The sequence below is a fragment of the Panicum virgatum genome, chromosome 2K (assembly GCF_016808335.1).
Source record: "Panicum virgatum strain AP13 chromosome 2K, P.virgatum_v5, whole genome shotgun sequence".
NCBI classification, from domain to species: Eukaryota; Viridiplantae; Streptophyta; class Magnoliopsida; order Poales; family Poaceae; genus Panicum; species Panicum virgatum.
Window position 1 is genome coordinate 56210436 of NC_053137.1, and position 67804 is coordinate 56278239.

Sequence of the window (67804 nt, forward strand, 5' to 3'; positions counted from 1 at the left end):
TTAATGTACCAGGATTTTGGAGCACAACAATTTGTGAGGGCCCTGCCTCAATGCCAACACCTATTCCATGTGTGGTGCATTGACAATTGGCTCCTTAGGCACGCGTCTTGCCCACTATGTCGGGCTGGTGTTCATATAGACCATATACATATGTAAATAAACTTGCAGGGTGGCACCTGGTGTATTTTCATAGTGAATACCCGTGCACCTGTTTGATATCATAAATATAGCTGTATACATAGGTTTTCACTTTTTGTTACTTCTCCGGTCTTATGTGAGGCTATGCTTTCAGCTGCACGTTTTTGTCAAAGTAATAACATGATATGGACCGACTAACAAGCTCCCTAAATATCCTTGTGCCTCAAGAACTCCGAGTGTTTGTGCTCTTGTTAACTTCTGATGACGACCTGCTAATGTAATTGTTTGCTACTTGGCAACTAATGTCAGGACCATTGGAGTCTAACCTTGCAACTGAAGGTTGGTATAGTTGAAATGGAAATGCCCAACAGTTTGCTATTTGTTCGGAGAGCAGAGACTTTCAACTCCTGCACCATTGATTTTCAGATGGCGAAGTTCTTGTGAAAAATCAAAGGGGCAGAAGCTTCTCTCTGAAGTATCGTTTGGGAAAGACGTGAGCCAACACTGCAGGCCCTGTCACGTTGGATGGCGAGTTGCAACGCATGGAAGAAACGGTGAACCAGGGAGGGGGCGAGCCATGGACCAACTGAAAGTAGGTTTTCTCCATCATGCTGTTCGTAGAGAAAGGGACCTGTCTTCTTACAGAAGGATGGAAAATGCAACCTGAGCCTGACACTGATGGATACGAGATAGCTACACTGCTACCACCATTAACTTTAATCAGGTACTTTAATGGATGTCCTCGGGGGTGTGTAAACAGACCACACCAAGCTGTAACACTCGTGCAGGTTTTGCGACCGCGACACGGCAACTCACCTTTTGTGTAAAAGGGTTAACGGCCAAACCTTGTGTCAAAAAGAAAAGCGAAGGTCAACTAAATGTGGAAATAACTCTCTTGACAAATAACTCTGTTTGGATCCAAGTGCTAAATTTTAGCACTAATGTATCCAAACAAGAGTGGTAATAGGGTGGGCTAAAGTTTAATCAAAGACTCAAAAACTTTAACAAAAATATGAGTGCTGATAGGTGCTAAAGTTTAACACTCAACTTTAGCCCCTCCGAACGTAACCTTGCGTTAAGGATTGAGCAATTGACAAGCTCGCTGTGTTGGCCAGAGTTTATAACTTTTGTCCCATACGTAGGGTTGAATTGGAGGTGATTGTGGAATATGTTCCCTGCGAAAATAATGTGCAGCACCAGGCTTTCTCCATCGGGTTGTTTCCGTAGAAAGGGACATCCCTGCGTACCCAGAAGAGTCGAAGAAGCAACGCCACCCCAAAACTGATGGATACAATACAAACCCTTCAAAGAAAAAAACTGATAGATACAAGATAGCTAAAATCATTTAAGTGTACAATAAGTACGTTTATGGATGCTGTTGGAGGGGTCCTAGGCCCCACCAAACTGCAAATTAGCACATTCTTTGAGACTATCACAGCCTAACTACTCTTGCTGCATTGAGACTTCGGCGGGTTTCAAGCAGCATCAGTGGAACTGACAACTTCAAGTGCATACAAATCTCTAGATTTGGTACTGCACGGTCAAAGGACATATTCTGGATTGAGAATAGGTGAGCCAAACATTGTACTGCTGTACATACCTAACAGTCAAAATATTCATGTACATTTCTCAATAAATCAAGCTAAACAAGGACCATTGTTGGTAGACCGTACATGCAGCCGACAAAACATTGGTAGTCCAATTTTAATAGAAAGAGAGCCCAAGAGATTGAAAGTTTGGCACATACTATATAAGTAAGAAGCATTCTTCATGCTCATGACCAATCTATCATTTACTCTCATTCAAAATATATGTCGCTCCAGGATTTCTTACATTAAACTTTTTAGCTTTTAACTTCCAACGTCATTGTGTCAAAGGAATTATGCAAATACTATATTGACCATGAAAGTTATTTTTATAACCCATAACTCATTTGGGGGGGGGGGAGGGGGGGTTGGGGGTCCCTTTGATTTAGCTTCAAGAAAAGGTCCAACCAGAGTGCTTCTTTGGCCGCAAATGTTAGGAGTCACACGTGTGATTGACAGTCAAATCATCACACAAAACCCAATAACTATTTTTTTGTTTCGAAATAAATTTTTTTGTTGCTGAAACAATTGTTATTGTTCATGCAACAAATAAAAGTTGTTCTGGAACAAAAAAATATTTTTTTCCGAAACAAATTTAATTGAATTACACATATGGGCCAGTTTGTTTGGCTGATTTAGGCTCAAAACATAAAATCTGGAGTGGAGAGGGGTTTCTACAACTGATCGGCACGGGCTAGGGTGCGTTGCCCGGTTGCCCCCCACTCCCCCCTCTTTGGCAGCCCGTAGGACCCATTTGCGGCACACAGGATTTGAACCCTAGATACGCGGCATGTTAGATAGTTCGCCTGCTCTCTAATTTCATCTCAGATTTTCAGTTACCAATCTTCTATAGCACTAATCTCAGACACTGAAAAATATCTGGTTTTTTTATAAGAATGGACAGATAAATATCCCACCGAGTTCCTGCCCAACTTGCATCCCAAAACCGAAACCGCTTTAGAATCCTCTAGGCCCACAGTATGAATATCGACGGATTCCTTGCGTCGGCCCATCAACAACGCGGCCCAGCTCGCTAAAAAATCCGCGCCGGTTCGCGTGGCGTGTGGGCTTCTTCGCCGTTCGTCGTCGTCGTCTCCACCGTCGACGCCGCGGCAAACCTCTGCGCCACCACGGGAGGAGACCGCGGCCATGGTGGCGATGGAGCTGGAGATCCTGGGCATGAACTTCGGGTGCGTCCTCGCGGCGCTGAGCGACGCCAAGATCCCCGACAAGGGCTGCCTCCTCCCGCTCATCTCCAAGCTGCTCGGCTACGCCATCGTCGCCGCATCCACCACCGTCAAGCTCCCCCAGGTCCCCCCACCTTCCTATTGCCGCCGGTTAAAGGTTCCTCTGTGCGTCAAGATATGCGTGCCTGCTTGTTTCTCGATCTGTCGGGGAGCTCGCCTGGATAGTGTTGAGAGGGGATCTCAAATCTCATGTTCTTGGCGTTGGCATCGCGTGCGGAGCTTTGCGTAAAGGTTCCGCTGTTGGTAGCTTTGTTGTGAGCTTGGCGCGGCGCGGTAAAAGAGCAGGGAAATCAAGGGGGCTAGCCGCCGGAATTCTTTGTTCTTTTTTGGGATGGTGGTGGATTGGCGTGATACTTTCTGGTGCTTGAGTGTAGAGCATAGACTCATTCAGTTACTTCCTCTATCTAGAGCTTCTCCTTCTCAGAAACATCAGTAATTCGAACTTCTCAGTTCTGGCCTCAAGTCGAGACATTGATCGGCGAATATGATCTCAGCAGTCCCTGTCCTCTGCTCTGGGATCACCGTTGCCACATTGCAGGCCCAATCAGTCCACCTAATAATATCCTCTAAAAGCCCCACATCGACCTCCTTCAAACTATCTAGGGAACCTTCGTCCTTGAATGTTCGTACCCCACAAATGCCTGCAATTAGGATCCAGTCACTGCCGAGTCGCCAAAATTTGAAGGCCTCGGTGATGAGCAAAGGGAAGAGGCTGGCCTCCGGGATGCAGCTGGATATGATGGGCATGAACATGTGCTGCTTCCTTTCGTTTCCTTCGGATGCAAACATCCTGTTGTCTTTCTTGTCCAAGTTCCTCGGGTATTCCATCATTGCTGCATCCACCGTAGCCAAGCTCCCTCAGGTGCTTTCATCTAGTGTTATATTAATTAACAATTAAGAACTTTGATGAACCTAAGAATTAAGAATTAGTTTGACAGTTGCAGAGGAGTTTGCTCCTTTACCTTCGACCTGATATGTGTGCAAATTTTGGATGATGTGGTATTGGGTAGCATTATTTGCCTTTAGTACTATTGTTCCAACATCCGGAAAGGAATTAGAAAACAACGGGAAAAAACGGTGCATTTGGTTTCCTTCTTTGTTATAGGGCTCAGTTTTCATGACTTTTTCTGCACTTTTCTGTGTCACATCTACCCTTGCAATGTCCGGAATCTTGGGGCAACCATGCCATGAGTGTGTAATGTGGTAATTGACAATAAGAAGGTTACGAGGGGGGGTGTAGTTTGCAACTATCTCAAATTGTTGAGTGGAGGAGCTTCTGGTATTTTCCTATTGGCTTTTTGTAGTGGCACGTAATTAATGGGTTCCAAAAGTTGTGAAAGGAATGCTGAAGCAGGTAATTTCTTACCTGCATTGACTGGCACTTGGATTAGGGATAGTAAACCTGCAGACTCTTGCCTCTCTTAGCGACAGAGTTCGTTTACTATTAAGAATTAGGAAGAAGTTAATCCAAGATCACACATAGCTTTTGATTAAGTTAGAATACTTGTTTAGATGCATAATAGTAAAAGGACATAATTTAGTCCCAAGATTTACCTATTGATCATGTTCCCAGAATCTTGCTTGTACTTTGGGATTTATTCCCTTCTCATTTTGAGTTCCACCATAATTGCAAATATTTCCTGCTGCAGATACTGAAAATTTTGAAGCATGGAAGTGTTAGAGGACTTAGTGTAGCATCCTTTGAGCTTGAGGTCGTTGGCTACACAATTGCTTTGGCATATTGTATTCATAAAGGACTTCCCTTTTCAGCTTATGGAGAGCTTGCTTTTCTGTTAATCCAAGGTTTGTTTTTGGCTTTGAGAGGAGAGCATATGTTATCTGACCTTTCCTTTTCTATTGTTAAAGCAGCTGCAGTTCTCTTTGTTGATCTTCTTAACTGATGTTTATATATGATATGCAGCGATTATCTTGGTTGGAATCATTTACTATTACTCCCCGCCAATGGGAACCAAAACATGGATGAAAGCTTTATTGTATCCTTAATTTTGTTGGTGTTTACTTAACTTCTCTGCTGGCAATAAAGATGTGCCAAGTCCCTTGGAGAAGTTTAATGAAGATCACCAAAGTTCATTAGTATTTTGTCTGATTACAATGTTTGACCTACTTTCCCTAAACAGCGATCACTTAGATATTGTGGACTGGCTCCAACCGTTTTGACTGGAAAAATTGATCCTGCTCTTTTTGAAGTCCTCTATGTAAGTTGTGAGTAATGTTTGATGTGTTACACATGATCTAGGTGTATATGTCGACCTGTTGACTTAATTATTGTCTAATATTATGTGTAGGCTTCACAGCATGCTATCTTCTTTTTTGCTAGAGTTCCACAGATATGGAAGAATTTTACGGTGCGTTGTTACATTTTTGTTACACCTTATTACACAATGTTATACATCTTATAGAGCAATAGATATTAGCTCGGATATTTTACTGCAGTATGGAACATACATGTTTGAGAACCCAGCTGCATTAATGAACTCTACTAGCAATCAGCATATCGTGAAAAATTTATGAGTGGTAGCTTGTAAAGAGTGATTCAACCAACACTTGCCATTTGTGCTCTCTATCTTGGACAGCAATCTGCTTGAGTTGTGTAGGCTTTTATTGCCAAGTTGCAGTATTCTGGACCTGAACTACTTGAATTGGATGTTTTCTGGCACTTTATTGGAGCACTATTTGAGAACCTTGTCCATACTTTGCAGAATAAGGGCACTGGCGAGCTCAGCTTTCTTACCTGTTTCATGAACTTTGCTGGTTCTATTGGTAAGTTTAAGTACATGCCAAATATAAACCATTATATTTTTAACTTCTGGATTGGCTTTTTCGTTAATATTACTGTTTCACAACACCATTTTAATTTAAACAGTCTAGCATTCAACACATGTGAAGTTCATATACTGAATTGTAAAATATTTGACATGACTCAAGTTAATCACATTCTTAATTGATCGCTTCTTTCCCCGTTGATAGTGCTGAAAGCTCACTAATCTCTGATATCGCTTGTCTTGCAGTAAGAGTTTTTACCAGCATCCAGGAGAAGACTCCCTTAAGTGGTATCCTTGATTATAATTACGGTTCATTACAACATACTGATGGATTTTGTTCACTGTTATCATGTGGCATTCTAGTTCTAGATGCACCCAACTGCCATTATGTAGGTAGTTAATAGAATCATGAACTTGATAGAATAACTCTAGTTGCCCAAACCATATTAGGTCAATATCCTCATGGTTAAAAGTTGACTTGGTAGCCGCATGTCCCAATGTAGCTCCTAAAAGATTATGGTACCAATGGGCTCAGCAAAAATTCCGATAAACGATTTACCGCTCTGCTAGGGTCGATTTTTCCTACAAGCTTGCTTTTCTATATCACTGTCGTCACTATACTCAGTGACCCTTAACTCTTGGAAAGTGATCATGGGCTCTGCAATTGGCATCATCATGAACGGTACACTCTTGGGTCAGATACTACTGTACCAGAAGCCCACCCCAAAGAAACAGAAGAAAGAAGATTAAGCAACAAGCAAGAGTGACAACAGAAAGTTCTTGTTCATGGTCATTTAGGATTCTGTTTTAGCACTCTTCATCTGAGCAAAATGCACCGGTATACGAACTTGTTAGTTGACTTGTTTTATGAGGAAAACAATAGGCAGAATACAGTCTTGCTATGTATGGATATTTCTGTGCTGTTGCTTTTAGCACTTTGCAGTGTACCATGACCTGATATAGTTCATACAACTGCCGTTAGCTTGTGTCTGCGTAAGCTGCTGTTGATGGATAGTACTTGTTTGCCATGCATGGGTTTTGCTTGAGACTATAAAGATGCTAGCTGCGAGGAAAATACAAAAAGCCTACGAACCGTTTTGACGTTCGATTCTCCTTATTTGGGGATTGGGAACTTTTAAAATATTCATCTCTCCAAGTCCTCATCAGGACGTCGAAAGCTTGTATTCAGTTTTATATTTACGTTCCTGGGGATATTTGTTCAAAAAATTCCACCAAAATTTTACAGGAAGTCATGAAATTTCTTCAAAATCCTCTATTATAAATTGGCAAAAACAAAGATTTTTTATTGAACCTTGGGCCTTTTTCCAACCAGTAGTTGGACGCAAGTTATAAAATTTTATCGTTGGCGCTTTCCAGCAAGCCATCACAAAAGAGAATTCTCAAGACAAAGCTCATCAGAAAAGATGCTTCTCAAGGCAAGTCTCCAAACATGCATGCCTTGACATAACAATTCTCTGAAAATTTTATTACATGCTAATAGAGTTGTAAGACCCCGTCTCATCAGCATGCGGGGCGCCCGTACAAGGCAAATAACATCTGTACGGTCGCAAGATAAGCTTGTCAGAGCCCAATATCATCCTGAAGTACACAGTAAATTACATACGGTAGTCTTCGGAGACTAGTGCAGGGCAGCGTTGCAAACCCCGAAGGATCATAGGAGAAACAGTTTGTTGGTCACATATCGAAATCAAGCTTCTGGGAGACTGAAGACGGGCTCGAAAGGTTTCCGGAAGTCCACCTCTTCAGCATCTCCAGAGCAGCCTTCGGTTGATCCATCGGTACCATGTGACCAGCATCATGCACCTGTTGCAGAAACCACCTTTACTAAGTTTTCAAAGAGAGCGCACATCACCTATGGTAATGACTCGACATCAAACAAGCCAGCAGCTTTAGCTCTCACAGCAGATACAAAGTTTCTTGCATTTTGCTTAATGATTTCCATGAAAAACTGTGAATATAGGCATGTATCTCTTATCTCTACCATCAATTACTGTGTGACTACTTATGTTTAAAAATAAAGATTGTTGGTCATATAAAGAAAGCTGCACTTTGTGCATAGCATATATCTAACCTTCAAGAAACTCAAAGGACCATGGCTCTTTAGAACACCGGCTTCTTTTCCATCGACAGTGAAGGGCTTATCAGACGATGAGACAAAAGCTTCCTTTCCAGACCATTCCATAGAGTTTACCCATCTCGAGTTCCCTGCCCAGACCAGGATAAAATTACACATCCCGCGAAGCAAGGATACAATAGTAAAAAACACAATAATGGCAAAGGAAATACCAGATCTTCAGCAGTGTTGTCTTCCTATATTATTATCCATACGCAACTTGCATCATTATGTACCCCCCAAAAATAATAATTGAAAGTAGTGTGCATTGTTACCCTTCTCTGAGATTAGGAAAGTTCATACTAAATTATGTCTTAGTTAAATGAGCTGCAGCAAGTTCCAAATCTATGCTTCCACCACAAATGTTCATACTACCAACCAAACAAAGATTTGATATATATTATATATAACACATACTCCTGCCACTAATTTTCTTGTAAAGAACTTGAATACAATCAAATAATTAAGGAGCAACTCAAGTGTCAGATGGCAAAAGATTATAGTGAATTCGTGTCGAGTGAGATTCAGTATTGTACAATATGGCAAACATAGTGTCACGAATGTTTATTACTAATAAGTTGCAATGTACTCACCGAGCCAGTTGCATATGAGATCATACTCTCCCGCATAAATCAACACTTTGATGTCATTCTCAAGGAGTTCAGGGATTCCAACTTCAAGGTTCCTCATCCAATCTAATAACATGGCCTCATAGACACTCGGGCTGCATGAAACGAACTCTATGTCTCCAACTCCAAGGCTCTCTCTAACAGTTTTTTTATTCAGAAATTTCTCCAAATTTGAGAAATCATAGCACAGGCTTCCAACACATGGTTTCCTGATGTCATAGTACTGCGAAGACAAGGTGAACACTGATTAGAAGGTTCCAAAACATGGGATTGAAAAATACAGCTTGTGTTTTGCACCCTACATTTTTACTCCCTATGATTGTCCTGATGGCACTGAATATTGTATTACAAACAAAGTAAGCGGCAAGGCAAGATACAGTGCCAGAGGTACCTGCAAAAGAAGAAGGGATTAAGTTTCATCAACTCACAGTCATACTGTATGGCATCAGGGACACTGTGGAAGTCTTCCTTTGAAAAGAACCAATTGGCTCCAACAAGTTAATAATTTAATATGCAATGATGCTATGAACTAATTGCTGAAGAAACATTGAAGATTGCTTATATTGCTGCAAGGCCAAGACCCAAAAGGCAATATTTACCAATACTAGCAGAGATTTACACACTCAAAGCAGGACGTACCACAAAGCTTGACAGCAAATTCACAAGTTGGAACTATTTTATTGATCCTGTTAAACTGTGATTTTGTGATCAATCCCATATCCAATGCATAATCAGGGTATGCCTTGTACTGTATTGCTGGATCTGTTAGCCCATTGCCAATCGCGAAACCCTGAAAATCATATAAAGTGAGGATTAAACCATGACAATAATGTATTTAACAAAAAAAATAGCATAGACACTTTGAGAGAAGAATAAAACCTTCAGATTAATGTGAATGCCCTCATTGTTATTGTTTCCTCGGTACACACGACTTGCAAAGGCAGGAATGTAATGGCCAGCATATGATTCCCCGGTTATGAAGAAATCATTTTTAGCATACTCTGGGTGCTCAGCGAAAAAGGCCTGCCAGTATCACATGGTTAGAAGCACAAAACCAAATTCATGATAAATGACAAAAGACACATTTCCTTCTAGATTGCTGCTAAAGTTAAGGATTGACATTCTAGCTCATATAAACTCTATGCCTTATTACTAATAAAAAATCTAATCTATTTTTGGTTTAGGCACATAGCACAACTGAAGGTACTGTTGTAATTCATGTCACTAACATCCTACTAGAAATTGGCTACTTTATAATCGGCCTGCTCGGCTGCAGGCTGCAGCTGCAGCTGCAGCTGTGGCTGCTGCTGCTGAAGCCGCTGCAGCAGCTGCTCGGCTGCAGGGCCAAACACCTGCAGCCGCAGCCCAGCAGCTCTCGGATGTCTGCAGCTGGGGGAGTGGCTGCAGCCGAGCAGGCGTCATATAACTTAGTAAGCATGGCAACTCATCTTTGTGCGAGTGATATATCATGAATTATATGCAACATGAATGTTGCCCTTGACTCAGGCAACACCACACCACAAAATTCGATTTCCACATATAACTGAATGCATCATGTCCAAAAAAAATGTAGTCACTACCTGCAGGAAGTCATACAAATCATTGCTGATGGCAGCTTCGTTGTGGCGAGTGTCCCATGAGTCCGAGCTGTAGCTGAAACCAGTTCCAGTGGGCTGGTCAACATAGATAAGGTTGGATGCCTGTGAAAAACAGAACAGAAGCAAGATTACACAGAGCTTCCAATCAATAAATAATTCAGGAACTCATCTGGAAGTCACAGACCCTGAAAAAGCATAATAGAAAGTTCTCCCACTACTAGATCACTAAGAGCAGGAGCAGCAGAATATGTACCTTGTCCCAGCCAAAGTCATTCCAGACGAGCGACAAGTTGTCCGCTATGTGGAAGGGTCCATTCTCGTAGAAGAGCGCGAGCTCGCTGCTGCACCCGGGCCCGCCCGTGAGCCAGATCACCACGGGGTCGTCCTTGTGCCCCCTCGACTCGAAGAAGAAGTAGAACATCCTGCACAGCGCGATCCGGCGCGCGCGAGCGACATGGTCGGTGTGCGAATAGCAAAAGCGCGCCATGAGCGAGGGAGTAGAGAGACGGGGACGGGGGGAGCTCACCTGGCGTCGTGGGTGTTGGGGAGGCGGTAGTACCCTGCGTGGTGGCCGAGGTCCTTCACCGACGTGCCCTCGGCCGCGAGGGACGCGAGGCGGATGGGCCTTTCGACGAGTGTCCCCGCGGGGGCGGGGGCGCCGTCGGCGGCGGCGGGACGCGGGGAGGCGTCGGCGGGGTGGAGGTTGAGGGGGCGGATCAGGTCGACGGCCGCGGAGCGGGGGAAGCGCGGGGCCAGGTGCCGCGGCGCGGAGGAGGGGAGCCGGAGGACGCTCCCGCCATCCGGCGAGCCGCGGGCGGCGGAGACGGCGAGCAGGAGGAGGCCGAGGAGCACGAGCGCGGGGCTCCTACTGGCGGGCCCCATGGGTGGTCCGGCGGTGGCGTCAATCGGCGACGGCGTAACCTTCGGAAGTGGGGGCGTGAGGAGTGGGGGGAAAGAAGAAGACTTCGGAAGTTAGAGCAACTCAACAGATTCGTCCTTCTCTTTCCTCTTTCTCACTGTATTTGAAATCCTCTTTTTTTATTTCAACGTATATTGAAGAAGTGCTCCAACAGATTAATTTTCTTCCTTTTTATATGAAAAGGGAGATGTGATGTCTCCCCTTTCTATTGGGGATTGGAGAGAAATTTGATTGATAAAAAATAAAGGGGAAAAGAAGACTGAAAATCAATCTGCTGGAGTAAGTTTTTTCAACATCAATCTCCTATATTGAGAAAAAAGTGGAAATGAAAAAAGAGAAGACCAATCTGTTGGAGTTGCTCTCGGAGTGAGAAGAAGAGTCAACAACCTGTCAGTGACGGTAGGCGGTGAGACACGGCCCGGCTCACGTGTGCCTCGTATGAAGTGGCACAAAGCAGGAGAAGCGAAGCGTGCTCGGTGCTCCTAGATGCGACCGGAACCTCGAGATTTTTTTTCTCGCAATGGGACAAAAACTTTTCTCTAAACTTTTTTTTTCGTGCGGAACTATGCAACCCGTCGAAACGTGCTCTTTGATCTCCCTCATCACTCATCAGAGCTTCACAAGAAGGCTGATTGTACACTGTACAGACGAGTTAGGTTTTTGCGTACAAATTCACTGATAACCTTTTCCAATTGCTATTTTTTAGGAGGTTTGATGCATGATGCCATTGGTGTGTAGCAATACAAATTCACAACCTGACAGATTGCTTAACTATTTTAAGAGATTGTGGACTGGCGAATCTTAATCCAAGCTGAATCTTAATCCTCGGAATGTTATGACTTTGGCAGGCTGCATGCTCAGGCTGTGACGCTGTCTGCCTTGGCTGGGTCTGCACTGGTGGAGCACTATGATTATCAGCAAGGATCAGGATCAAAGGTTCACCAATATGCAAAGCAGTTCCTATCATCTGGCGCAGCTCACAGAAAGAGTAGGCAGTGTGGGTGGGTTAGGCGTCGGTGACGAACTAGCAGCAGGTATAGACATGAAACGGATCAGATGTTATTTTCCGGTCAAATAATTTGCCTGTGGCATTCTGTGGGAACTTCTGAATACATTTTTCCTGCTGTTGGGCTGCCCACTAGTCTCTCTAAGCTACTGAACCAGCATTTCAGATGTTCCGAAATGCTGATAGCAGATGTTCCCTGAATGTCTTGAATGGATTTTTTTTAAAAAAATTAAATGTCTTGAATGGAATGGCCCTCATCTGCTGCTCGCATGCATACAAGTCATCTGCACTGCAGTCATCTGATGCCTTTGTTGAACCGTCCTAAGCACCGAAAGAGTGCCATTTTGTAATAGGCATGTTTAATCTGATTTCCTTTTGCCCCTTACACCCCATTTTGTGGAATTAACGTGGAGGGCTCTCGCTCCTGTGACGAATCAAAATTTCTCCCTCCCTCCATCGGCAAGTTCAAAACATCAGGTTAAAGCTGGACTTGATGGCATATCAAACGAGATCCCTCATGGAGATGGCATATCAAACGCACACAAGAATCCAACGAGATCCCTCATCCTCCAGAACCAAAGACAAGTCACCAGCCGAAAGTCAAATACACCAACTTCGCAGAGGTCACCATGTCAAGAAGCATATATATATTCTTCGGTGGGAGTAGGACACTACACTCGAATACTATGACAGTTAACAGCATATCACAACTTTCCCTGAACAAAATGCCGGGTACCGAAGCTTGACAGCTCGTTGCTGTGTTCAGATGGTCTCTGTACACGTGAGAACGTGACATACTGAAGAGTCGACAAACCATTATTCATTTTTTTCTGTGCTAAATCTTCAATAGCAGACCAAATCAGCGACAACAAGTCGCTGTCCACATCACATTTGCTTACTGTACAACAATACCCGGGTCAAGTGAGAGGGAAACAACCATCATCACTCATCAACCCAACTTAACATACAACGGTTTGGCTGTCTAGATCATGGACTCTGGAAGTTAGATGCCTCGGGGATGCATGGTTTATGACCTCACTTTGGCAAGCCGGGCCCTGATCTCTTCTAGGTCTTCGTCGTCGTCATCAACACCCTCAGCAACAGCTTGTCGCTGCAAAACGTGCATAACCAAGGTCATCAAATTCATAATTAAGATCATGCCCTTAGCACAAAGAACACTTTAGTAGCATAAGGTGAACACTACCAGAGTAACAGTAATTAATTCGATTTTGGCCTCAAAACTAACTCTACAATGCTGCAATGGACAATTTAACTCCCAGAAAGCAATTCTCCATACAATTCCTTTATCCTCTTCACATTTCAATGTTCATATACAAGATACTCACATGCAAAGAAACTGCAAGGCAAAGCATTTACCTCCTCTGGAACCTTGCTTGTTGAAGCCTGCTGTATCTTCTGTGTCCTGACAGCATCTGGTAGCTGGGATGCAGTCTCCCCTGCTACCGAAGCAAGAACCTTGTCGACCTCCTCCTCAATTTCCTCTTCCATGTCCTCAGAGTCCAAAGCTGAATCAACAGCTTCATTCACCATCTCTTCCATGACACCAGCCTAGAGTCAGAATGCTAACATGTCAGCAGATGTTTAAAGATATTTTGATTTGACGGAAAGGTTTGAAGTCTTTGAACAGGGCACACAAAATGGAAGCAATTGCTTTATATTTGGGACAACATACACAATTACTGATAATTTACAAGTAGTACCTTCGTCATTTCTTTGCTAAATTCTTGCATAGTGGCAGCCAACTCTGGAGCTTTCATTAGATTATTAACAATTTTCATCACTTCAGCACTCTTGGACAGATGGCCCACTGTTCTTGCAGTTGCTGAAAATTTGAATGCCCAGAAAAATTACTTGTATGTATTGTAAATAAGGAAATAGTAGACATAAATGGAGAACACTATTCCCTTTAGAAAAATAAAGGTGAATGAAACATGATACAACATGGACTACCATGTTAACTGTGATTTGCTAAACTACAGGTTCTGAATTCAATTTGTATGTTCACTGGCTATTGTACCAACTAAACTTACAGAGGAACATGCCCAAATTCAAATAGCATACTAGTATGTAATTAGATTTTGTGAAGTGCTCCTGCAATCACAGAAAGAGCTGTTAAAGATAATCTGGAATGAGATACCTAGAGGCAAAAATGGGGTGACACTTCTAGTGGCATATACAAATTTTGGTGTGCAAAACATTTCAATGCTTTCCAGTATTAGTGCCAAAAGACAAATTGTGTACAAAGATGTTTTTGTCTGTAGATATTGATACTCGATACTACATCAATTGTCCATAAGAAGGTTGTGCCATTGAAAATAATTAACAAACAGAATCACTCTTCAATAAGTTCAAGGGCATAGTTTTTTGACAATTTAAGACCCTAAAGAAACAAAAACAAATAAAAAAGGCTATACCAACAATTTCTCCAAGGTGCATTGATACTGAGTTCAGCTGGGCCTTGTTTTCATAAAGACGATTAACAGCACGTCTTGATCTAACAAGTTCCTTAGCAAGTTCCTGACATAAAAAACAAATCATAACATCAACAGCACATCAAGCGGTTGGTCTTGTTCTGACAGATAAGATCAGCCATGAAAATTTGACACTGTATTATGTCTGTTGAAACTGGAAACATTTATATGTGAGGGGCAGAAACACAGAGAAGAGCTGGTACATGCATATGAGATGTGCCATGTGCTCAGGATAATGAGTTCTCTCTAAAGTAACAAATAAAACAGAGTGCAACATAACTGAATGTACTAGTGACCTTCATTGGATAATTCAGTTTTTGCCATTGTCCCCCAGAATGATGTTGCTACTGATGACAACAATATTCCTGAAAACTGGTATAACGGCATTGCTGGTGGGAATAATTTTCTAATTCCTTCGGAGAATATAAAGTAGTTTGTTCTTCTAATTCTACTATCCTGGAAACAGCCAACACCAACATGACAATTTGGTAGACAAGTCTATTTTCTTCTTGTTTGGCACCCATTTTTTCATCAACCTCTAACTACTTTGAATTTCTGAGTACTCAGGGACTACATTCCAGTGGCATGAGTGTGCTTGTTTGTTATCTGCTGCTGTAATCCCCAACTCCCAGATTGTCAATGATAATGACAACATTCTTTAGACCAAGGAAGAAAAAGACCAGATACCAGAACCACTAATAACGAGCGACAACTATTTAGGGCCGGAAAATAGCCAAAACTTGTGATCTAACATAAGCAACAATTAGTAAAGTAGTTTCCATTTCCTTCTGATAATTAACCAATCAAAGATCAAGAACAAATAAATGACTTTCAGATGATAATTCTGATATAATAATGCAGAGTAAAAGATGTGATCAATCATAAAAATGCAAAGGTTATGGTTTTTTTTCAGTGCAGGCATTCCAGCTACCATGTTTGTTGTTCCTATGCTAAGGCCTAAAGCAAAGCTATTTGAGAACAAAGAAGATCATATAGCTCAACTGAAATGAAAGAATCTGTATGTTTGCTGTTATTGACAAATAACACTCAACAGTCAACACACATTAATAGAAGAAACTGAATATCAATTCATAAAATCTTGCAGGTTTAGTGGCAGGAGATTAATTTGGTTTGTGTTTTCAATTGCTCCTACATCCACACTATGAATATGTGCTACTCTCAGCAGCCCAGCGATCATCCTACAAGCAACTAACCACAGAGGAAGCTGACACAAAACAGCAAGATTAAACTGGGCGCACCTTTGCGGATCCCATGTCGTTGCGCTTGGCAGCCTCCCTGATGGCTTTCTCCACATTCTTCTCCTCCCTCTGCACATCTGCGCAAACAAGGCAACGAGAAGTGAGAGAACACATGATGCCCAGAATCATATTTACACAGAACGATCGCGAAAACCACAACAGCGCTACGGGTAAGGGTTCAAGGGCGTGGCGCCCAACCACAACGATCGCAGGAACTGCGTGGCTAATCGCGTCACCATGCTGCCGATTTCTGAGGCGAACCTAGGACGGGCACCAAGCAACACCCAACCACGAATCTGAGGAAAATCCCTTACCATTCCAAATTTGATCGGGCGTCCCCACGGGGCCCCGGGGGAAGGCAAAGTGGGGGGAATAGAAGGGAAGGAAGGAGAGGCGGGGGGAGTAGGACCTCGGATCTGGCGGTCGAGGACGCGGCACTCGTTGCGGAGGCGGCGCTGCCACTCGCGCAGCTGCTGCTGCGGCGTCGGCCGCGGCTTCAGCAGGTTCTTCACCTTCTCCATGGGCGCCGCGGGCACGGGGGGACGGAACGGATCGGAGGCCCCTCCCCGGATCGGCGCGTGTGCTTCACGCGGGCTGTTGATTCCCTCGCCGGAGAAGTGGGCGCAGGGCGGGGCAGAGAGAGGAGGGGAGAAAGCGAGGAGCGAGAGGCGCGTCGCGGTGGTCGGTCGGCGGGCGAGTAAAGCGTAAATCGGCGCCGGCTTCTGACCGTGTTTCGAGTTTCGACCTTCGAGGGCTTCCACACGTGCTCCTATCGGCAAAGGCCAAAGGCAGCTTCGCTGTTCATTTATTTCGTTTTTTTTTTTGGTATCGGCAAAGGCGAGAAACCAAAGCAACCAATTTCTAAGAAAGCAATGGACCATTAGAAGTCCAATGTGAATATCATCATGGAAATTCTACTTAAATTGGTTCCCTGATTAACGAAAGTGAGGTTTTAGTGGTAAGAGGAATGTATTGAAGTATCACTTGAAAGCTACAGTTTTTTGACAATAAAAAAGCCGTGAATAATACCGCATCAATTCAACCATAAGCATCACCATCTTTTGCTTCCACCGTAGATGGGGTTGAGAGGCACATCCAGATCAGATAGCGTTCAAATAAAAAACTCACTATATACGATATTGGACATCTTGCACCAAGATTTATGTTTCATAAACAAATTATTTCGGAATCAGTTTCCTTGGTTCCATGTTTACTCTCTTGTGGCATTGAAAATGATTTATCTGTTTCTTTTTCGTTTTTTTAGTTGAATACAATCGCCTAGTCAACACCGTATAAAAGAAGATACAAACTAACAATCAATTACCAAGAAAAAGAAGAAGAAAGAACTCTAATTTGTCTCTATATTTTGTTAAACTACTCGATACGAGCGTCACAAGTATTTTACTCCATAGAACTTATCCAATTCAACTGATGCTGCCATGAAGCCTACTTGCATGCCCACAACATAGCGAATTAGCTTTTTTTATTTCAATTAGTTCGTTTATGCTCCCATCTTTTAGCAAATTTTTGTTAGTAATATTGCTATACGTTAAAGCAAATGACAAATGTTGACAAAACATCAACTCTTCAATAACATCACAATGATCGTCTTACAGAAAATTACAATGCCCCTTCCCTTTTCTATCCATATAAACAACCATTCATTCGGTTTGACTGGCCATCGAGTGTGTCCTTCAGCAAGAAGCGACAAAGCTGACAGCTAATGTCCAAATATCAGAAACTATACCACCCCACTGTAGTTCCTTTTCTATTCAGTCTTGCAATTCCAAATGTTGGAACTAATTATGCAACAAGTCCGTAGTTGCTAGCTTCTTATGGAGATTACATCTTGTGGGGAGAAAGGTGATGGATTTTCTAACAGCAAGGTTAAAAGAAAGCTAAGGGTCAGCTAATCATAGAGCCCTTCTTCATGCCATATGTCGACCAAAAAATCAACCATCTCCTACAAGGATTCTGCGAGTCAGAAGCTGAAAACACGACCCACAGATGAAAAGGAGCTTCCGCTCAGGTATCTTACAGATAGTGGGATTGGCTGTGGAAAATGTTCGCTTGTCGACAAGAGATCATCATATGTTGTGCACCAACTGCAATGAGAAAGACACAGTGGATGTGAGACTTGGGAATTCTGAACCCAGCAAGATAAGTTAGGAAATCTAATTGATTTCTTACAAGTATAGCTTGCAGCCTATCATGAATCAAGAAACTATATAACTAGCATTAGCTTTCCTCAGTATGAACTAACATCATTAATTTGCTACATGTTCCTGACAGCAGGTTCAAGTATTTTTTGCCAGACCAAGTACATCAAGCGCTAATCATATCAACTACATAGGATATTAGCAAGAATACCTCTACTTTTGGTTAAAACAATTATAGAAAATCAATAAGTTAATTTGCAGATGCGGTTATGAAATTTCACAAAATCAATAGAAATTTCACAGAATCTTTAAAGTCGCCAATTTACCAAATACCTGCCCGAGCCAATGAGACTAATCTATATCTATGGATTTCTTGGAATCAATATAACACCGTCCGACAGACAAATTATGATTTAGGCAAATGGAAGAGGATTAGACAGAAACCTTATTACTGGCTCTCGAGGTGCCTTTTTGGGAACTTCTGCCTGATGTCCAACCCATTGCCTTCTCATCACAGCCCATGTTATAGCAGCTGTGGAAACAAAATTTATAATCAGTCTCCAAATGATTTTCCAGTATCAAGTCATATTTATTCATCCATACCCCAAAAAACAGGTATCGTTGACTAGGCTATTAGGCACGAAAATATATTGTCTGAATAACTGATCACAGAAGACTGTAAAAAAAAAATCACAGAAGATCATAGCTAAGCAAGCCTTCCCCCGGAAAAAGTGAAGTAAATGAGAAGTGATGTTCTGTAAAATGACTCCACACTACAACACCCCTTTATATCATGCGGTTTTCATTACATTAAAGAAAATCAAGCCTCTATGTAAAGTTTTTGTTCAAAGTGCCAACCAATTTAGTTACAGCTTTGGTGTTCGTACAACCACAATTAACTATTTTATTTCACCAGACTGCAAATCAAAGATGTTTTACAGTCTAATGGATGAAACAACTAGAGGCATATTTAGCTCATAATCAAGCTACCTTTCTTTATCTACTTACGTAGTGAGAATCCAACATAGATATAGTTTATTAAACAGATCTCAGAATACTAAGATTTCAAAATAAAATAATACCATGGTTGATAAATGATGTATCTACCCCGTTTTCCATAGAGATTTTAGAATCGTTGACTATTGAGTTCGGAATTGATGAGATATTCCCCTCAAGAGAAACTGATATGCTAACATTGTTCTCCATTGGATCTTGACCCGATTGCCATTGCCTTCTGTTTCCAGTAGATGAATACCGAGACCTCTTTCTTAAAGATCCTTTCAGCTTAGAATCTTGAAGTGACTGAGATTTGCTTAAATTACCAATACAGCCACTGCTCTGCATAAATTAAACATCAGATATCCTTTGAGGCAGGAATTGCTCAAAAGATGGCATTGAAGTGTTCTGTATAATTATATTTGCATTGTAAAAATAAGAGTTATGGTGTAATTGCCTCATAGGATCATAATAAATTTCTTAGGTATAAATGAAGAGCACCTACCCCATATAAGCTCAAAGAGGATGTCATGCAAACACCTCAGCCATCAGGAAACTGTATAACAGAATGAGATGGTATATCTTTTCTTGCTTCAGATATCTATTGCACAGCGCATTTATTTCTGAAAAGAAAAGGGAGAACGTTATTGAACTATAGCCTATATTAATCCTGAAAAAAGAGAAGTGATGACACAAATCTGATGAAAGTTCTGTTGTCAAATGCCATTATCAACATTTAGGTATGAAAAAGCATTTCAAGCAGACCTTGCACGATAGTAATTTTATCAACAATTAGTTCAACAATTCGAAAAATGGTTAAATCTAGTTGAGCAGTGACCTTGCATGATAATAATTTTGTCAACAGTTAGTTCAACAATTCGAAAAATGGATAAATCTAGTTGAGCAGCTTAAGATTCACATGGCACCATTTACAAGACATTCCCTTGTTGGGATGCTTTTTCAGCATCTAAGTGTTTCAGTAGATCAGCATGCCATGTTGCGCTGTCTTTCCCGCTTCAAAATATGTAATAGTTAATTAAGGGTAAGCTGTAGAGTATATAGCTGAAGTCAATGACCCAGATAAAATGGGGGCATCAATCATCAGAATACTATCCTCTTTTTTTCACTTCAACTTTGGTTATTACCAATGCCCACCTAGCTAAATAGACATAATAAAGGATGCAATCCATTGTAAGAAGAAAGGAAGATAAATAGATTTCTCATTAGGTATAAGTATTGGTGAAAAGGATAAAAAAAATTAATGAATGCTGTTTCCATTAGACTCCTCTCTTATTCAAAACCAAACCAAAAATTGCAAAGGATATGAACCTCAAGCAGTGGTTCGTTGTAAGAATGAAATATTCCATTATTTCAGCAAACCAAAAGGAGGAAATCTCACACACACAATCAGCATAGCCTTCTATATTTCTTTATCCAATTTTCCTAGATTCACTCAGAAAACAAATTGTATCATCTAGAGGCCAAGCTTCATGTTCAGTTTAGTCTCTTAATCACCAGTCAATGTTTACATTGGAATCCGCATCAGCCTAAGTATAGAGACAACATACAAAGGCATAGTTGTAGCATACAAAGGCCGGAAAGAATATAAATACAAATCAAATCATTACTTTGAATGTATATGACATGCAAACATGCAAAGCTTATAGCCCACGAATTCAGGTATATGACAAGTAGAATGTTCATCAGGAGGCTTATCAGTGAATACTATGGTGGAGAATTAGATGAATGTGACAGGCTAACCCAATTGCTCAGAAGGTAAGCGAACTCCCCCTATAGTGCCACAGCATTCCAAGTCGTGAATACGTAGCACTAGGTGATACCAAAGGTGAAGCATTTGAAACAGTGCAGTTGTTATGGTACTACAGGATTAAATGAAGTAGCAGAAACATATCTGCAGTTTTGGAAAATGGCCAGTGAACTCTAAGCAAGACTCATTCCCGATTCACGATCATATTATTGGCCATTGAGTCATTGCCCCCATCGTCACGCATTACTCAAACCCCACCATCCGTTTCCTCCCATTTGATAAAGCGATTTCACGGCCCCGTACATCCTCCTCTACCCCTTCTCCACCAATCCGCCAGCTATTCGCATGGTCCGTCCAGCCGCCTACAAGAATCTAACACCACAAGGTACCACCAGGATTAGAACTACACAGACATGCGGCGCTGCCGGCGCGCCAGAGATAACCACGAGCAACCGCGCGAGCCCTCCCTCTTCCCCTCCAGGATTCCAAGCAATCCGCCCACGGATCCCACCCAATTCAGCAACCACCGCAGAGGAAGAAAACTAAACGCATTCATCAGGAACAGAGAAGAATCGGTGCGTCGGAACCGAACCTCGCGATCAATCCGGAACGGGGAAAGGAGCCAAGCCGCTTTCCCTCGCCCGCGCCCCTTCCTCCCCTTGGTTGCTCCGCTTTTGGCAAGCGAGAGAGGAAAAGGAATCGCGCGAGCGAGGACGGGACGAGGCGGGGAGGACAGAGAATGGGAGGAATTTGGTCGCATCTGGGCCGCCGCCGGAAAGGGAAAAGGAAAGGTGGAAGGAATGTGGTTAGGTCGGGCCGCCCGCCCGCCCGTGGACCTCGTCCACGGACCTAACCCCACCCGCCGGCGCGGCGCCCGCGGAGGTCGCCGCAGCGCAGCGCAGGGATGCGGACGCCGCCGGGCGGGCGCGTGGACCGGGCGTACGCGCGCGCGGCCGCGCAAGCGTGCGGTGGGGCGCGCCGGGATGGGCGGCGGATGGCAGCTGGCAGCTGGCAGCTGGCAGGGACAGGGAGGCTGGTGGTTGGCGCGGGGGCAAATATGGAAAGGACAGGGAGAGGTTTGACCGAGTTGTGCGGCGCGTGCCTTCCAGGCCCTGTTTGTTTTTTTTTACGAGTTGTGCGGCGCGTGCCTTCCAGCCCCTAGTTTTTTTAAGCACAAGTAGCATAAAAAATTTGACAAATAATTAGGGTTATTAAATAAAGTTAATTTACAAAACTAACTCCACAACTCTGCGCTACTTCGCGAGACGAATCTAATGAGGCCTTTGGCGCACGATTAGAGGATGGTTACTGTAGCATCACTGTAGACAATCATCGATTAATTACTGTCATTAGATTCGTCGTGAAAAGTTACACCCATCCGTGAAAATGTTTTGTAAATAAACTTCGTTCAGTACTCCATACATATGAGATTTTTTTTCTCGAGAATCTTGTGCTATGCTATGATAGAGAAACCAAAAACAGGCCCCCACGACGACCACGAGTCCACGGCACGACTGGTGCTGTGGTGCGAGAGGTCCGTCAACGCAGCGCGTCTACACGCCAACGGCATCCAACACGCCCGCCTAGCCTTCAATTTTCTACGTTCAAGCTGGAATTAAGTGGTTTCATTTCCTATGTTTGAGAAATGAGAGATGATTTTTAAAAAAAATTACTAGGAGTACTAGTCAGTCATGTAAGAATTTAGTTGGGCACGCACTCAACGTAGATAGACTGCCAGGAAATTCGATGACACGCCTACCAGTGCTCACACACAAACACACACATATACAGTACACACACCATAGCCTCAGTCCTCAGTGGAGAAAATCTCACCAGGTGCATCAAGCTGGCGTTCAAACGCTGGCGGGTGGCCTCATGAAAATGATTAGTTGGATAGATTTAGTGTCACAAATCTCTTAATAAAGATCAGAGGAAGCATTACTAATGGTCTAGAAATATTGTTTTTGCGAGATATAAGAATAGCCTCATAACGGTATTCAAGTTACAAGGTGATTATTCCCTCGGAGTTTTATATTCATAAAAATTTGAATACAATACACTATCATGCTAAATCAGTTAGCTAGCGCTTGAAAGTAGGTGGCCTCCTGACTCTGGTAGCTTGCTCGAACGCGTAGGCCATCTCGATCAACCTCGGCTCGTAGCCCCTGAGCCCGCCGAAGCAGATGGCGAACGGGACACCCTCCCTGTCGTACCCCGCCGGCACGGCGATGCCGGGATAGCCGCCGACGGCGAGGACAGAGGAGGCGTCGCTGTTGGGCGCCACGATCGCGTCCAACCGGTGCTCCCTCATCAGCTTCTCCAGCCCGTCGGTGGAAATCTCGTCCAGCCGTCGGATCGCAGCTCTCTCCTTGGGGCCGATGCCGTTGGTTGCCTCGGCAGCGATGAGGTCGGGCTGCCCAAAATCTTTGAGCCTCTCCTGCAGCGAGCCACCAAGATCGTCAGCATCTGATCATCTCATGCTTGATTCAGCAAGGGTCAGTAATTCTTATTAGACACAAGTAGCTTGAGAAACTAACTGCAACCGCTCTGGATGATTACTGTGCATGCAGTTCAAAGACGGGAGGACTATTCAGTTTGTAACCTCTAAAGGGTGTGCGTTGTTGAACGCTATGACATCTGCAAGGGAGCGGACCGGGGAGCGCAACAGGTCTGACAAATAAGCATTCAGGCTCAACTTGAACTCTGCATTCATCAGAAGCGTCTCTTGGTCATACAGATCACTGAAATTTGTCGCGATGTCGATGTCCTTGATCACAATAGCGCCGTGTTTCCTACCATGAAGAGCACAAATTAGACAGTTGCCTCGTCGGCTTGTCCACTTTGTCTAGATGATTTTATCACACAAGAGGAGTTGTGAGTGCTTCCGAAGTGACAAAATACAGAGTTACTGTTTTTATCGAAAGTTTTCACGGTTTAGTGAAAAGAAATCTGTAGCAGTCAATGCTTTAAGTGATGGATCTGGACATCAGATTTTGAATGAACTTCAAATGCAACTCTGTATGTCTCGAGCGAACCATCTATCGACGACCGATTTTCTTCTAAGATAATATTGTACAGATATTTGGTCTAAGCAAGCTAAAGCTTGATTGTGATTTAGTGGACCAAGCTATTACCTCATTGTATTGAGGTGCTTCTGATATGCCGCCGTATGCAGGTCATCATACCCTTGGAAAAACACAGCAGGGACACCAATCCTCTTGCCCCTTAGTCCATCGATCCTCAGGAACTGCGTGTAACCCCCACGCGGGATGTACTTGGAAGCTGCTCCAGTCGCTTCAGCGTCAAGCTCGTCGTACCCAACAATGGCGTCCAGGACATGGACCGCATCGGATACTGTACGGCACATTGGCCTGACAGGCCGGACAGACAAGAACTCGGTAGCCCATCTGAACTTTCAGAGTGAATCACAACAGGACCTGGGAGAGGCTTACCCTATGGTGTCTTGCCTGGGCGTGATCGGGATGACGCCTGACCGGCTGGTCAGCCCAACTGTTGGCTTGATGCCAACCACGGAGTTGGACGACGATGGGCAGAGTATTGATCCGTCGGTCTCTGATCCCAGCGTCACGGCGGCCATGTTCGCCGCCGCGGCCACGCCCGGCCCGGCGCTCGACCCGCACGGCGTGGCCGAGAGAACATATGGATTCTTCACGAATTCACGAAAACATGCCATTTTAGATTCAAACAAGGTCACTGAAAGTAACATTTGTATATTTATAACAGAATAACAATCCAATTATCCAAAAAGTGTGCATTTGTTAATGGAAGTAGTAAAATATGTATTTTTTTAAAAAAATGAAGAAGGTGAGTGAGACTGATTACCAGCGTCTGGCCGCCGCGAGCGCTCCAGCCGGACGCGACGGGGCGGAAGTTGGACCACTCGGAGGGGTTGGCCTTGCCGAGGATGACGGCGCCGGCGCGGCGGAGGCGGGCGGCCACGCCGGCGTCGCGGCGGACGACGGAGCCGAGCAGCGCGAGGGAGCCGGCGGTGGTGTTGAGGCGGTCGAGCGTGGCGATGTTGTCCTTGAGCAGGACGGGGACGCCGTGCAGCCCCGCGGCGCAGCGCCCTCCCGACGCCGCGCGCTCGGCGTCGGCGCGCGCCGCCTGCGCGAGCGCGTCCGGGTTCACCTCGATGACGGCGCGGAGCAGCGGGTTGAGGCGGGCGATCTGGTCCAGGTAGAACCGGACGAGCGCCGTCGACGTGAGGCTGCCGCTCCTGAACCCCAGCTGGATGGCGTCCACGGTGGCCTCCTGGAACTCGAACTGGCCGCTGCCGGCGGCGGCGGTGGCGAGGGCCGCGCCCATGACGGCGGCGACGACCTGGAGACGCAGGTCAACCATAGCTGGGTACTGGTGCGCGTACTCACTGAAGTGCGTGGAGTACGTTCTTGCTCAGAAATCCTGATTAGTTTTTCTTTCTCAGAGATGCTTGGTGAGTGGCAGGCCACCACGAGCGCAGGACCATCGCCATCGTCTTTGAGGACTGAGGAGGAAAAAAAACACGGCGATAATTGCCTTTTTGTTTGGTCGAACACGGCGATAAGGAAGATACAGAGGCCATGATGGCAGGAATTGCCAGCGGCGTCATGCGTTGTTGCAGGAGGGATCGCTTACCGCTCAAGTCAGCCGTAAACGACTCGCTAAAGGCGCGGTATCGCTTACCCCGCCATCGGATCCTGTCCGAGGTGAAACAGACAAAAAAATCAACGGTATCAGCTCACGGTGTGATCCGATCACGCTGAAAAATAACCTAACCAAACACCACCTATGTAGAAGCTCAAACACACGTGGGAAAGTGATGAAGCAGAGACCATATAAAAGTAGATAAGTTCTTCAGGTCAGACCTTGAAAGCAGGCGCCAATCAGGCAATCACTGTCCAATGGTGATCTTTCCACCCATTCATGGAGAAACAGCGTAACGCAATGAAGCTAGAAGGAACCAAGTGCTACGGTAATATGCACGAAGCTCAGTAGTAATTTTTTTCATTCCGGAACCGTCTTTCCCCTTCCTACAATGATACAAGGAGATTTTAAGGGCGGCTCACTCTTCCCTTCGTCGATCCGCCGGCTCCGGCTCCCTCTCCTCCGGCGTCCTTGACAGTGGCTAAGAGGAGGGAGAGTGCCCGGTTTTCTAGCGGGAGGGTCCTGTATAGCTCTAGACTTAGGTATAGTAGCTCATTTGCCCTGCAGGCGTCGTCTATAAGGTTGTTTGGTTTTAGAGGCTAAACTTTAGTCTATATCACATCAAAGAGAATTTTAATATTTAGAAGTATTAAATGAACATTAATTATAAAACTAACTGCAGAACTCTGGGGCTAAACCGCAAGACGAATCTAACGAGGTATATTAATCCATGATTAGTGGATGATTACTGTAGTATCATTGTAGCAAATTATGGATTAATTAGGCTCGTTAGATTCGTCTCGCAAATTAGCACTCAGCTGTCAAAAAAATTTATAAACAAATTTTATTTGATAATTCTTTTTGGTGTGACAGGGACTTAAAAGTCCGTGAAAACAAACAAGGTCTATATTGCGGGCTAGAGTTAGATTACCTCTGCATTTCTCCGGTGACAGATGGCATTGGCGGCGGCGGCTTCGACGAGATTTATTTGGAGAGGCTAAAGTCGAGTGCTAAACTTTAGCACCTATTAGTATTTATATATTTACTAAATTTTTAAATTTTGGTCAAATTTTAGCCCGATCCTATTAACACTTCTGTTTGGATCAAAGTTCTAAATAACTGGCTATAGCTGCTATGAAGGGCAGCCGCTATGGCATTTAGCCCGCTAAATATTGGCTATAGCACGCTAAACATCGTAACTGCAGTTCTGCCGCTAAACGCCTTAGCCGACTAAAACTATGGTTTGGATACACTATTACTAAAATTTAACATTTTCACCTATTAGCATTTGGATCCAAACGGGACCTACATCAGCATTTTAGCACATCCTAACAGTCTATTTGGAGGGGGGCTAAAGTTGGATGCTAAACTTTAGCACATACTCTCTCTGTTTTATTTACCTATCATATTAGGTAACTAACTTTGACTAAGTCTATAAAAAAATATAACAACAACTATATTATCTAATATATGCTCTACAAATATATATTTCTTGGTGTATTTAATAGAAGCAAATTTGGCATTACAAATATATTATTTTTTATATAAATTTGATCAAATTTTGTTAAAATTTGACTTAGAACAAATCTAATATTATATGTAAATAAAAAGGGAGTATTAACACTTAATCTTTGCTAAAATTTTAATTATTAGCTAAATTTTAGCACACTCTGCTCCTGTTTGAATACACTAGGGGTCTGATTGGTTTTCTTCGCTGGTGAGCCAGGCTCGCATCAGAGAGCCAGGCCGGCGGGAGCCAAGCCCAGCACATGCAACAGGTCCGTGTTTGGTTGGTTGGGTCAGTGCAGCCAAGCCACAGGGAGATCTTGTTTGGTTGCAAGTTTGCACACGCACGCATCCACTTTTGTTGTCTACGCATGCACCCCGAGCATGGGTGCTCGCATCACCAGAGCCTGGCTCCGAAGAAGGGCCATTTTGGGAGGGCTTCACGCGGACGGCTCCGGCTCCGTGCTACAGTGCCGCGGCACTGTGCGGCACTGTAGCACGGAGCTGAAATGAAGCAGTTTTGCCTGCGGGAGGAGTGAAGTCGCTGAAGCTGCGGGAGGGTGGCTTCACCGGCTCCGTGCTACAGTACCACTACAGTGCGATACAGTAGATGAAGCCGGAGTCGGTGAAGCCGTGCCAAACAGGCCCGAAATGAGGGATTTTTGCGTATCACGGGAGCCTGGCTCCGGATGCCCCTTTGCATCCCGCGGGCCGCGGGACAGGCCCCGTCGCTGGAGCAGGCAACCAATCAATTGAACCTTGCATCTGGAGAGCCTGGTTCCACGCACATGCAGCTAACCAAACGGCCCCTAGCACTCTGTTTGAATATACTACTGCTAAAGTTTAACACATTTAGCACTTGGATCAACTCTGGCCAAATTCTATTTTTTTCGTGATCGTGACTAAGCACGTTTTTTATTAAAAGAGGAAACCCTGACCAAATTCTATTGCCCTACTTAATACCATGCGAACCGCGCCGCCGCCGCCGGCCAGCCCTATTCCATCTGCTTCCGGCCACCGTCTCTCATCTAGGGGTTAGGTTTCATGGAGTTGCGCTCCGGTCTCACCCTCCGTTCGGAGCCACCCCTCGGATCTCGCCGCCCCTGCGGGCCGCGGGCCGGCCAATGCGGCGACACTGACGGCGTGGACCACATCAGCGGCCTTCCCGACGACCTCCTCCTCCAGGTCCTCGTCCGCCTCCGTTGCGCCCGCGCCGCCGCCCACACCAGCCTGCTCTCGCGCCGCTGGCGCGGCCTCTGGAGGCACCTCCCCGAGCTCTCCTTCCGCGGCATCGCGCCGGGCGCTCTCGAAACCGCCCTCGCCCAGGTCTCCCGCACAGAGCTGCGCCTCCTCGATATCGATGTCCCCGAGCACCACAGCTACTCCGTCGCAGGCGTCGGTTCTCTGCTGCGCACCGCCGCGCGTCTGGCGCCCGTGGTGCTAAGCCTAGTATTTCGCGGTGACATGGTGGGTCGCGACATCCCCGTCGATCTGTCCATCTTCCACCGTGCGACATCGATCAGTCTGAATGTGACCAATAGTGTGAGCTACCTCCGCCACACACTGCTGGCACCGGGCGGTGAGCTCCCTGTGCTCGAGAGGCTCTCTATCTCAGGCTGCCACATGGGCATCATAGACACCGGTGTCCTGTTCCGGCGGTGTCCGCGCCTGCGTGTGCTGGAGCTGCACCGTTTCTGGCATTTAGGCAAGGGCATGGTCCGTCTCCATTCGACGACGATTGAGGAGCTTGTTGTGGCTTCTGACTGGTGGATTGGGGGTATTGACATTGTAGCCCCTGCGCTAAAGAAGTGCACCATGGATACCTGCATGGGCAAGGATTTCAATGTGTCATTTTTAGCACCTGTGGTGAAGGATATCCATTGGCGCTGCAGGTGTGCCTTCAGGAATGTAGCAATCAGTGAGATGTGGCGCCTGCATGAGCTGGATTTATGGATGGAGGAGAGCGTCTGCGGCCTAGATTTGACAATTGAAATTCGGGTGCGTCTCATCTCCTGCTTTTTTTTTCATGAAATAATCAGTGATTAAAATTATTAAGTGCAGCTAGTCCTGCAACAAATGCTTGCTATTTTAGAAAGTATAATTCTCCTTATAGAGGGGGTGAAGGTATCAAAATCGTTGGCATTTCCAAAATGCTCTAAAAAAAAGGGAAAGGATTAGTGTAGTTTCCATCCTCCAAGGTCTCTGCATATCATGTAAGATTTGGCCAGGATAAATCAATTCGACCTGAGAAAAACAGCTAGTGTTGATGTGCATACATATTACATGCTTATCTTTAATTCAGTCTGCAACTCCAAATGACAATCCATTTTACTCAGAAGGTCCATGCAATTCCTAACCTTATCCAGCGACCCAAATACATAGAAACTGTTTCATAATTTACTCCTTGTATACGACCATTACAAATACTGTTATGTATGACTATATATAACAGGGAACTTCCCAACACAATCTAGCACTTCTCACCTGCCCTTTTTCCTTTTGCCCTACATTTCCAAAGCAAGTTCGCTTCTTTTCAAGCTAGCAATTTGCAACACATCCTTATTTGCCCTTGTATTAGTCTATTCTAGTGTTTGCACTACATCTGTCTGTTGTTACATTCGTCCTCTATGAAAAGATTCACTAAGAGAGCCTTCCACCTCATGTATGAATGCCATCATCATTGCTTGCTTAGATGAGGTAACATGGTTATTCAAAACTTCTGCGTTCTTTGGCCACTTATATAGCAAATGATCCAAGTGGCAACCCATCCAGGAACAGCAGGCTATAGTGTCGAGACAATCAGAGAAGCATTATGCTTTAGCTTTGCATTGCTTATGATAGTATCTTTGTTACTCAAGTTCGCGAAATGAATGATTTGTTATGCTGTGGCGTGTGGTCACTTGTCAAATTACTTTTTCTGTCACACTATACTTGTCTTCTATTTCCTTTCACGTAAGAGTTTTATAAATTTCCAGGACATCCCATTATATGATGTGGTCCGGGACTTGAAGCAACAAATAGCCCAGCTTCCTAAATTTTCTGTTTTGAGGCTACATTTGTTAACATGGGGACATGTTTTTGGTGCTATGGTGTTGAACCTACTTGGGTTTTGTGCTGGCATACAAAGTCTTAAGTTGGTCGTACCACGAAACGAGGTAATTCTTCACTTGAACTGGCTGCGTTTTCAAGAAATATGTACTAACTGCATTTCTGCATTTGATGTTGGAATGGTTGTTGTACTTAACGTACGTATTTTTGGATATTGTGGAGTCTTCACTTCTGTCTCAGCATGAAGCATGCCCCCCAAATTGCCCTTGTGATGGACCAGAAAACTGGAGAAATCAGAATATTTCCTTGATGGCTCTCGAAGAAATAGCGATAGAAAATCTGGAAGGAAGTGGGCATGAAGTTGACTTTGTGAAACTTGTGTTCAGATGCGCCCCCCTGATGAAACGAATGACCGTGAAACTGTCGCCTAAGGTCTTACCAGGTGACAGTGGGTACAAGGAAATCTGTAACATATTCAAGGCGAAGCGGCCGTCTGTAGAATGCTATGTCTATAGCAGTTGCGGTGAGCAGGTTGTGTATGCATGATTTGCTCCGGTGCTTATGCTTGTGGGCGTAATACAAGAATGATCCTGAAGCTCTTGTCCTTTTGGAGCTCGAGCTTGTACTTTGTAGATGGAGAACCATGTTTCGTCTTGCTACCGTATTGTTGCAAATAATCGGTTAGATGCTTGTATCCCAATTGTGTGCATCGTGTATCCGTATATGCAGGATGGACTGCTGCCAAAGCTGTTTGTCTCGTCGGTTGAATATAATGCTGAAATTATATATATGGGCTATGTTTAGATGAGGGGAAAAGGTGGGGAAAAAGTCACGTCAGTCACTGTAGCACTTTTCGTTCACTTTTCATTTGTTTGTGGTAAATATTGTCCTATCATGACCTAACTAGACTCAAAAGATTCGTCTCGCAACGTACATCAAAATTATGCAAATAGTTTTTTTATTTAACTATATTTAGTACTCCATACATAGATCATTTGCTATATTTAATGTTTCGATGTGATAGGGGATGTGATGGAAAATTTGGAAATTTTGTGGGAACTAAACACACCCATGATTTAGCAACTGCGGTTGCAGATTTTGCAGGCTCGGCGAGCTGTTGCAACCACGTGCAGCGTGCTGGTGACTTCTTTCTTCATCATCCTTCAAAAAAAAAAAGACTTTTTTCCTCGGCACCTTGAGACAGGCAGGGGTGGCATTGGCATCAGCTCCTGTGAAGATGGGTGGACTGGGAAGAGCTGGTCAGCCTTCAGAAGGAACACTCGTAGGTCAAGCCGCGCTCTGCTGCCGCCGGTGCGGCGCTGGACAAGGCTCATCCACGTTTCCACTTAATGCGAATCTGCGTAGGAGTAGGATGCTTCAGTGGACGAAGCACGACGGGGTATGGTGGAGTTGAGTTGAAGTTGACATCAAAGGTGGAGCAGTGGTGAACTGGTGAATGGTGATGGATCTGGTGGGTGCTAAGGCTACCTCCAAGGGCACCCGGTATCCCTCCCCCCACCCTACGTAGGGGGGCTTTGGGGGGAGCGAGCCCTCCAACGGCTCCCCCCACAGCTCCCCCTATATACAGGGGGAGTTGAAACTCCCCCCATGTATAGGGTGAGTTTCAACTCCTCCTATATCTCTAATCACACCGTTTTTTCGCGATATTAATCCCGTTTGAGCCCCGTAACACGATGATAATATGTATTATGACAGTATAAATATTGTATGATTTTTTTTAAATTCAAAAACGTTAAATAAATAGTTAGTTAATGAGTGATAGTATATAGGGGGAATAGATATGGGGGGAATGATTGGAGAGAAGGAGTTATAGGGGGAGGAATCTTTTGGAGGGAGGTAGTAAAATATAGTAAATAGTACGTTTGGGGGGAGTTGGATGGGGGGAATGGTTGGAGAAAGCCTAATGGGGATGATCGAGGTGTGCTCCCCGCAAATATCGAAACCTGCTGGCGAATGATGCGAACCGAGGTGAGGTTTCCGATCAAAATCTTTGCGGCAAATGATGCGAGGAGGAGCCGATGTACTTCGGTGACACAGTCATCAGGTGAGATGTTTTTGGCACTCGTGTCCCTTGGCCCGCGTGCACTGCAGGAGGTGGAGAAGGTCGCCGGCCAACGGCAGCACAGGTCACGAGTCTCGCGAGTGGATGCCATGATCCCGGAGCTTCGGAGCAGTGCCTCCATTTTCTTTCTCCTCGTGACCTCGTCCCTCACCTGCCCAACGGCATCCCCCTCGTTGTCAGAGCGAGCATCCATTTGCACAAATGCGTGGCCCGGCTAAGCTGAATCAATACCACACGAAAGGACAATGATTGCCCAGCACGTATGAAACATGCCAAAAGTAGAGACGTCCTAAACCTCTGGTCCTCTCTGGTCCGCCTCTGCCCTCTGCCCTCTGCCGATGCCCGACACGAAGCATCCCGATGCCGCAAAAGAAAAGGAGGCCCGTTGCCAAGCACGATTTGCACCAGCGAGCCAGTTATTTGCAGCAACAATGTACTCGTACATGCACTGAGAGTGCAGCAGCACTGAGCTACCTGGGCATAGTAGCATGGCTCAGCCGCGCCTCCAGGTGCTCGCCGCCGCGGCCCTGGTCCTGGCGCTGGCGGCTGGCGGCCGGCGGCGGCGCCACCGCGTTCGAGTTCGAGGAGGCCACCGTGGACGCCATCCAGCTGGGCTTCAGGAACGGCAGCCTCACCTCGGCGGCGCTCGTCCGGTTCTACCTGGACCGGATCGCCCGCCTCAACCAGCAGCTCCGCGCCGTCATCGAGGTGAACCCGGACGCGCCCGCGCAGGCGGCGCGCGCCGACGCCGAGCGCGCGGCGTCGGGCGGGCGCTGCGCCGCGGGGCTGCACGGCGTCCCCGTCCTGCTCAAGGACAACATCGCCACGCGCGACCGCCTCAACACCACCGCCGGCTCCCTCGCGCTGCTCGGCTCCGTCGTCCGCCGCGACGCCGGCGTGGCCGCCCGCCTCCGCCGCGCCGGCGCCGTCATCCTCGGCAAGGCCAACCCCTCCGAGTGGTCCGGCTTCCGACCGGTCGATCCCGGCTGGAGCGCCCGCGGCGGCCAGACGAAGGTGCGTATTATTAGCGCCCAAAACCTTTTATACTACCATAATTGCATTTCAAAACTTTTTATACTACCACAAATTTGACAACGCGTTGCGTTATAGAATCCGTACGTGCTGTCGGTGACGCCGTGCGGGTCGAGCGCCGGGCCTGGCGTCGCGGCGGCGGCGAACATGGCGGCCGTGACGCTGGGATCGGAGACGGCCGGCTCCATAATCTGCCCGTCGGTGCTCAACTCCGTGGTTGGGATCAAACCAACTGTCGGGCTGGCCAGCCGGTCCGGCGTCATCCCCATCACGCCTCGCCAAGACACCATCGGGTAAAAAAGAAGTAGACATCCAGCTGCCTGCGACCACCAAGCAGCTAGTAGAGCACACTGGTCTTATACGGTTAGCTCGTGTGGCCTGTCATTGCAGGCCGATGTGCCGGACGGTGTCCGATGCCGTCCATGTGCTGGACGCCATTGTCGGCTACGATGCGCTCGATGCTGAGGCTACTGGAGCAGCTTCCAAGTACATCCCGCATGGGGGTTACAGGCAGTTCCTGAGGATCGATGGACTAAGGGGCAAGAGGATTGGTGTCCTCAAAGGGTTCTTTGAGCAGTATGAACCTGAGCCCCGGAAGGTCTATGAGAAGCATCTCAGCACGATGAGGTAAATGCGTCCTGAACCTGTCGATTAGCAGGGGCCAAGAGGCCAAAGCTGCGCGTGCTCCGGCATTACGCATTGGCAAAACTCTTTTTTCTACATTTAATTTATACAAAGATACGCAGCTCTTATATGTATTCGAGAAAAAAAAACTATATTTGATAAGTTCAGGATTGCTTAGAATTTCCTTATTTGCATGCGTCTCGTCGTCTTCTGGTAAAGTATTTTAATTTAACGTGATTCCTACACCTGGTCATGGCAGGCATCACGGTGCCATCGTGATAAAGGATCTTGACCCCGCAGGGAATTGGAGCGATCTCGGGGACCAAATGGGCCTTCTGATGAATGCAGAGTTCAAGTTGAGCCTGAATGCTTATCTGAAGGATCTGCTGTACTCTCCGGTCCGCTCCCTCGCACAAGTCATAGCATTCAACAATGCACATCCAGTAGAGGTAATTGTAAAAACTTACCGAGCCTTTTCATCTCGGGTGCTTGCAGCCAATATTCAAAAGAATCAAAATTACTACTCGTAAACATCATCGATGGTGGCTGAAGCAGACCATCAGGATCTGATGGTGAGTTAACGACCTCTCTTTGCAGGAGAGGCTTAAAGATTTTGGGCAGGCCGATCTCATCGCGGCCGAGAAGACCAGCGGCATCGGCGCAGCGGAGAGGGCTGCGCTCCGGCGGCTCAACGAGCTGTCCACGGTCGGCCTGGAGAAGACGTTTAAAGAGCACCGGCTGGACGCCGTCGTGGTGGTCAACAACGACCTCTCCGCCGTCCTTGCCATCGGCGGCTATCCCGGCATCGCCGTGCCGGCTGGGTACAGCGAGGAGGGAGTCCCCTTTGGGATAGTCTTCGGCGGGCTCAGGGGCTACGAGCCCAGGCTGATCGAGATGGCCTACGCGTTCGAGCAGGCTACCAAAATCAGAAGGCCGCCGGCTTTCAGGCATTAGCCTAAAAATAGCCAGTAGTGGCTTGCCGCAAGAAATTGGGAAAATTCCCTGGCCTTAGAAGAAATGACGCTCTCTTCTATGGCTCTGAAAAGTTCAGCCTCCTTTTTTGACCATGTTTTTATTTTACATCCCTTCTATGACCTTGCCGTCACACACGTTAGCCTATTCCATTAGGATTCCTAGTGGAACAAGAGAAATTGAATTTTGTAGACCAAAATACCCCCAGAAGGCTCATCCACACGCCCCCAACCCTATCAGCGCCTCCACCCCTGCGCCTCCAGCCCGAGTTCCTCTCCTCCATCTCGGGACGCGTGGCCTCTGGACTCTGCGGGCGGTGGCAGACGGCGGTGGTCATGGTGCCCACGACCTGCGCCACGAGGAGGAACGCGATGGCGGCCACGCCCAGCTAGAAGGTGGAGCTCCTGGGCAGCGAGCTGGACGCCGTGTGCGCGGCGCGCGTGCTGGGCCGCGGCGACATGGCGTTCCCCGCCGGTGGCATGGCCGGCATCGGAGCCAGCGGCACCGCGGGCAAGGCGGACAGGAGGGACTGGGGCGCGCGGCGGCGCAGCGGGAGGCCGCGGGGGACCTCGCCAGCGACGGGCGCATCTACGGTGCGGCAGCCACGGCGGCGTTCCGGCGGTGGCGGCGCCGAGAGCTGATGGGAAGGGGGCCAGTGAGAAAGAGGAGGATGCGGCGGAGCTCACCGAGAGCTCGAATCGGGCGGACGAAGGCCGGAAGCAGGGGGTCGGCGGCGGGGCTTCTCCGGCCGGCCGGAAATCAGTCAATTCCGCCCGGGAAAGGGCTCGGCGACGGTGCCATCAGCTCGCCTCGGCTTCTGTTCGGTGTACAGAGGGGAAGGGGGAGTCTTCTACAGCCTACGTGCTGCGCGGCGGGGGACGCGTCGCGCGCAACCGGAGGCTGACGGCCGGAACCTGCTCAGCTGGCCCCTGCGGCTGCGGGGCTGCCTGCCGCCCTGCCTGCGGCCCTACGCGAGCTGCGAGCGGCGGCCGACGGCAAGGCACAAGGCGGCGGCAGGGAGCGCCAGAGCGGGGACTCGACGCCGAGGCCGAGGATGAGGAGGTTGCAGGGCGCGTGGTGGAGAAGAATGAAGGTAGGGGCATTTTTGTCTTTTCATAGCCACTTAATTGGGAGTTAACTGAAGATCTCACGGTAGGGCCATAGAAGGGATGCAAAATAAAAACATGGTCAAGGAAGGGAGGCCGAACTTTTTAGGGTCATAGAAGGAGTGTCATTTCTTCTAGGGCCACATAGGAAATTTGCCCCAAGAAATTGCGATTACTCTTCTGCATGGTAATAAGGCAAAAGTGTATTTTTCATCCTTTAAGTATTGCTAAAGTGTGACATTCATCCCTCATGTTTCATTTGGTGCAAATCAATCCCTTAACTAGCTAAAATGGTGCATTTATCATCCCACTTAGCTTATTTTAACAATGGTGTAGTGTCATGTAATATTGGTTTAGGTCATGTAATTATCTCACTAATCATGGCCTAGCAACATCTAATGGTAAGTCAATCGCTATAATAATTTGATGTGAATCGGTTAAGTTAATTTTTTGGATAAAATTTTTATGGAGTACCCAATTTAGAGAATTTACTGATTTTTAGGCTTTAGAGCATCTCCAAGAGTCTTTCTAAATTTTACTCTCTAAATTATCATTTGGAGAGTCATGTACATAAAAATCGCTCTCTATACATCTTTGGCGAGCGAGGAATCCGGAATAGACGATTAGGATGAATATAAAGAGTCTCTTGGAGTTGCTCTTATATCTTCAACTCAGCATATTACATTGCTAAGTGGAGATTAGTCAAATGATAGTGTGGCATAAACTACCATTAGATTGTACTAAACCATTCTTAAACTAAGGTGGGGATGATAAATGCACCAGTTTAGTTAGTTAAGGGGTTGATTTGCACCAAATGAAATATGAGGGATGAATGCCACACTTTTGTAATACTTCAAGAATGAAAAATACACTTTTTCCTGGTAATAATGGGCCGCATTCTGAAGGTGAAAACCTTGTGTGATCTGCTCTGTTTACAGCGGCTACATCCTGATTCTCATAGTCCTTTTCAGTCAGAGCTGAATATTGTTATTGTGAATTTCATGTTTGTGGTCATGACTGATGAGCTATGGAACGTTCTGGGGACATTCGGAATTGCGATTACGGGTTTTGTGAAGATTATTTTCCCCCTAAAATCCTGTTGGAGTCCGGTAAAAAAAATATTGTTTAACCGTGTCTAACAGATGTTTTTAATAAAGCAAATAAGTATCCAACAGATTTACTATAGATCCAAACAACCCCTATATATATATATATATATATATATATATATATATATATATATATATATATATATACCAGCAACCCTGCGTTCCCTCAAGTCAAGGACGTAGAAGAAGACGCAGACCAAGAGATGATGGCGCCGTCCAAGATCATGGTGGTGGCCTTGTTGCTGACCTTGGTAGCTGGCGCTGCAGCCGTCGGCGGCAGCAATCAGACCCCTGGCCGCGTTCAAGCCGCCGGAGAACTGGCGGCGGCCACCGCGTCGACGACCGGCGCCGAAGCAGCCGCACGGCGCTACTCTACGGCTGACTTCCCGCTGCTCGCGCAGGTTTACCCCATGCCTGCGGCTCGGCCGCCTGTTCCTGTCGGTGCCATCGCGCCGAACTTATTGGATCCGCCACCGGCAAGCTCCCCCAGCTCATCGCCGGCGGGAGCTCCGACCCCATCGCCGTCTCTTGGTAACTACAGCTCATCGCGAGGACCCCTAGCTGTTCGTTCGTACGTGGATTGTGGCATGCTTGCTTCGTTTTTTTTCTGATCTCGTATTGCTTTCCTTAGATCAAGGAGCGCACCGATCATCGGCCAGCCTAATGAAGAAGAAGTGACACGCTGTGGCCCAAGAGGGGAAAGCCGGCCTGCTACAGACCGGCCCATTATTTGGCCCGCAACTCCTTTCAGTTTTTGTCCCCCCAACATACACTTTTGCTGCATCAGAGGTTCATGTTCATGTAGAACTCAAATGAATTCTTTCGTTCCTTAATGCAAGGAAAGAAACACAATATTTCTGTATAGTTTCCACCATATATAATTGAAGGAGGAAAACAATGAATTCTTTCGTTCCTTAATGCAAGGAAAGAAACACAACAGCTGACCACGGTCGTCTGAATTACTACATAGTCAAGGTGAAATGAGTGAGTAAGTTAAGCAATATAAAAAATACAGGCTGTAAGTATTCAAATAACATTTTTATCTTAAAATCACACGAGAGTCCAGAGACCGAGGTGAAACACGCAGAACTCAAAAAACGGGGAAAATTAAAAAGTCACACGATTGTGTGGCTATCTAGTAGCTCATCAGCTCGTTCAAAGCCAGGGTCATCATCTTCCCCCTGAGAGTTCAGTCACATAGGATGCACCATCCGTAGATGATGGGTCCTTGGATGACATGACATACGAGTCAAACCCATCATTCTGCATCAGCGCCGTCATCATGCTATAGCTCGGGTAGCGTCCTGGTGACGGATCAGGAACTGATTCGCGGGAGTCCAAGTACTGCATGATACTTCTCATGCTTGGCCTCAAACTGGACGACGGGTGTGCACACATCAGACCCAGTTTTAGCACAAGGGTCGCCTCCTCCGTCTCATACTCTCCGGCAAGCCTCGGATCAACGGTGTCGAGGATGGAACCGCCGAGATGGTGCTCCATGACCCAGTCCACCAGCGCAACCCGGTCGCCGCCGCCGCCGCCGCTGTTAGGGCCGATCGGCCTCTGTGCGCAAGCAACCTCCAGGAGGAACACACCGAATGCAAACACGTCGGTTGAAGGTGTCACCTTCCCCATGCGCATGAGCTCCGGTGCAAGGTACCCTATGGTCCCGACCACACGAGTGCTCTGAGGAACCGTGCCGTGGTCGTACAATCTGGCCAGGCCGAAGTCACCAAGCCTTGCGTTCATCCCGGCGTCCAGGAGCACGTTGCTCGGCTTGACATCTCGGTGGATGACGACCTGCTCCCAATCCTCGTGCAGATAGAGGAGCCCCGTCGCGACGCCTCTGATGATCCGGTACCTCTCGTGCCAGGAAAGAGTGGGCGCGTGCTGATCGTGCAGGTACCTGTCAAGACTGCCATTCTCCATGTAGTCGTAGACCAAGAGAAGCTCACCTTCACGCCTGCAGTAGCCGAGTAGCTGCACAAGGTTCCGGTGTCGAAGCCGGCCGATGCTCACCACCTCGGCAACGAACTCCCTCACACCCTGCCTTGAACCATGCGAAACCATCTTCACCGCGATCTCCTGACCGGATGCCGAAAGCACTCCCTTGTACACTCTCCCGAACCCTCCGAAGCCGAGGAAGTTCCGATCCTTGAAGCCATCGGTGGCTTGGAACAAATCCTTGTACGAGAACCGGTGCGGCCCAAACTGTTCCTCCCAATCTTCCCGCACCTCGGCGTACCGGCGCCGCCTCCGTATAACCAGGACGATGACTGTTAGCACCGCGGCGACGAGCAAAGCCGTGGCGAGCGGCAGCACGACGTCGAGGACCTTGGACCGGGGCTTGGGACCCAAGCGCGGTAGGGCAGGGAGCTTGGAGAAGTCGAGAGGGGGAGCCGGCCTGTCCAAGTGGAAGCTCCACCCGAGCACGTAGTGCCGCGTGGGCACGACGCCGGTCGCCGACGAAAAGCCGATGTACATGGGATCCGCCATGAGGGTGGAGAGATCAACGGCCGTGGAATGGAGTGGTCGCTTAGGCTTTGGCACTTTGACCGGAGACAGTGTCACGTTGAGCTGCCTGGCCTCGCCGTCGTAATCCACCCACACCTGCATCGGCTTGTGGCTGTTGAGCTTTAGTTCTTGGAAGACACCTTCTGCGGCGGCGGCGTCATCGTAGTAGCCGGCGGTCCGGGCCTGCTCCGACCTGAGGCTGTTGACGTCGATGCCGACGTGGTTGCTGTCGATGTCCTAGAAGTCGGGGTTCATGATGGTGTCGAGCTCGACCGCCAGGACGCGGCGGCTCGCCGTGCCGTTGGTGGCGTTGAGGAGGCCCAGGAACTGGCCGGCGTTCGCCGTGGAGAAGTCCGTGGTCGGGGCGACGACCAAGGCGAGGCCGTGGTCGCTCAGCCCGTCGTAGCTGGACACGATGGCGAAGACGAAGCACGCCGAGAAGGACCGTGCCACCGCCGCCGCCGTCGCCGTGGACGACGTGTTCAGGAAGCGCAGAGGAGTGGGGTGGAAGGCGTGGGATTTCGCCTGGTTCGTGGCGTTGGTGAGCGCGAGGAGCCCGCCGGGCGTCACGACGGCGAGGCCGTCTAGAGCAAGGTTCGCCGAGGCGAAGCCCTGGTAGACAAACTTGTCGTCGGCGGTGGAAGAGGATGCATGACTCGGCTGGAAGAGTAAGACGACCAGAGATACAAACAGAGTAAGCATAATTTCAGTGTAGCACTGCTCACTAGTTTGAAGAACACAGGGAGGGAAGTGCGTATGGATGTAGCAAATAGGATGCTGCGCCACCATATCCGGCATCCAATGGCTCTTGTGCCCATGTATTTTTTTTTCACTCAAATTTTTCACTCAAAAGTAGAACGAGTGGATGAAACCAATTGCATTTCTATTGTTTCAAGAGCCAAGTGTTTATGTCTAGGACTAAAGAGTACTCCCTCCGTACCAAAATGTGCTTCCACCCAATTTTCCGCCGTAGTGTGTGGTAGGTCATGTTTCACTGTCCTATATTTAATTTAGTGATGATGAAAGGACACCTTTTTTTTTGAACGAACTGAAAGGACACCTTACTGAAGCGTAAGACTTTCTGGTCCTGGTGGAGTGCAACACTGCAACTGCGTGGTAGATGCATTGACCCTTACAATAATGATGCCAAAATAGGTAAATAATGATGTAGCCCACGACCATTGGGATTTATAAATTCCATAACCCTCCCTTGATGTGTGTGTAGTATGTTTTAAATATGAATAATTTTGAATAATATGAAGATTATCCAGTATAAAATAATTCACATATATGTTCTATCCAAAATTTGCACCCCTTCCTTTGCCATCGTACTTCTCCCTCATAGACAACTTGGTAAGTTAATGTTAACATGCTATCGGTGTTCTTGTCAAATCTTTTTCCACGCGATCACACTCATGCAATAAATTACGTTGCATCATGGTGATCTAGACCTAGGTGACTCTTTGTCACGTATGGAATGGTTTGGACGGGTGTTTTGAGAGTTCGAGCACTCAGCAGTAGAGAGATGGAAACCTGATACACACCTAGATAATGACATGTATGACATTGTCTAGTTCGCGAGTAATTGCCACAAGGAATTCTTTGAAAGCATCTAGACTGATAGATGCATACAATAATTTTCAGTGATTAATGACAATTGTATGTGATTAATATGTGTTTTGAAGAAAATATCATTTATTGGTTATTATGTCGCATATGAAATATGAAAGCAGACTCCTCAGTTTGCATTAAAATGCGTGCCAAGGGCTTTGACATGGAGATTAAGAATTTTTCTAGTATCAAGTGTCATAAGGAGATGAAGGACACTTGATTTATTTTAGACTTTATAGTTTTTAGTCATTGACCATACCATTAAGAGAGGCTCTCTTGAGTTAGTAGTTTGACCTAACAAGGTTTCATCTTAAATAAATGCACACTTGCTCAAACTTAGTCCTCGCGCATGCAGCATGTGTTTGGGGGCTCGCTAATTTACGGTCGACCGTAGGAAGGGGTTCCCTACGGTCGATCTCCCGACCGTTTTCTTCTTCCCTTTTTTTGGTAATTCTTTTTTCATTTTTTGAAAAAAAATACAAAAAGATTTCAACAAAAATTTTGTAGGCCGTAGAAAATATTTTAAAGAAAAATTGGAGAGATAGAAAATTTTTTCAAGAAAACTTTTGGAGATAAGAAAAAAATTGAAGAGAAAAAATTTGAAAGACAAAGTTTTACAAAATCAATTGAAAAACATTTGAAGAGAAAAAATTTTACATCCAAAATAAAAAAATTTGTTAAAATTTTTTGTACCAAACAAAAAAAAGAAAAAGAAAAAACCTACCGGGCCTCGCCGCGCCGCCCCACCGCCGGTCCCGCCCCGCCGCGCCGCCCAACCACACCCAGCCGCGTCGCGCCGCCATCGACCCTGCTCCTTGCCGGCCCTGGGAGAGAGCCCGCGCTACCCGGGGAGGTCGCTGGAGCTCCGCCGCTGGCCCCGCCCCCTCCCCGCCTCCGCCTGCGTCGCCGGCCCTGGGGGAGCCCGCGCGCAGCGTCGTGCCTCGCCCGCGCCGCCCGGGGAGGTTGCTAGAGCTCCGCCGCGCTGCCGCCGGCCCCGCCCCCGCTCCTCGTTAGGAGTGCTACACTTAATAGGGCTCGATAGAAGCTGTGTAATATTTCTGTCACTCGCGAGATATAGGATGTCTTTAGATTACATTATATGATTTACTATATTTGAGGTGAGATGAATAGTAATTGGAGACCGGACGGGGAATGCTGATGATGTATAGGTATGGCAGTAGGATAGGGTTCCTGGGTGTCTTAGCCCCGTCTGAGTCAGTTAAGGACCGTACCGTTGTTGGCTCTGCTGGTCCTGTTTGAATTGTACTAACCGCATGCCGGGAGTAGGAGGTAGTCGAAACCGGTAAGCCGACTACAGGAACCCGCACACAACTCCTAGGGTAGTCGAGTGGCTGCGGAGAATAGGGGTTGCATATGTTTACTTTTGGTGGTCTCATGTAGGGCTCGTGTGACATCCCATATTTTAAAATACTAAGCAAGAAATATTAAACACATAATCATGCTTAATAAGCAAGAGCAATTCAAGTTAAACTTTTCTTTTGGGAAATAATATAAGTGTGTTTTTGTGTATATGAAATTTTGCACATAAAATGACAGGTCAAATGAACTATAGTATTCGACGTTTTAAACAATCTGTCGAATTTTAAACAAATATGCTTTGAAAATAATTTCTAAAATATAGCTCAAATGAACTTTTGCCCAAAATCAAAGTTATAGGTTTTCAAAAGACGAACAACTTTCGTGTTCAAAGTTTTTCAAGTTGCTACACAAAACTGGGACAAAAAGTTGATTTTCGAAGCGTATACGATAATTTCAAATGCATTCAAGTTTCAATTTTTATCTTCAAACCAGTGTGCAAATGAAAGAGTGCCTAAAACGAAAGTTGTAGATCTCGAAACTTTGAACAACTTTGGTATTCAAAAGTTTTTCATTTGAGGCCATATAGAAAGAGAAAAATTGAGATTGCAAAACGAATTTTGAACTTCGATCTAATTACAGCTATGCCATCACCTCCATCTCCCTTCTCTGTTCTCGCCGTGACGGCGTTCGCCGTCGGCCACGCGCCGCTCCCTCGCCGCGCCCCAGCCCTCTCCGCGCCCCTGGTGCCTTCCTGGAGCTTCTCGAACCGCCACGCATCGCCGTCCCCTGCACGCACGCCGAGGATGGACGTCGAAGCGCCACGGCGACGCCGTGCAGCGACAGCCGACCGCGCCTCGCCTCCTCCCTCGCCTGTTTCCTCCCCTTTGGCCCGTGCAGCAGACGTGCTCGACCCCCTCTCCACTCCTTTCCCTTTCTCCAGAGCCGAGCCGAGCCGAGTTTTCCCCTGCGCCAAGGAGCTCGCCGTCGCGTCCATGGCGCCGCCGCCCACGGCCTCCACGCGGAGCCCCCTCCTCCGCCCTCCCTCGACCCGAGCCACCTCCGGGAATGAGTCCCTCTCGGCTCACTGGTGCTCCCCGACGCCTCCAGCGCCGCCGCAACCCACTGGAACGGCGCCGCCGCGGTTCAGACCGCCGCCGGCCGCCGGCTCCACGTCGAGCTCCCACCTCTGCCCTCCCACAGCTCCAATCAACCCCGGGAACGGCTTCACCTCGCCCCAACGGAGCTCCCAATCCCAGCCAAGCCGCCTCCCCCTCGCCGGAGTGCCGCAGCCGCGGCACAGGGCCGCCGCCGGCCGCCGGCGCCCGCGGACAGGCCACCACAGGCCACCTCAGCCCCAACTGAGACTACCGGAAGGTGCGCACGAGCCCCCTCACCCTTTTCCCCAACTTTCCCCTCGCCGCCGGGGCCGAACCTTGCCAGAAAACGGCCGCCCGACCCTCCCCTGTTCTGTCCAGTTCCGCCAAGGACCTCCCGTGAGAAGAAACAGAAATCCAGGGGCCTAGATGCAAAAGTTCGTTTCCTTTTTCTTTTGTTTTCAAAAATAGCAAACTTGTAAATTCCATATAAAATCGTATAAAAAACAGAAAAATGCAAACTAAAATATTTTGGAATCCTTAGATCAAAACCTACAACTTTTGTTACAGTTACATGTTCATATTATGCTTCTATTTTAATCTAGGATAAAAATTAGATTAAATAGCACACAAATGTATCTTCTATTGTAGTCATGAACTAAGGCTAGTTTTTGGACAGTGTGCTAGAACGTATATTAATAGATTACTTTAAAAATTTGAGAACATTTTGACAAATCTAGCTATAGGTTTCATTAGATTTTGGTTTATGCCTATGTTAAATAGATTTAAATCCACAAGTTTATATTCTAGTTTTATTGCACTGAAATTTTTATGACAGTCTTAGATTTGTTCCTAGATTCTATATAAAATTTTTGGGAATTTTTAGTAATGTATAGCTAGTTCTTTTGTTTTATTCATGAATAAAATTTGTAAATCAAAAACCCTAGTTTCCTTCATTAGAAAAATCTCATAGTTTTACTAGAGCTTGTTTCTGAGTAGATGAATATGCATGCAAATTTTGAGAATCAATAACTTCCTACTTTGTTCTGTAAAAATAGATCTTTATCCCAGCAGAAGTTGTTTAACTTATTGTTCATGTTTAATCTACTTCATGAAAATAGCTGAAAATTTTATTGTAAGTTGGTACTTCAGTTTTGTTCCTTGCATCAAAATTTCAACCCCACGAGCTATGGGTAACTATAGTTTTGGATAAAGCATGTTATCTTTAGTTTTGTTAGAAGAAATAACTTTTGTATGTTTTGGTATATAATGAAAACCCCACTTTGATTTTATGAATTAAATTGTGTTAAATTACTACTCTATAAATGACTACCCATGAAATATTAATGAGGAAGTTTCACGTCCAAACTCAGTTTGTGTTGGACTACAACTTTATCGTGAAGAAAAAAATAATAACATCTACATTGTGGAGCAACTCGAAGCTGTGCATTCATACATATGCATTGTTGCATTTCATTTAGGTACGATAGATGTATCGCTTGAAGGATGTGATGTTGGAACCGAGCCAGAAGACGGTGAATGGTGGACACGTCTAGAAGATGGACAGATGGATCCCGATGTGCACGACCGAAGGAAGATGCTCGCCGAGCACTTGTCCTCTAACTAACACTGACCTAGTGTTAATTCCAAGCAAGCCCCGGAGCATATCCTATCTATTTTAAATTTATGAAACTTATTACTATTCTTATCTACTTGCGCATTTAAGTTTGCAGGAGTTGCTTGCTTGGAACCTTAGCTGCATAATCTTAGGTACCTATGCTTGAACACTAGTATGTGTAGGTCGCTAGATGGCTAGGCTAATGGTTCAGTAGAAGTCGAGTGATTTCCTGTCACTCGCGAGAACTATAGGAGTTGAATGTCTACTACATACTGCAACTATAAGGCTCACGGGCGGGGTTGTGGTACTTGTGATACCCTGTCTGTTTAGTAAAAGATGATAAGTCCGCAGTGTGTGGTAGTGGTGGTTAAGCGTTTGAACGTACTAACCACATGCCGAGAAATATGGTAATCGGTAAGCTTAAGTACCTGATTGGCCCGGCGAGTGGACGAGAACCTCACCTTCTTTGAACGTCGTTTCTCATGCGCGCACATGCGGGTGCAGAGTCATCGTACTCTGTAGTCGAGGACGGTGACCCTGATCCACAACCCAAAAAGAAAGGGGAAAAGTCGTGTGGGTGACTTGGTTCCCATACGTGTGTGTTAGGTCTGCCTGGCCAGGTTAACAAATTCGATTCGAATCGTCCGCCTCTCACGGTTTGGGACTGCTTAACCCTTTTGCCACATAGAGTAAGAAGTAGAAGATGATGATGATGGTAAATTTGGCTGGTTGGATGATGAAAGATAATTGTTTCCACCATATATGCTATTGGATAGATGCTCACCTAAAATGGTTAATTGAACTAGAACCTGAAAGCTAAAATATGAAATTAAGGATCTACTCTCTATTGCTTTTCGGCAAACAAACCCCTCAAGCCAAAAGCCTTGCATGTCTAGATAAAGGGCTAAGTATACCCTTAGTCGGGTAAGCCTTGCTGAGTATTAGTATACTCAGCCTTGCTTGTGGCTTTGTTTTTCAGGTGGTGCATCGGCGGTTGTGATTGACGTCATGTACGGGCTTCATCATGACATCTGGTTTCGACGCTAGACTATCGTTCGTTTTACGTCAAACTTGAGCTCTGTTGTTCTTTTATAAAATTCAAACTTGGTTTGTAATATTAATTCAATTTCATACTCTGTACTGTAAAATTTGTGGAATGTTACATTCTCTGGACTGCTTTGTCGATCCTGTTCAAGTGGTTTAATCGGGATTTTACCCGACAGCACTGCCGGATTACTCCGTTTTAAGTGCGTGTTAACCCTGATTGTCGTTTTGATGATGGTTAGCGCACTTAAGCCGGATTAATTTAGGCGGGGCTGCCACAGCTCGGCTGACTATATGTCGTTGGTCTGGTTCCTGTAGTTCGAGGTGGGGATGGGAATAATTGACATGTATAGTCCGACGGGGCAAATGCGTGCCGTGTGGGTTAGGTCCACCTTGCAAGGTTAAATCGGATCGATTCGCTGTCTGTCGCTCTCGGATATGAGCACCTTGGTCACTGCATCACATCGTAGTTTTATGTTGGATTGATAATGATATTTATGGTTATGAATACCTTGTACTATTATTTATTGCTCCACCATGTTTGCTATAGTTGGTTTATGCAAATGTTAGATTATGGCTAATTTACATAAAATCTGGAGCTAAAATGATGAAAAGAAGGAATTACTTTAGTCGTTTTTTCTGCAAATTAACCACCAGCCAAATGCCTTGCATATCTAGATACGTGGGCTAAGTATACCCACTGGTCGGGTAAATCTTGCTGAGTATTAGTTGCTCAGAGTTTGTTGCTACCCAAATCATTTCAGGACATTTGGACGTGGATTTCTGCCCCTGCTGTGTCAAATTTATCCGCCGTGATGCAGAGGGGTGGGAAGTGGTGGATTGGGATCCTTAGGCTAGGAGTTTGTTGAGTTGCACACTTGTGGGCTGAGGGTGCAACCGGTCTGTTTTGGTTGGACCGGTCTGTGGACCGGTCTGATCGGTGGCTTCGTGGGGGTCTCCATGCAGACCGGTCTGACCTGTTGGATGTACCGGTCTGACCGGTTGTGTAGTGGCTGAACACTAAAGTAGTTGTAGGTTATTTTCCGTTTAAATTGGACTACCCTATTGTAACTTTGTAAATTATTGAGTTATGTAAACTTTGTAAAATTTTTGTATTTGAACTTTGTTTGTAATTATGTATTATATTATGTCGTGCTGTTGTATTTTTAAATATTTGTCGAGCTTGTACCATCCGCGCCCGCCTTCGCGTGGGACTACCGGTGTTGTTTCGATCGGGCCGTGGGTTGAGAAAGAATCATCAAATTAAATCTTTAAGCTAATGTGACTGATGTGTTCAAATGACGACCATTACACTTAATTTAGAGTTTTAATTTGGCGGTTCATCACATTTCTTGTCCCGATGATCTAAGTCTGGAGTGTAACTGCACGGTATATGCACTAACCCTTGCAGTAATAATTTAAAAATATAGATCAATAATGATGTAGCCCACGGCCATTAGAGTTACCTTTCGATGCACTTTCCTCCTGGGCACTCTTTTTTTTTTGAACGTGAAGATTCTTTGTTGCACATCTCCTGTACAGAAAATTGATGGACTGAAATAACTTTACTTGAGACTTGATGTGTGGGGGTACATTTTAAATATGAATAATTTAGAATAATATGAGATTATCCAGTATAAAATAATTCCCATATATGTTCCATTCAAAATTCGCACCCCTTCCTTTGCCATCGTACTTTTCCCTCACAGACAACTTTGTAATAAGTTGATGTTGACGCGCTATCGATGTTGTTCTTATTAATTTATTATCATGATTTTTTCCGCGCAATCACACTCATGCAATAAATTACGTTGCATCATGGTAGACCAAGACCTAGGTGACTCTTTGTAAGGATATGGAATGGGTTGGATGGGTGTTTTGAAAGTTAGGGCACCGAAGAGATGGAAACTTCATTCACACAGAAATAAGGATATGTACGACATTGTCTAAAGGCGGCTATAGGTACGTTTGAAAGGACATGTATGACAGAGATATGGACTATGTCTGTGTTCACTTCTCCAGACTCCTCCAAACTTTCCATCACGTCAAAATCACATCAAAATATTAAATATAGCAAATAACTCATGTATAGAGTACTAAATATAGGTAAATAAAAAACTAATTGCATAGTTTTGATGTACGTTGCGAGACGAATCTTTTGAGACTAGTTAGTCTATAATAAAATAATATTTACCACAAACAAATAAAAAATACTACAGTATGAATATGACTTTTTCCTCCAAACTTTCGCGGATCTAAACACAGCCTATGCAGATCGCCTAAAGAGATTATTGGCACCAGATGTCCTAAAGCGGCTGATGGGTTTGGAAGGTCGTGCTTGTTCCGGAGCGAATGCATCATGTATGAAAAGGACAAAATTGATGTTTTTGTTTAGGATGTCTGTTGTTATGGCTTTTCTATGAGTGAAATTGTTTTGTTGGCAGATTTGTCTTCTTTGGTCCTAGTAGTAGTCGATGTAGACCTGTTTGTTCATGCGTTTTGGCAAAAGGGGTTTAGCGTGCAAATTGAGCTACTTGTTTGTCTGACTGAAAAGGAGATGAAGAATTCAGCGCTACTAAGTAAAACACAAGGAAACCTCCATTCCAAATTACAGCGACAATGCAGAGAGCAGAACTATCAGTTACACTCCCTAGCTGAGACGCAGAGTCTCGCTTATAGAGAACATTATTATCAGTCACCTTCCTCCCGAGAGACCAGAAATAGTGGTACCCATGCTCGTGGACCTCGTAATCTGGCCTAACTCCCCGCGGCACATTCGCTCCTCTATTTCGGTGAAGCCCAAGTAGGCTGCAGCCTGCAGGTGACAAGTCTGGAAGAACCGTATTGCCGTCGAGGTACTGCACTAGAAAACGGGCCTTGGGCACCATTTCCCCGGTGCCCCGCAATCGCGACCAATGACCTCGTTTTAAGACACCGGATTTTTCAACCGGTGCCTTAGGTTTTCATTGGTATTCTTTTACCATCTCAACTACACAGCAGTTCTGATTGAGAAGGAGATATTTTTCTTTTAAAGTAACTCATGTATGAGTCTAAAGTACCGGTTGGTAATACAAACCGATACCTAAGGCTTCTAAGGTACCAGTTGGTAATATTAACCGGTACCTAAGGCTCGTCCATTGGTACCGGTTGGTGGTACCACCCGATACCAATGTAAAAGTTACCACCCGGTACCTATGATGAGCCTTAGGTACCGGTTGATAATACCAACCGGTACCTAAGGCTCATACATAAATTGCATCCACCCAAAAGTACCGGTATGAAGATGAACCGGTACCTCATCTTTATACCGGTAGTTTTAGGGTGGACCTGAGATTTGTTTTCGAGTAGTGTTGCCCTCCCATGGGGCAACGGATGCGAGCACAACAGCCCAAGCTTCAGCACAAGAGAGACCTCTCCGGGATCACACCCATCCGGATCCATACTCGCATCCACGACGTTCATGATCGAACCCTTGCGCCAATGCTCAGCCACCCTGTCAGCGAGCATGACGCGGTTGCTGATGCCGTCCTGGTGATCTTGCTCGACGGGCCTTCGTCCGCAGGTGATCTCCAGCAGGAACGCCCCAAAGGCGAAGACGTCGGTCGCCGGGGTTGGCTTGCCGGTGTGGCCCAATTCAGGGGCGAGGTACCCTATGGTGCCCACCACATGCGTGGTGTGCGCATCAGCTCGGTGGTCGTAGAGCCTCGCGAGACCGAAATCCCCTAGCCGCCCGTTCATCTCGCTGTCGACGAGCACGTTGCTGGCCTTGACGTCTCGGTGGACGACGACTCGCTCCCAGTCCTCGTGGAGGTACAGCAACCCGGACGCGACCCCTCTGATGATGTGAAGCCGCTGAGGCCAGCCCAGGGCGGCGCCCTTGCTCCGGTCGTCGTAGAGGTCCTTGTCCAGGCTGCCGTTGGGCATGTAGTTGTAGACGAGGAGGAGCTCGCAGCTGCACGAGGTTGCGATGCCTCAGCCGTCCCAGGCTCGCGACCTCGGCGACGAACGCCCTCATGATCCCTTGCTGCTTGGACGGCTCGTGCGGCGGCGACGACACCTTCTTCACGGCGACCTCCGTACCGGTCTTGCGGAGGACGCCCCTGTACACGCTTCCGAACCCGCCGGCGCCGAGCAGCTGCTCGCCGCTGAACCCCACGGTGGCGTGGAACAGATCCTCGTACGAGAACCGGTGGTGCGGCCCGAACGCGAGCTCCCAGTCCTCGCGCACCTCGGCGTACCTGCTCCGCCGCCGCACCCAGGTGTAGACGGCGCCGCCCACGGCGAGGACCAGCGCTGCTGACGCTACCGGGAGGACAACCTGCAGTGCCTTGGACCGGGGCTTGGGCCCCGTGGGCGGCAAGGCCGGAAGCTCCGACGTGTTGAGCGCCGGGGCCGGCCCGTCCAGCGCGAAGCTCCAGCCGAGCACGAAATGGCGCGAGTGGAGGACGCCCGTCGCCGACGAGAACCCGACGTACGCCGTGCCCCGCACCACGTCGGAGAGGTCGACGGCGGCTTGCAGCAGCGGCCTCCTGGGCCTCGGCACACCCAGCGGGGCCATGGTGACGGCGACCCGCGCGGCGCCGCCGTCGTAGTCCACCCACACGTGGATGGGCTTCCGGCTGATGAGGCTCAGGTTCCGGAACTCCCCGCTGGCGTCGTCGTAGTACCCGGCGTCCGCGGCGGCGCGCGACACCAGGCTGTCGACGTCGACGCCGACGTGGTTGCTGTTGGGGTCGCGGAACTCGGCGTGGAAGAGCGTGTCCAGCTCCACGGCGAAGACGCGGGCGCTCCGGTTGCCGTTGTCGGCGTCGCTGAGGAGGCCCAGGAACTTGCCCGGCAGCGCGGCGGACAGCGCCGCCCGGTCCGCGGCGACGAAGAAGGCCAGGCCGTCGGCGCTCAGGTCGGCGTACTGCCCGAAGACGGCGAACACGAAGGCGGTGGAGATTGGAGAAGGACCGCGCGGCGGCGGGGCTCGGGGCGCCCGCCGGGTACCGGAACGGCAGCGGGGACGGGTGGAAAGCGTGGCCTTTCGCCTGGATGCTGCCGTTGGTCAGCATCAGGAGGCCGTCCGGCGTCACCGCGGCCCCGCCGTCGAGGGTGAGGTTCGCGCCCTTGAAGCCGTTGTAGATGAACTGGCCGCCGGCGGCGGCGTTGTGCCCAGCGGCAATCGTGCGAGAGGAGAAGCAGCAGACTGGCCAGGTGGAGAGCCTGAAGCGACATGCTCCTGCACCTCTTGTTCGATCCCTGAACAGTAAAACAGGAGCACCTCAGTAATCGAGTGGGAGTAATAAGGCTGCCGTCAAAGACTAGTTGTAGGATTCATGGCATGGAATGGAACCCCCAGTCCAGTTGATCAGGTGAGGTGATTGTGATTGATCGAGACACGGGGTGAAAACAAAAGGAAAGGTGCTAACCGCTGGCAACAAGATTTTTTCACATCCTGTCATCAGCTCTACGCTCTCGACAGCGTATGTCTTTTTTTTGTGTGTGTATGCGTGTGTGTGTGGCCCAGCCTGTGAAGCGTCCCGTTGTGCCCCAAGGTTGCTTTGTCTCCGCCTGGTGGTGGTGGGAGTCCAATGCCAATAGGCCCGCAGCGCTGGAAAATTGGTGTAGTGCAGTCTCAGCCTCTCAAGGTGGCCAGGCCCAGGGGAAAGCAAAGAACAGCTCGGCCTACCCACAAGTAAGCCTGCTATTGGTTTGGGTTGAAATGAGTTTAATGGATTGGGTTTTGATATGGATTATATTTGGGTGGATTCAAATGGGTTGTATTAGCTAATGGAGTGGGATGGTGTGGGGTGGGTTCTATATAAATATAGATTGGAGTGGTTTGGGGTGGGCTGAAATGGATTTTTTATGTAAAACAGTATGATTATATATAAATATCGGTCTGTAAGAGCCGGACTTTAGAAATAAAACCTCGCGTTCAAATTATAAAATTTTATCGAAATTAACTGAAATTTGTTGGAGATGGCTCAGTATGACTAGGAGCTACTCTGTGCAAAGCAGCATGGCTAGAATTCCACGTGGGTCCCACGTCAAGAGCCGGACCCTAGAAATAAAACTTCGCATTCACACTATAAAATTTTATCGAAATTAACTGAAATTTGTTGGAGATGACTCAGTATGACTAGGAGCTACTCTGTGCAAAGCAGCATGGCTAGAATTACACGTGGGTCCCATGTCAAGAGCCGGACCCTAAAAATAAAACCCCGCGTTCACACTATAAAATTTTATCGAAATTGACTGAAATTTATTGGAGATGACTCGGTATAACTAGCAGCTACTCTGTGCAAAACGGTGTGGCAAAATCTACACTATAAACTTTTTTTTTTGGAGAAACGGGTTATTTTTGGGTTGTAACTATAGTTTGGCTAATAGTTTATTACATCATGAGCTGAAATGTTTGGGGTTAGATTGGTTTGTGGTAGTGGTGATTTGGAGTGGTTTGGGTAATATTAGTTTCTCTTATGAGAATGGATTAGTGTGGATATGGTTTGGTTTTGTGCGCATTTGCAGGCTTACCCACGAGGGCCCGAATACACACCACACATAGCGCGGCCCATTATTGGGTGATTTTTCGTTTTCTTTTCTTTTCCCCCCTTGCGTTTTATTTTTCTTTTTATTTTCTTCTAATCCTCTGGCAGCTTTTTCTTTCTATGCCATCGAAATTAACATCATTCGCGCATTTCTTATAGTATAAGATCTAAACAAGCCTATATTGATCGTCCAAGTTGTGAAAATTCATCGTTTCTAAGGTTAGTATTTTGGATTGCCCCAGCTGTAAAGTTTCATTATTTAGATATATATAATATTTTTTTTATTTTCCGAGACATCGTTCAAAACTGACTTGAGGCAGGACCGCAGGAGCATTACTTGAGCAGGTGTGCACGCAGGATCATTAATCCGAGCCAAGGGGGTTGGGCGCCGACGGCAAGAAGGCAACAGAGGCCGGCGCCCTCCCAAAACTCCAAAAGCGGCGGCACATGCCGGGGAGAGCCACCGCCACGCATGTGGAGGTCGCGTACCCGCGCACGCCTACTGCTCACCCGGGCGCCGCCCCTGCACAGTAGCCAGCCAGTAGGCCGCGCGGCGCGGCCACATGTGTCGCGCGCCCGGGGTTCCGTCGTCGTGGCCACAGCGGTTCCCCGCTGCTCTGGCGGCGGCGCGCGACGCGACAACCACCGCCCACGAGGGCGTGCGTCCCCACGTTCCCGTCCGGCTCCGGCGCGGCGCGGCGCCGGACAGGAGCCAGCAAGAGGTTCGAGCGACCGCCGGCAGGCACATGCGCGGCGGCGCGTGGCGCTTCTTGGTGCGGGAAGAAGACGACGGTCGCGTCCGCCGTCCAGGCCAGTTGCCGCAGGTCGTAGGTCGTAACGCGACGGCTTGTCGCTGGGGGGCGAGTCCCTCTGCCCCACGGCGCATGGCATCAGAAGGGTCCGTGCCCCGCTGGGGCGGGCCGGCCGGTCCGCCGTAATCGCCGGCCGGCCGGCCATGAAGTCCGGGCCGGGGTTGATAACTTGCCATTTGGAACTTGGTAGCACTCGGCGCGCGTCATATCGGGTGCCACTGGCACAGGGACGTGGACGCAGCTGCTGATCGCGGGGTCTGATCGGGAGAAATCCAGTCAGCGAACTACAGCAGCAGCGTGCCGGTACGGTTAGGTTCCCTTCGCTCCCTGGGGCCTGTGCGTCGACCAATGGTCAAACGTGACACGGACGTACGATAGCTGCTGTCTTAATGCATGCACCTAGTATAATACTACTTGCTAGTCCGACCAGGCTGGACCTTTTTTAAAAAAAAATAAAAAAGGATGGTGGGCTTTGCTTTACTGTCGGTGCGTACGTGTCATAGTTAGGGGGGTATATTCCATTTCCATCCCTTCGTGTGTGTTGTGCACACGACACGGCCGGCCGGCCGCCCGGGAAAAGACACGGGCTGGCACCGACACTTGTGTCTCCCACCCAAGCGCGCTCGCCGCGTCGAGCTGGGGGAAGAACTACTTGCTGCAGGCACGTACGTACAGGAGGACCAGGAGAGGTGAGCAGGGGAGACACACATACTGCATTAATGCGGCACGACGCGTGCTCCACAAATCACATGGATCCACCAACCGCACAGGCTGAAAAAACACGCAGCTAGCTATAGCTGGAGAGAGAGCAGCAGAGCAGAGCAGGGTGTCGGTGCCCCAGGGCCGCCGAGCGGGAGAACGTGACCGTCCATGGGCGCACGACGGCGGCGGCGCGCATGTGGGCGCATCATTGCGCGGTTGAACCCGCCGGCGCGGCGCGCGGCAGCGACAGGGAATGGGGAACGTTTTCAACCCTCACGCGAGCGGGCACGCGACGACGCCAGCGGCCGGTGCGCGCTCGCCCCGTACGCGCCGCGCGTGCGCCGCCCAGCTGCGCCGGAGTACCCTTGCGATCGATCGGCTCCATCGCCGGCCTGGCCGGGGCTGCCGGTCGCTGGCCGGTGGCCGTCGGTCCGAGCTCCCGGCGGTGGTTGCCGATGCCGTTATTGTTGTTGTACGTTGCGCCGGCCGTACTACGTGGATGGGCGACGGCTAACGGTCTGACCAACCAGCCGGCGGCGGTTTCGATCTCCTATCCTAGGTAGGAGTAGGAGGACGTGCGTGAACGGCCGTTGGATTGGGTTGGGCTCGGGTCGACCTCGTCCAGTCGTCCTGAAGGAGAAAGTCGATCGCTCTGAAAGCGCGCGCGCCATGATGGGAGGGAGGCGCATGTTACGGAGCCCGGAACCAACCGGACAGGGGAACATGGCCGCGCCTGCTTTGGGGGGATCGGGCTCGGACCGGCCTCTTTTCGTTTCGGACGCATCGGTGGAGCTCTTTTCCTTTCCTAGGCGAGCGAGCGGGCGAGGGTCAACCACCATGCATGCTCCATCCTGCCATCCACCACGGCACCACCCCGTCTAGGGTAGGCTAGGCAGGCACCAACGACCTGCCGCACAGCCGCTCGTGGCGCCCTGCTCTGCTCCCCAAGAGCATGTACAGCGACCGAGTACGCTTGGTGTTTGTACTACTAGTGCTTTACGGTTCTGTCGACTCCAGATTGGCACGTCGGAACACCAGAGATTTTCTTTTGACGCTATTTGCTTTGTCGAAACAGAGCAGAGCACCGCCGGATATTTGTAAACCGATGAGGCGGCACGCAGCAGACACCAGTGTGAACCGATGGTGACGCCATGTACACATCAGCGTATAAATACATACAACTCCGTAGATCGGATCGGTCCGGGTTATGTTGATCGCTCGGCGATGCGTTGAAAGATCTCGCCGGGGAATTTACACGCAGGGATTGGGATTGTCAATGCACGACGTCCCGTCGCGATTCAGATAAACGCGCGGTGGGCGCCGCCCGGCGATCGCCGCCGCCATCATTGCGGCCGGACGCCGGGGCGGCCAGCCTTGTGTCCTCAGCTCAGCAACAAATCAGGACTGGGCCGGCCGGCACGGCCGGCGTGCCCGCGCGCACATCGTGCGGCAAATAACGACGCGAGGGCGGCCGGGGCGGCTCGATCAACGGCGCCGGAAAAGCGACGGCCGCCGCCCGGCGACACCTCACATGCGGAGCACGCGCCGCCCCGCCGTCCCGGCCGGCGCCTCGATTCGGGGCGGCGATCCCGATCGACGGGCGAGCAAACCGCCGCTAGACCCCGGTCGTAGACCTAGGTAGCTAGCGACATGGGGCGCGCATTTTCCGCGCACTTTGCAGCTCTTTCTTTGCCATTTTTTTCCAATGGAAAGAACAACCTCCCTTTAGGGCGTCCGCAACAAGCTTGAATCAGCTAGGAGAATGTGTATAAAAACTCGAGCCGGCGACTCTTTCGTCGCTCATCTCGCACACACCACGATGCGCTATGTGTGTATGGAAAGTACAAATAGCTAGCAGAGTAGATAGCTTCTTTAGACTGCTACCTATTTTATTCATGATATGGACATCTCCTAGCTAGCAACCAGCTAGGACTGTTGGGGACGCCCTTAATACTAGCACTACTTATTACAGTAAGCAGCAGATGATTAACGTTCCAGTAGGGGCTCCCGACGACGAGGCCCCGCCGCGGCCGTCCATTGGTTGGATAGCGGAAAGCTGTGCCGTATGTCCGCCGACGGCGCCGGTGAAGCCTTGGCCGGGATTGCTAAGGGCCTGATTGGTTCGCTTCGCTTCGGAGCCTGGCTCCTCTCATTCAACCAGGCCCGCGGTGGCCAGGCTACCCAGATGCAGTGGCGTCTAGTTTGGTTGATGTTTCTGGCGAATCAGGCGCTGCACAGCTGGTGATTGGTTGCCCGGATGGAAGAGCATTTTCCGCTGCGCATGCTCGCTAGTGCGCTTCCCAGGCACCGCGCGAGCCAGGCTCACCGGATACGACCGATTTTCTCGTATCCCCGGAGCCAGGCTGCAGGCCAGCTTTTGCATCACGGGAGCCAGGCCAGGTAGATCATGAAGGCTTCCAAACAGACCGTTGTTGCATCCGACGGGCCTGGTTGGAGGGTGATGCGGGAAACCAATCAGGCCCTAACTGATTGGGTTGGCGGGAATGGCGCGCTTGGCCTCATCCGCTCCATACACACCAGCACCCTGTTCATTTAATTGTCATGCCGATCGATCGACCACACCCTTTTTGACCGGACATGCATATATATAAATATACACACATGCATATATATATATATATACACACACACACACACACATGTACGCGTGTACGCTAGCAGACGCGAGCAGGAGTATTATGAAATCTTTTTTCATGCATGGGCACGCATAGTTCGTATCTACTTACTGCTTGTAAGCACTAAGCACAGTGTCGTGGTTGGCGAGACGCGTGTGGCTGCTCCCAACAGGTTTAGGTTAGGTTTAGGCCTCGCGTGCACGCAGCGGGCATGTGGGATGTCCCGCCCCCGTACGTGCCGAATAAACATATGGTATCCTCAAGTGCACCTACGTCGGGTAGCTAGCTAGCCAGCATACACTGTGGAGTTGCCCTGCTGCCCCGTACGCTCCCAAAACGCCGTGGATGTAGCTTCAATCGGAAGCGTCGTCGCCGTCGTCTTCGTCGGCCACCACACGATGACGCGGCAGGCGGCATGGCGTGTACTACGTGTGATAGGGTACCCCCAAATACGAAGATGGCCGCTAGTAATTAATGGCCTAACATGATGTGGATCTGCAACTGAATTGTGCGTGCGTGAGCGGTGTGCATGGGAAAAGGGAGGAGCTGGGTGGCGAGATGGAGCGAGCGGGATTAGCGACGCGGACATCCGCATAACATGGCGCGCATGTGCTTCGCGGAGACATTCCGCACCCCGGATCAGCCAGCGTACGGCCCCGGACTCCGATTTCGAGCGGCGATGCCGACCGACACTGTCAATCATGGCCGCCGCCCGGGGAACGCACAGAACAGAAATTACCGGCCGCGCGCATGCACGAGCCCCATCAGCCGGGGCATCCGCTGTCTGCTCCCCAATTATTGGGCCGGTCGGTCGGTCGTCGCTCCGACGGGGGGTAAAAAGTTTCGCTGCAAGCAGCACGCAGAGATGTGTTATCACCACCTTTCCTCGTTGGGCCGGCCAAGACGTCACCGGATCATCGTGCTGGGATGAATGGGATTTGGAAGTGCACTGTTCAACAGGGGGGGGGGGGCGAGAGAGCACGGGCTCCAGCCGCGAACAGTGCGGCCGATCTGGAACGGGGGAAGCTTCCGGCGCCAGATTTAGCAAAGATCACGCCGCGCATCTCATCTCCCTCGCCCCCAACAGTGTCGGTTGGTTGAGCAGTTGGTTGGAGGCTGGAGCAAGGCAACCACGCAAAGCGAGAGCTGCTACGCATGGTAGCCCTACTCCCTACTCCTAGCCCGGCCGGTAGAGCAACTGTGCAACAGGCTACGCGAGGATCAGCTTTGCCCTCTACTGCTACGGGGCGGTGTCGACGTCGCGGCAGGTTGGCGCTTTGCCGAGCCCGGGCCAGGCGCCGCACCGGCAGCCGGCTGGGCCGGGCGAGGTCAGCTGAGACCTGCCGCCAGGCGCCGCACCGGCCTCCGCTGCTCCCTCTCCTCTCCTCTCGTCCCCCCCCCCCCCCCCCCCCTCCGTCTTAACTTCCATCAACCCCCCTGGTGGCCCTCCCTCATTTACTCGCTCCTACCGCACTTGCCAACTCCGCCTTGTGAGCGGGCCCCACCTCTCTCCCCGTCTCTCTCTACCTGCGAGATCTCTCTCCCATCCGTTCTATATAAGCTCGAATGGTGGACGACACGACACACTCTCGCAGTCGCAGCAGCGTGTAGCTTGCCCGGGTGCGCCGGCCTCTTCCCTCGCTTCGCTCTCCCGGCAGCCGCTAACTAGCTACGCAATCCAAAGCTCAGAGGGAGCTGAAGCTAGCTAGTAGCTACCAATGGCTGCGCCTCCTCCTCCTCCTCCTCTTAGCAGCAGCAGCGTGCCACGGCGCGGCGCCGCCGCCGTCGTGCCGGCATTGCTGCTGGCGGCGGCCATGGCGATGGCGGCCTTCCCCGGCGCCGGCGCGCAGCCGTCCCCGGGGTACTACCCGAGCTCGCGGTTCCGGCCCATCCCGTTCAACCGCGGGTACACCAACAAGTGGGGCCCGCAGCACCAGACGCTCTCCGGCGACCACTCCGCCCTCACCATCTGGCTGGACAAGACCTGCGGTGCGTTTATTTTTCTATATATATATATATATTTCTACCAAAAAGAATTCTTGTTTTTTTGTTTTGCCACCAGTGCGTGCTCTCGAGTTAGTGCAGCCGTACGTACTGTCAACTGTGGCCATGGCCCAGCCCCTTGCATCTTGCATGTGGTGTGTGGCCCGTTGACGTGTTCAGACCTTGTTGGTGTCTCGATGCTGACAGCCACAGCCCACAGCGACATCGCTGCTGCTGCTGCTGCTGCTGCCAGTGTGAGTGTGTGTGTGACACTAGTACTAGTAGCCGATTAGGGAGGGGCACATGCATTGCTTGTCCTTTTCAAGTGTCTGCACTAGCTCTGACTGATACCTCACGTTGGATCCTGCAATGATAGTAAACGATATCCAGATCTTAATCTATGAGAATAAGTACGGTACTAATTTTTATCATTCAGATAATAAGTCTTTGCAAAAGTGAGTAATTTTATAAGATAATGATGATAAATAACGATGATGATAATGATGATGCAGGGAGTAGTTTCAAGTCGAAGCACGCCTACCGGAACGGCTACTTCTCCACCCGCATCAAGCTCCCCGCCGGCTACACCGCCGGCACCAACACCGCCTTCTACGTAAGCTGCTCGCGCGCTCGCTCGCTTACTGAAACTTGCTTTTGATCATGAACCTGGCTGACAGAATCGATCCGAAACCCTGTGCAGCTGTCGAACAACGAGGCGCACCCTGGGTTCCACGACGAGATCGACATGGAGTTCCTGGGCACCATCCCGGGGGAGCCCTACACGCTGCAGACCAACGTGTACGTCCGGGGCAGCGGCGACGGGCGCATCGTGGGGCGGGAGATGCGGTTCCACCTCTGGTTCGACCCCACGGCGGGGTTCCACACCTACGCCATCCTCTGGAACCCCGACGCCATCACCTTCTTCGTCGACGACGTGCCCGTCCGCCGCTACGAGCGCCGCACCGAGCTCACCTTCCCGGACCGCCCCATGTGGGTGTACGGCTCCATCTGGGACGCCTCCGACTGGGCCACCGACGACGGCCGCCACCGCGCCGACTACCGCTACCAGCCCTTCGTCGCGCGCCTCGACCGCTTCGTCCTCGCCGGCTGCTCCGCCGCCGCGCCGGCCTCCTGCCGCCCCGTCCCGGCCTCGCCCCGCGGCGCCGGCCTCACGCCGCAGCAGTACGCCGCCATGCGCTGGGCGCAGCAGGGCCACATGGTCTACTACTACTGCAACGACTTCCGCAGGGACCACTCGCTCACGCCAGAGTGCTAGTCCGCCGCCGGCCATGGCCGCCGGTAGATCTTGGCCGGTTGCGCTCCTGGTGGGATGATGATCGGCGAGATCTGGCGGTTGGCGCGCGCGTGCTCCGAGTCCGACGATCTCTTTCTTGGCGCTGTTTGTTTCCTTGCCTGCCTTGGATGTTTGCTAGTATTTGGTTGTTTGTTTTTTTTTTCCTTGCATCGATCGATCTCCCGTGAACGGAAGGCTAGTGAGGCCGACCGGATCGATCGATCTCGATCTCCCGTGGCTGCCCTACCACCACCGCCGCTCAGCTGCTAGCTAGTGAGGCGAGCCGGGCGGGGTGGTTGAGGCGGTTGGTCGTTGGCGCATTTTGCCAACAAAAGGGGGTGTCGTCGCCGTCTGCCGTTCGCTTGTTCCGCTGCCTTTTTTCCATTTGGTCAGTCTCACATGCGTGCCGCCCCAAAGGGGCAAGCTTGCATGATTCATGGCATCATGCATGCCCACTGTAATACGGAACTGGTTATACCATATATATATATTTAATATGTATACATGTCTCGTGTCGGCGAGGAGATATATATAATGCTGCTGGAGTTGCATGGTTTTCAAACTCACTGTATGGACTGCAATCTGCACTATACGGAGTACATATGATACAATTTTTTTATATGCTTGCAACTTGCAAAACCAACTCCAGATGTAGAGGTGGACCAGAAGAAAAGCTGCGTGTGCGGACAAGCCATGCCACTAGCTGCAGGGCACCTCCGCAGGCCAGTGGGAAGCCTGTAGGACCGGCATGAATGGGGCCTAGCTAATTCGTGCGCGCGCCCCAGCAGAGCAACTAGTAAACGATCGGATAACCTATTATATTCCATTTTGGAATTCCTGTTAATTCCCTTTCTCTTTTTAGATCTTCCGTAGCAAATGCCGCCCACGTTGATTTTCCTTCCCTTTTCACTGCGCAGGTCCTTTCCTTGTTGGGCCGTGGGCACAATTCTCTTTCAGAGCGCATAATTTTTTTTCGAGAATGTGGGAAAGAGGGAGTAGTACGGGTGGGGGAAGTGAAATAAAAGTTAGATTCAAACCAAAAAATTATTTTTAGAAAAATGAGAAAAAACAATAATTTTAGTAAAAATATTAATTTCTATTTATCCAGGATGCACTAGAAAAAAGTTACATATATAAGTTATAGGAAAAGTTGTGTAGACAAATTTTTATATTAATCGTTCACTGTTCTGCGTATGTAGCATAAGTTATATATCTAAATATGTTCGAACAAAAAGATATATACATAATTTTCTATACTGGCAAAGTTAATATGGGTTATAAGAAAAAGTTGTGTATACAAATTTTTATATCAATCGTTCACTGTTCTGCGTACGTAGCATAAGTTATATATCTAAATATGTTCGAGTAAAAGTTATATACATAATTTTCTATTTTTTCTTGGATGCACTACAAAGTTAATATGGGTTATAAGAAAAAGTAGTGTATACAAATTTTTATATCAATCATTCACCGTTCTGCGTATGTAGTATAAAGTTATATATCTAAATATGTTCAAGTAAAAGTTATATACATAATTTTTTTAGTGGATAAGTTATTACATCCTTTTTGCATAAGTTTAATATATAGAACGATAACACAACGTGCTAGCTGACGTAAAATAGTATCATATATAAGTACGTAGAGAAAAACCAAAACAGGTGATAATTTTTCACACATATTATCATTCTCATTAATGTAGACCACCCATTTGTTGCTATTTGAACTCAAAATGATTGCATCATTTCGTGACAAATCTGGGGAAAAAAACACAAAGTATGTCAATACCAAAGAAAAATATACATTTTTACATAAGTTATGTGTGATAAAATACAAAGTTATATATGATAAAAATATAAAAAGCGTGTCAATACTTTTTTGCGAAAAGTAATTTATGAAAACACAAAGTATGACACATAACTATGTAAAACAAAAACTTATGTCCTGTTAAGAAAAAAATAAAAGCTAAGTATAATTAAATGTAATGATAACTTATGTGTCACATAACTTGTATGTAAATAATTTCTGGTGTCAATAAGTTATATGTGGTAAAATATAAAGTTATGTATGTAACATGTCAATACTTTTTTTCAAAAGTTATTTATGAAAAAACACAAAAGTAAGTCACATAACTATGTACAAATTAAATATATTGATAACTTCTGTGTCACATAACTTAAATGTAAAAAAAAATTGGTGTTAAGAGAAGGTTACTAACAAGATTATGGGGAAAAAATAGATTAGTAATTTAAGAGGGAAAAGAAAGCACAAATTTCAAAAATCCACCGCCGTGTGTGGTCTTTGAGCGCTTGATATTTGTGGACCCCACATATTTTCAATTTCCAATATCCCTAAAAACTTGGTTGACTACTTGGGCCAGCAGCCACGACGCTAGCAACAAAGTGGGCTGAAAAAAAAATGAATCGATGATGGGCCACGTCGCCAGCAACAAACTGGGCCGCAAAAAAAAATGAAAAGGATGGCGAATTGGGCCAAACAAAAAACGGAACACAGAAAGGGAAGGAGAGCGTGCTCCCGCGCGCCGGATCCCGCAGCTGTCGGATCGATTGCTGGAAAGAGAACTAGCGCGAGATGGCCAAAATGGAATCGCGGCATGAATGCATGATGTTTGCATGACGCGGTACTGAAGAGAGGCGATAGACAGCCCTGTGCCCTGTTCGTCCGTGCTACTTCCTAGCACAATTTCCTTTCATGCATGGAATACTAAACATAATTTATTTGTAATTTTTTTTACGAATGGGTGTACATCTAATTGTGCAGTCAAGAGTCTCATTAAATTTGTCTCACAAAGTAGCGCAGGGATTGTGGAGTTAGTTTTGTAAACTGATTTTGTTTAGTACTCCTAATTATTGGTCAAAATTTGTGCTACATGTGCTATGGCATAAACCAAACGGCACTCTACTGCTCTTAGTCTTCTGTATCACAACCAAAACAAAAGAAAAAGAAATTGAACAGAAACGCTGGGAATACTAGGACGTATTACGATCTAGTGCTGTTGTCAGATGCATACCCGTAGTATACAATAATACAAGCATGTGACGTGGTTGTGGAAGATCGCCAAAAAGAGAAGTTGTTGCCCTGGGCCTCCTCTCCTGCTCTTCAACAAACCACTTTTATTTGGCCCACAGAGAGGCCCAACTGCTTTCAAACTCATCCGTTGTCTGACTGGGCCTGGACTGCAACCCAGTGGAGGGGAGCATTTAATATTCAAGAAAAGTACAATGTCAAATTGTCAACCTACAACCCTGCTGGCTACTGCTTATGAGTTACTATAATGAAAAAAAGTTTGACTTACGCTAAACCTAACTAGACTTATACTAAGCACTGGAGAGCATGAAAAAGGGATCCGAATGCTTCACTTCTACGGAGATTGACGTCGAGTATCACGTCTCAGCAAGTATTTCCAACCTTCACCACATTCTACCTTGCAACAAATCAATGTTCAGAGCCTCAACCACGACAGTGAGTCTGAAATGCCAATGTGCATAGGAAAACTGAAAACATATCTAACTCCAAAGGTTTCCACCAAAAGGCTAAGTATCTCCAACGCAAAAGAAACACCACTTAATAAACGAGCTGATTGACCAGACATGTCTTGTCCTTTAAAATCCAGTGTGGGTGTCCCGACCCGGGGCCCGGATTCCAACTAGTAAATGCTGCGTATTTCCTCGTCCCAGATGATGATGCAAGAGGCAATACAGTAACGCACGGTTTATTCTGGTTCCGGCCGCGGGGCCGTACGTCCAGCAAAGGGGGTGTGCGAGGGCACTGTATTATCTTGCACCCGAAGTGCTTGTAGTAGGGGTTACAAGCAAGGCGAGAGAGGGAGGAAAGCTCCCAAGTCTCAGGTAGGAGTGGAGTCGGTTGAGATCAGTGCTCAGTAGTCCCTGAACGTCATCTTGAAGAGAGAAGTCAGAGAGTGAGAGAGCGAGAGCGAGCGAGACCAGCCAGCCCAAAAAAGCCGAGATCTCCCGTTTGGCCAGCCCACCTCCTCCTTTTATAGTCATAAGGAAGGGCGGCGCACATGAGTGGGGGCATGGAAGTCGTCGTTTTCCCCTAAATCGCGGGGGTACAGTGGTCGGACACTGTAGGAAGTACACTGTAGGAAGGCGGCGCGCGTTGCTGTTGTCCTGGATTTCGTCCTTGGCCCCGCGGGGATGGCGCCGGTCGTCCTGCAGTGCCCTGGCGGTAGTAATTGTACGAGTCGGCCCCGGACCCCCTGGTCGGAGTGCGGGTGGGCATACTAGAAGGTCCGGGGGACACGTGACGTCGCCGGACCCCTTCCTCAGTGGGAGGCGGGTCTGGAAGGTCGGCGGGAGCAGTACCGAGCCTGTCTTGTCCTGCGTCGCAGGTCCCAAGGCGCTGCTACAGCGTTCGGGATGGCGGAGTGGTGACCAGAGTCAGCGGATGGGACCCCGGTCACATCTACTGTGGGAGTGGCGGCCTGACGCCGCCCGTCCTTTGAGCCGTGGTGGAGTGGCTGGCTTTTAATGCCTTCGTACGGTGAGCGGTTGGGCGGCGGGGCTGTTTGTCCCTTGTGCCGAGGGGTGACCTCGAGCGAGGCGGAGATCGGTCGCCTGCTCGAGGGAAGATCCGCTACCCTCGAGCGAGGCGGAGATCGGTCGCCTGCCCGAGGGAAGATCCGCTACCCTCGAGCGAGGTGGAGATCGGTCGCCTGCCCGAGGGTAGATCCGCTACCCTCGAGCGAGGCGGAGATTGCCCAGCGGGCCTGAGAGGTACCCTCGAGCGAGGCGGAGATCGTTCCGCGGGTTCGAGAGGGATGCGAATGGGCCGCATGCTGGGCTTCTTCGAGTCCTTCCCTTTCCTCTGAATGAGAAGCAGGCCGTGGGCCTTCGTGGGCTTAGCCGTCTTATCAGGTGTTTGTGTTTTAAAAAGCGGTCTTAGCACCCCAATTAGGGTGTCCCTAATTGTGGCACCCGACAGTAGCCCCCGAGGCTTTGGTTGAGTCATGGGATTCGGCCAAAGGGTATTTCGGCGATTTCTCCCTTGACGTGTTTAGTCAAAGTCGTGCACCTGCTGGGCGCGCCTGAGCGCGGGCCCGGCGGGTGCGACAACACGCCGGTCGGGATAGTACGCCCGTGGGGGGAGTACTTCGAGGCGCTCGCCTCTTTGTTTGTTTGTTTAAAGGACAAGACGTGTCCGTGCGCTGAGGGGGGGCCAGGGTGACGGCGGCGCCTGCCGCTCGGCAGCTGGCGCTCCCGTCGTGCTGTCCCGCTTAGTGTCCAGGGGCTCAGCTCTGCTTTGTTTCGTCCGGTCGCGTCTCGGTGCGGTGACCGAGGACATCCTTTACTCGTGGAGTGCCGCGTCATCACGGGTGATACCAGCCTCCGCTTTTTGACAGCTTGAAGCTTTGTGCCCGGCACAGCTATAAATAGAGGTCGTGGGGTTCCCTTTCTTCTCCAGCCTCCCGACTCTTTCTTCCAGCATTGCCTAAATCTTGTAATGTTTCCTTTGCCCTTTTGTGACCGGCCCCCAGATGGGGTGGCCTGGCTTTTTTAGGCGTTTGGCTCTAGAAGAATGCTTGCGAGCGGTAGGGGAAGACCGGAGTGGGCGTGCGCTCCATCCCCCAGGCTCAGTGGGATCAGCAGAAGAGCATTGGGCCCGTGGGGTCATGCTTCTGCGATGTCCCCTAGCCTGAAGGGGGATGGAGGCGCCTGACCATGGCGTTAGTGCCAGGTTGGGCGGCTGTTCTTTGCATCGTCCCCCTAGGCGACGAGGTTGCTCTCGGGGAGACGGTGCGGAGGGCGCTGTCCGCCAGCTCGACCCCCCGCATGGTCTTCGGTGGAGAAGACGCTAGAAGAAGGCTTGCGAGGAAAACGTCCCGCGGGACCCGTGTGGTCTGGGGGCTGCTCCTCGCATCCCTAGCAGCCTCGCTGTTGCGTCAGCTAGGGGCTTGGTGCCTTTCTTCGCCGCTAGCTCCTCCACAAGACAGGGAAAATTGCCACGTAGGTGGCAATGTGTTTGTATCTTTCGATGGCTTCGCGCCGGTAACCGTTTGTAATCTTTATTTGTATTTGAGTAATAAAGTCCCCTTTCCCCTCTATGGGGAGGCTGATCGAGGGTATAGGGGAGAACAGAGAGTTACGACCCTCGAATATGTGTGAAGTCTCCTCCGCGGGGGCGCGTCAGCGCACCCGCGGGTGTAGCCCCCGAGGCCTTGGAGGAGAGTTCGTGCTCGTCCAAGGGCTATAAACGTTGTCTCACAGGGTAGCTTCGCTGGGGCGGCTGCCCTGCACCTTTTTCAGCCGGCATCGGCACTCTTTCGGCCGGCCTCGGCAATTTTTAGTGCTGGTACAGTGGCCCGGCGTTCAGCTTAACCTTCAGGAGAGCGTACGTCGACAGCGGAGGGTTTGATTAGACACGTGGAGCTTCACAATGGACGGTTATCGACTTATTCAAGGGTGTGGTTTAAACCGTGGTGTGCGGGGAGCCCCCGAGCCCAGGCCCGTGTGAAGGCGTTCAAGGGAACCCTCGACTTTGATTACGACCCTCGTCGCCCTTCCGCAGGGAGGAGGGGTGACGCGCACCATGCTACCCATGCCCGGGCCGCGAGCTATGGCTGCTTCAGTGTGCTATTTAGCGGATTGTTCAAGCGGACGTCTGTGCCCCATTCGATAGGGGTCGGATTGTTCTGGAGCAGCTGGTCGCCGACCGGCTGCTGCCGCGGAACCCCGATACGGGGGCGCCGGCGTGGATTTCCCCTTACCCGGACGAGAGCGAGCCGAAGCCCCCGCAGGGCTACGTCGTAAGCTTCGTGCGCCTCCACGAGCGAGGCTTCGGCGTCCCCGTCAGCAGGTTTATGAGGGCCTTGTGCGAGTACTATGGAGTGGAGCTGCACAATTTCAGCCCCAACTCCATCTCGCAGGCGGCGGTCTTCATCGCCGTCTGCGAGGGGTACCTCGGCATCGAAGCCCACTGGGACCTCTGGATCCATCTGTTCCGTGGCGAACTCTTCATTGAGAACGCGCGGAACCAGCCGAGGCGGTACGCGCGCGCCGGTGGCCTGACGCTCCACGTCCGCCCGACCCGGAGGAATTTTTACATTACAAGCAAGATGACGACGAACAATGCCGGGTGGAGTCGAGGGTGGTTTAACCTTCGAAACTTCAGTGGCGCGCTCCCGGCGTTTACTAACAAAGTCCTTCGGGAGCGCCCGCCGAAGTGGGACTGGGGGGTGTCGCCCCCAGCGCAACAAGCCAGGCTCGAGGGCCTCACCGACGCGCTGGCGCGTTTGGCGAGGAAGGGGCTGACGGCAGCGGCCGTTATCACAAACTTCAATCGGCAGAGGGTTATCCCTCTCGTGGAAAGGGCCCTGCCAATTTTCGAGCTCACCCCCGGGAGCAAGGTTGAAGGCTCGAGGACGTCAAGCAAGCTTCTCTCCCACACCAACGCCGCTCGGAGGGTGAAGTACGTAGTGGCGGAGTTTCCCCAAGATCCCGCGAATCTTTGGAGGATCAAGATGCGCCCCGAGCCGGGGTATATTTCCCTGGTAAGTTTTGGCTTCGAACTCGTCGTGCGTCGTGTAGTTCCCTTCTCCTGACCCTATCTCGGGTGTGTTTTACAGGGTTGAGGTGCGGCACCTCGAGGCCACCGGCCCCGAAACAGCGCCTGATCAATCGCCTCCACGCGGAGAAGATGAAGAGGCGGAAGGACGCGGCAGAGGCGAAAGTCGAGAGAAAAAGGAAGAGGAAGGCGAGGCACGACAAGGCATGCAAGCTCGCTCGCACGGAGGGGAAGCCGCAGCCCGCCACACCTGAGTCCTC

General features: G+C 48.7%; 8 protein-coding genes and 3 pseudogenes across 11 annotated transcripts in view; 5 read left to right on the forward strand and 6 right to left on the reverse strand.

Annotated features, from left to right (window-relative positions):
• Positions 1–349, forward strand: part of LOC120687843 (NEP1-interacting protein 2-like) — a 3287-nt gene extending 2938 nt beyond the window's left edge. Inside the window, exon 5 of the mRNA XM_039969918.1 lies at positions 13–349. Coding sequence (XP_039825852.1) covers positions 13–156 — 144 coding nt within the window. The 3' untranslated portion in view covers positions 157–349. The remainder of the gene's footprint in view (positions 1–12) is intronic.
• A 2420-nt stretch (positions 350–2769) lies between these two features.
• On the forward strand, positions 2770–6751 carry LOC120687858 (mannose-P-dolichol utilization defect 1 protein homolog 2-like). Its single transcript, XM_039969934.1, has 8 exons — positions 2770–3035; positions 4621–4774; positions 4893–4965; positions 5121–5187; positions 5278–5337; positions 5692–5752; positions 6001–6042; positions 6401–6751. Exons 1-8 carry the CDS (start codon positions 2874–2876, stop codon positions 6502–6504), a joined length of 723 nt encoding a protein of 240 aa, XP_039825868.1. The 5' UTR covers positions 2770–2873; the 3' UTR covers positions 6505–6751.
• Positions 6752–7172: 421 nt separating this feature from the next.
• On the reverse strand, positions 7173–11122 carry LOC120687847 (serine carboxypeptidase-like). Its single transcript, XM_039969923.1, has 9 exons — positions 10642–11122; positions 10369–10537; positions 10098–10217; positions 9397–9540; positions 9157–9307; positions 8820–8908; positions 8482–8740; positions 7847–7980; positions 7173–7578 (listed from the first exon to the last, which is right to left on the reverse strand). Exons 1-9 carry the CDS (start codon positions 10995–10997, stop codon positions 7450–7452), a joined length of 1551 nt encoding a protein of 516 aa, XP_039825857.1. The 5' UTR covers positions 10998–11122; the 3' UTR covers positions 7173–7449.
• Positions 11123–12747: 1625 nt separating this feature from the next.
• On the reverse strand, positions 12748–16570 carry LOC120687863 (vacuolar protein sorting-associated protein 24 homolog 1-like). The gene is made up of 6 exons (XM_039969945.1): positions 16201–16570; positions 15792–15868; positions 14476–14578; positions 13762–13883; positions 13418–13609; positions 12748–13151 (listed from the first exon to the last, which is right to left on the reverse strand). Exons 1-6 carry the CDS (start codon positions 16310–16312, stop codon positions 13068–13070), a joined length of 690 nt encoding a protein of 229 aa, XP_039825879.1. The 5' UTR covers positions 16313–16570; the 3' UTR covers positions 12748–13067.
• A 780-nt stretch (positions 16571–17350) lies between these two features.
• On the reverse strand, positions 17351–21493 carry LOC120687875. 2 transcript variants are annotated; one of them, XM_039969954.1, is made up of 6 exons: positions 21307–21493; positions 19452–19569; positions 19033–19288; positions 18395–18482; positions 17830–17896; positions 17351–17754 (listed from the first exon to the last, which is right to left on the reverse strand). In XM_039969954.1, exons 2-6 carry the CDS (start codon positions 19476–19478, stop codon positions 17701–17703), a joined length of 492 nt encoding a protein of 163 aa, XP_039825888.1. In that variant the 5' UTR covers positions 19479–19569; positions 21307–21493; the 3' UTR covers positions 17351–17700. The 2 variants fall into 2 exon arrangements, with proteins under 2 accessions (XP_039825888.1, XP_039825894.1); XM_039969960.1 differs by having other exon boundaries at positions 19033–19283; positions 21307–21489.
• A 1119-nt stretch (positions 21494–22612) lies between these two features.
• On the reverse strand, positions 22613–25263 carry LOC120687888 (probable amidase At4g34880). The gene is made up of 5 exons (XM_039969972.1): positions 24558–25263; positions 24167–24381; positions 23849–24085; positions 23317–23506; positions 22613–23151 (listed from the first exon to the last, which is right to left on the reverse strand). Exons 1-5 carry the CDS (start codon positions 25074–25076, stop codon positions 22795–22797), a joined length of 1518 nt encoding a protein of 505 aa, XP_039825906.1. The 5' UTR covers positions 25077–25263; the 3' UTR covers positions 22613–22794.
• A 2563-nt stretch (positions 25264–27826) lies between these two features.
• LOC120687904 (putative F-box/FBD/LRR-repeat protein At5g44950) lies at positions 27827–30700 on the forward strand. 2 transcript variants are annotated; one of them, XM_039970003.1, is made up of 3 exons: positions 27827–28862; positions 29840–30019; positions 30153–30700. In XM_039970003.1, exons 1-3 carry the CDS (start codon positions 27909–27911, stop codon positions 30456–30458), a joined length of 1440 nt encoding a protein of 479 aa, XP_039825937.1. In that variant the 5' UTR covers positions 27827–27908; the 3' UTR covers positions 30459–30700. The 2 variants fall into 2 exon arrangements, with proteins under 2 accessions (XP_039825937.1, XP_039825931.1); XM_039969997.1 differs by having other exon boundaries at positions 27829–28862; positions 30135–30700.
• A 1712-nt stretch (positions 30701–32412) lies between these two features.
• On the forward strand, positions 32413–36804 carry LOC120687895 (annotated as a pseudogene). Its single transcript, XR_005680903.1, has 5 exons — positions 32413–33009; positions 33106–33320; positions 33418–33654; positions 33911–34100; positions 34249–36804. The product of XR_005680903.1 is annotated as a probable amidase At4g34880 (transcript).
• Positions 36805–37811: 1007 nt separating this feature from the next.
• LOC120687918 lies at positions 37812–40269 on the reverse strand (annotated as a pseudogene).
• Positions 40270–49042: 8773 nt separating this feature from the next.
• Positions 49043–51435, reverse strand: LOC120687928 (annotated as a pseudogene).
• A 6757-nt stretch (positions 51436–58192) lies between these two features.
• On the forward strand, positions 58193–60508 carry LOC120687936 (xyloglucan endotransglucosylase/hydrolase protein 31-like). Its single transcript, XM_039970032.1, has 3 exons — positions 58193–58714; positions 59221–59321; positions 59409–60508. Exons 1-3 carry the CDS (start codon positions 58444–58446, stop codon positions 59982–59984), a joined length of 948 nt encoding a protein of 315 aa, XP_039825966.1. The 5' UTR covers positions 58193–58443; the 3' UTR covers positions 59985–60508.
• Positions 60509–67804: the final 7296 nt, after the last annotated feature.

Bases quoted from the DNA above. Each gene is read 5' to 3' on its own strand.
- LOC120687847 (XM_039969923.1), bottom strand. From the start codon at position 10,997: ATGGGGCCCGCCAGTAGGAGCCCCGCGCTCGTGCTCCTCGGCCTCCTC. The intron at 10,218-10,368 runs GTACATATTCTG...TGTTTTTCACAG, and splicing joins ATGACTTTGGCTGGGACAAG to GCATCCAACCTTATCTATGT. The intron at 8,741-8,819 runs GTAGGGTGCAAA...TTGTCTTCGCAG, and splicing joins CAATCATAGGGAGTAAAAAT to TACTATGACATCAGGAAACC.
- LOC120687863 (XM_039969945.1), bottom strand. From the start codon at position 16,312: ATGGAGAAGGTGAAGAACCTGCTGAAGCCGCGGCCGACGCCGCAGCAG. The intron at 15,869-16,200 runs GTCCTACTCCCC...TTGTTTGCGCAG, and splicing joins CCTCGACCGCCAGATCCGAG to ATGTGCAGAGGGAGGAGAAG. The intron at 13,884-14,475 runs GTATAGCCTTTT...TCAAATTTTCAG, and splicing joins GCACCTTGGAGAAATTGTTG to CAACTGCAAGAACAGTGGGC.
- LOC120687936 (XM_039970032.1), top strand. From the start codon at position 58,444: ATGGCTGCGCCTCCTCCTCCTCCTCCTCTTAGCAGCAGCAGCGTGCCA. The intron at 58,715-59,220 runs GTGCGTTTATTT...ATGATGATGCAG, and splicing joins CTGGCTGGACAAGACCTGCG to GGAGTAGTTTCAAGTCGAAG. The intron at 59,322-59,408 runs GTAAGCTGCTCG...AACCCTGTGCAG, and splicing joins GCACCAACACCGCCTTCTAC to CTGTCGAACAACGAGGCGCA.
- LOC120687904 (XM_039969997.1), top strand. From the start codon at position 27,909: ATGGAGTTGCGCTCCGGTCTCACCCTCCGTTCGGAGCCACCCCTCGGA. The intron at 28,863-29,839 runs GTGCGTCTCATC...ATAAATTTCCAG, and splicing joins ATTTGACAATTGAAATTCGG to GACATCCCATTATATGATGT. The intron at 30,020-30,134 runs GTAATTCTTCAC...GATATTGTGGAG, and splicing joins TGGTCGTACCACGAAACGAG to TCTTCACTTCTGTCTCAGCA.
- LOC120687858 (XM_039969934.1), top strand. From the start codon at position 2,874: ATGGTGGCGATGGAGCTGGAGATCCTGGGCATGAACTTCGGGTGCGTC. The intron at 5,338-5,691 runs GTGCGTTGTTAC...CATACTTTGCAG, and splicing joins AGATATGGAAGAATTTTACG to AATAAGGGCACTGGCGAGCT. The intron at 5,753-6,000 runs GTAAGTTTAAGT...CTTGTCTTGCAG, and splicing joins GAACTTTGCTGGTTCTATTG to TAAGAGTTTTTACCAGCATC.
- LOC120687888 (XM_039969972.1), bottom strand. From the start codon at position 25,076: ATGGTTGACCTGCGTCTCCAGGTCGTCGCCGCCGTCATGGGCGCGGCC. The intron at 24,382-24,557 runs GTAATCAGTCTC...GAATTCGTGAAG, and splicing joins CTCGCGGCGGCCAGACGCTG to AATCCATATGTTCTCTCGGC. The intron at 23,507-23,848 runs GTAATAGCTTGG...TCTTCATGGTAG, and splicing joins AAGCACCTCAATACAATGAG to GAAACACGGCGCTATTGTGA.
- LOC120687875 (XM_039969954.1), bottom strand. From the start codon at position 19,478: ATGACATCCTCTTTGAGCTTATATGGG. The intron at 17,897-18,394 runs GTTTCTGTCTAA...TTCTCATTGCAG, and splicing joins CCTCGAGAGCCAGTAATAAG to TTGGTGCACAACATATGATG. The intron at 17,755-17,829 runs GTAAGATACCTG...GAATCCTTGTAG, and splicing joins CACAGCCAATCCCACTATCT to GAGATGGTTGATTTTTTGGT.